At 38.5% G+C, this 67,213-nt stretch overlaps 4 protein-coding genes across 7 annotated transcripts; 2 read left to right on the top strand and 2 right to left on the bottom strand.

The window, feature by feature from the left end:
* Positions 1–8,522: 8,522 nt before the first annotated feature.
* LOC145778132 (uncharacterized) lies at positions 8,523–23,174 on the top strand. Of its 2 annotated transcripts, XM_082589546.1 has the most exons (19): positions 8,523–8,681; positions 9,774–9,973; positions 10,910–11,006; positions 11,187–11,257; positions 12,007–12,131; positions 12,688–12,847; positions 13,347–13,511; positions 14,439–14,596; positions 14,941–15,083; positions 15,481–15,596; positions 16,577–16,689; positions 17,062–17,210; positions 17,915–18,031; positions 18,332–18,507; positions 19,363–19,408; positions 19,941–20,059; positions 20,404–20,533; positions 20,858–20,973; positions 21,421–23,174. In XM_082589546.1, the coding sequence occupies exons 1-18, from the start codon at positions 8,540–8,542 to the stop codon at positions 20,965–20,967; spliced, it is 2,337 nt and encodes a 778-aa protein (XP_082445672.1). In that variant the 5' UTR covers positions 8,523–8,539; the 3' UTR covers positions 20,968–20,973; positions 21,421–23,174. The 2 variants fall into 2 exon arrangements, with proteins under 2 accessions (XP_082445672.1, XP_082445673.1); XM_082589547.1 differs by lacking the exon at positions 20,858–20,973.
* Positions 23,175–32,635: 9,461 nt separating this feature from the next.
* LOC145778707 (uncharacterized) lies at positions 32,636–42,073 on the bottom strand. 3 transcript variants are annotated; one of them, XM_082590260.1, is made up of 6 exons: positions 41,969–42,073; positions 41,308–41,564; positions 40,487–40,555; positions 40,127–40,215; positions 37,236–37,380; positions 32,636–36,749 (listed from the first exon to the last, which is right to left on the bottom strand). In XM_082590260.1, the coding sequence occupies exons 2-6, from the start codon at positions 41,377–41,379 to the stop codon at positions 36,615–36,617; spliced, it is 510 nt and encodes a 169-aa protein (XP_082446386.1). In that variant the 5' UTR covers positions 41,380–41,564; positions 41,969–42,073; the 3' UTR covers positions 32,636–36,614. The 3 variants fall into 3 exon arrangements, with proteins under 3 accessions (XP_082446386.1, XP_082446387.1, XP_082446388.1); XM_082590261.1 differs by having other exon boundaries at positions 37,236–37,359; XM_082590262.1 differs by having other exon boundaries at positions 36,612–36,749; positions 37,236–37,339.
* A 5,540-nt stretch (positions 42,074–47,613) lies between these two features.
* LOC145777946 (ubiquitin-conjugating enzyme E2 N-like) lies at positions 47,614–55,538 on the top strand. Its single transcript, XM_082589310.1, has 5 exons — positions 47,614–47,704; positions 48,127–48,228; positions 49,428–49,572; positions 54,176–54,316; positions 54,594–55,538. Exons 1-5 carry the CDS (start codon positions 47,675–47,677, stop codon positions 54,629–54,631), a joined length of 456 nt encoding a protein of 151 aa, XP_082445436.1. The 5' UTR covers positions 47,614–47,674; the 3' UTR covers positions 54,632–55,538.
* Positions 55,265–66,954, bottom strand: LOC145777945 (pyruvate dehydrogenase E1 component subunit beta, mitochondrial-like). The gene is made up of 9 exons (XM_082589308.1): positions 66,817–66,954; positions 62,359–62,433; positions 60,727–60,834; positions 60,403–60,501; positions 59,226–59,379; positions 57,565–57,696; positions 57,109–57,311; positions 56,565–56,706; positions 55,265–56,049 (listed from the first exon to the last, which is right to left on the bottom strand). The coding sequence occupies exons 1-9, from the start codon at positions 66,838–66,840 to the stop codon at positions 55,883–55,885; spliced, it is 1,104 nt and encodes a 367-aa protein (XP_082445434.1). The 5' UTR covers positions 66,841–66,954; the 3' UTR covers positions 55,265–55,882.
* Positions 66,955–67,213: the final 259 nt, after the last annotated feature.

The raw sequence follows: 67,213 nt of genomic DNA, 5'->3' as shown, positions 1-67,213 counted from the left end.
ACCCCTTTGCTAATGCAGTGGCTATAGTTGCCTATACAATTAAATGTAGCCTCTAAGGCTATGTCATTGTCAACCAAGCACATAGACTCCTTAAGCAAAGGACTGGAAACTGACGATCTCGGGGTTTTCAACTTGAGTCTGAATGATAACTTGAGTCCTGGCTTAAATGACTTCTAGAGAAGCTAGAAACACTATCTTGGATTTCATATTAGGGTTTTTGAGGATGGCGAGTTCAATAGTGTTATTTTCAACACCGTTTGAGGTCATTTTCAAGGTCAAATTACAGAATTTTGGTCATTTTTGCCCAATTTTGCATCTAAATCGTAAAGCAAAACTGTTTGAAAGAAGTCTGTGACAAAATATGCTGTTACATAAACATCATATGTATTTCTCAACACTATGGCTATTATCTAAAAGAATCAATGATTACAGTATAGGCTAATACACAAATTGACACTACATAACAAGATGACACTATAATAGACAATGTCTATCACTAGTTGGAAAGCTTTTCTTGCCCTCTGAGGCATCCCAAAGGCTTTTCTTTGTCACTTACATTGAGGACATAAGCTTTCAATTGAATGTTAGCTAAAGTAGTACAAGCAGCATTATACTACTAGCTAAAGGTGCATCTACAAAGGATAACAACTCAGCAAAATGAAACCGGCAACGCATTTCAGTCTTGCCATGCAAACTACAGCTTTGATTTTAATAAATTGTTACGTCACAAAGGCTTGGAACCGCAACGTTTTGCTAGGGCATATGAAATCACCAAAATATTTCCGAAAATAAATAAAAAGAACTTCAAAGAACTTACGCAGTGTAGAGAAAATATCTTACACAATAGATATGCAGTAGGTGCACAATATCATATTACGTCACAGACTTCTTTGAAACTAGTTTGAAACAGTTTTGCTTTACAATTTAGACGCAAAAATGGGCAAAAATTCTGTAATTTGACCTTAAAATATGATATTTTGACCTTGAAAATGACCTCAGGTATTGTTGAAAGTAACACTATTGAGCTCGCCATCCTCAAAAACCCTAATATACAATCCAAGATTGTGTTTCTAGATTCTCTAGAAGTCATTTAAGCCAGGACTCAAGTTAATCATTCGGACTCAAGTTACAAACCCTGAGCATGGAAGCTTCCAGTCCTTTACTTAAGGAGTCTATGACCAAGCAGAAACTAGTAAAACTGCTTTTTTTATGGTTTATTATTCTTAGTTTACAGCTTTGGTAGAAAATTTGTCTTGTTGAACCATAGGCATATGAAGCCGAGCAACGTTATCAAGTTTAACATATTACAGATTATTATATTTACAAAAAACACAAAACTACGCAACAATTAAATATCGAACGTTTTCGACATCACAAAATGTCCAGGAATAATATACATACTTAACTACATCTGAATAAAATACAATGGTTAACTAAATCTATAAGCAGGAAAATACAAAAACTGCACAGTAGCCTACTTCTGACTAGCTCAAACTCAACGATAGGCTCCACGAGAATCAAAGGTAACTGCATCAAAAGGTGTTAAACAGATCACATGATATGGTAGAAAGGCAAGGTGCGAAAAAACTAATTTTAAAATACAGAGAGCAAGAAAGACGAGCCGCAAGCATACAATTGTCTGTTCAAAAGTGGATTGTGACGTTTTATGTACAAGGCTTCCAAGATCTTAGTTTGATACTCAGACCTGCCTCTGGACATGATCTCAAATGGCTTGATAGAAACGTTGTTTTGACATTCTGTACATGAGAAAATGTGATTTTTAATTGCGCTTTTTTTTTTTTTCTTATTCTTAGTTTGTTGCTATTGGTTTGTCATTGTTTGTCAACAATGCAGAGTTAATAGCATCATAATGTGTCCTTTACATACATATGTTTGTATAGCTCAAAGAAACAAAGTGACTATACGAAGCTCCATGGTACTATGGAGCTTCGTACGGTGGTACTATAAACTTTTTACAGGTGATCGTCACTGCACAATCGTTTGCTCCAGTCACTCAGTCAGATTTTATTCTACTACTCACTTCACGTTTAAATGATATAAGGACTATATGCAATTGATTGAGTCCCGCTTTTAGCAGCATGATCGTTGCCGTACTTCACAGTGTAGATTCTAACAATCTGTTTAAGCCTGATGCTGCAAGTTTGTTGTGGCAATATTGAATTGCACGAGCTTTCGGAACACAGTTCCCTAGTCATGTGCTATGATGAATCGGAGCTGGTATAGAAGTCCCCCCCCCTCCCCTGGTAGCTCATGACTAAGACAGGACTCAACTAAACATACAGGGTGAAACTACTTTACCTTTGCTTTACTGTTCACACACTTCAATCCACATGTTTTGGTCAATTCCTCTTTGTCATGAGTTGCCAAGGGGGGGGACTTGTATACCAGCTCCGACGAATCTACTTGTGCTACTTGCTATGACGAACCAGCTTGGTTTAGCTAAACCAAAGAGCCACATGAAAGAACCACTCACTGAATTCAACACCATTCGTCATAGCACATGAGTATGACTGGGAAACTGTGTTCCGAAAGCTTGTGTAATTCGATATTGCCACAACGAACTCGCAGCATCAGGCTTAAACAGATCGTTAGAATCTACACTGTGAAGTAAGGACTATATTCTCTGCATGTTTGTGCCAGCCATCAAAAATACCATTGATTAAGGTATGTTTTTTTTACTTAACTACTGTATAGCCTCTCTCTCCCTATAATAAAACTTCAGCACAAGTTTCTAGTCATGTTACTCGGGGATGTCAGTGTCTTTTCACGATTCGCCCCTTTGGTCAACTTAAGTACACAACTAGATGATGACGTCATTATACGTCACACACATTGAAATAGACTATTAAAAAGGAGGAAGTATGGGGTGGAAATGCACTAAAAACGCTTGAAGGTAATTGTCTTCCATTTATTCATTTGTTGTTCAATTTCAACAAGTTTGCTATCGTTAGAAAGCACAAGCATAGGTAATCGTTAGAAAGCACATATTCGAAAACAGCCCCCCAACGAAGCTCCAACATATAGTTGGAGCTTCGTAGGGGAGCTGTTTTCGAACAACGATATGTGTTCCTACTACCAGCTCTATCTGGAGTCCAACTATATGTGTTCCTACTACTGGCTCTGTCTGGTGGTCACCTAAACTTGACCAAATTCAAACCAATATCAAAAGTTTATTTGCAATGATAAAAACATTAAACGACAGCCAATTGAAAGAACATGTTACTGTGTATTGAAGTACTAACTTTCATGTGTAGGGGAAGCTTGGGAGAGTTGGGTCATTTTTTGCATTTGAACATGTAACAGAATCTTTGTTCACAAGAGAGAATTTTTTCCTAGCTTGTAACATACACAGACCTATAGCGCTTATATAGCAGGGATGTTGTTACAAGACAATGTAAATTAATACAACGAGAATAAATTTTCTAAAGGCAATGATTTGACCCAACTCTCCCACGCAGTGGGGAGAGTTGAGCCATGCTATTGGGTGAGTTGGGACATGTAGGGGAGACTTGGGACAGTGAAATTTTCTATAGATGAAACACATACATGTTCACGAAAATCGTTATATTTTGCGCCAATCTGTATTTCAGCAAAATACGCAAACTCGAAATACGAAAGAATGAAGAGAACTGACTCGCTGAAACATGGAAAAAAATGTTAATATCAAAGCTATTGGCCTACAGATCATACACGAAGATGACTAAAAACTACCGGGCTTCTTATTGCCATACCCATATCATTCAGGAGAAAATCACACTAGGAAATCGAAATATGGCGTAGTCGTTAACACTTTGGACTGGCAAACTCAAATTCGTAAATTCGATGCGAGGGCTGCAAACAGCCAAAACAATTGTCATTGTCATCAAAAAGTTTCAAATCCGGATGCTTATAATAGAAGGATGAGAAAAAATCCCATCTTGAAAAGTCACATGAAAATGTAAATTTTTCTGCCCTTCTAGCTGTACCACCGACTTGACAAAGAGCAGGAAGCTTCATAACAATGTCGTGATTAGAAAATGACGCTTTATAGCCTACTCAAAAGTTTGGGTGTTCATCAGGACAATTATCGTTTCTAGCACTAGTTGCAACGTTCATCTGATAAAATTGAAAGTAAAATTAACAACAAACAAGATGGTTTATTGCTTCACTGACGTTTCGCGCACCATGACAATGCGCATCCTCAGAGCGAATAACATACAAAATAAAATTTCACCAGGTTATACTGCAGTGCGATTGAAGGCAAGAAAAAATATAAAACACGCAAATTTTTTAAAAAATTGGCCAATGATGTGTGAGCAGTTACTTTCCACGTTAAATTACGTAAAAACTTCCAACAATTAACATAAACATTCGAAGCAGTGACGACCAACGCACTTTTTTTTGTTATTTTGCCATCGCTTTAATAGAGGGAGAGTTGGGACACGGCTCAACTCTTCCAACCATTGGTGTCCCAAGTCTCCCTATATCCAGTCATCTTAACTTTTTGCAACTTTGTAGCTGTAAAGCTAGACGCATGGTTTTCCTTAGCAGCCACAATGAAAGAGTAGCGCACTGGCTACATGACAAAATGTATTAAAATCAAACTGGTAAACATACTTCGATAATATAAAAACTTTTACCTTCAAGTCCAACTTTTACTTTTTTAGTGTAAATATGCTTATTTGTAAAAAAAGTTGTACAACGAGCCTAAACCTGTTAAACATTTTAGGTCAGAAGCAACTTAACTACAAGTTCTTCCAATAGGTGGCGGCAATTCATTTCTATAACAAGTATATTTTGAAAAAGTCGGGGTGGCTCAACTCTCCCTGTGGCTCAACTCTCCCAAGTTTCCCCTATATCTTATTTAATATGAGCGCAATCGTTGTTCGAAAACAGCCCCCCAACGAAGCTTTCGCCTAATGCATTTCAATAACGAATCGATCGTCTTTCAGGATTCGCCTTGCGTGATCGCGATAATTAATTGTCTCCCATTTATTCATTTCTTGCTCAATTTTAACAGATTTGCTATCGTTGGAAAGCACAAGCACAAATCCATCCAACTAAGTTAATGCCAAGTCCCAAAATACTACTAGCTCCATCTGGTGGCCACCTAAACTTGACCAAATTCAAGGCACTATTAAAAGTTTATTTGCAATGATAAAAACATTAAACGACAGCCAATTAAAAGAACATGTTACTGTGTATTGAAGCACTAACTTTCATGTTTATATTTTATTTAATATGCGAGCAATCATGGTTCGAAAACAGTCCTTCTACGAAGCTTTCGCCCAATGCATTTCAATGGCGAATCGATCGTCTTTCAGGATTCGCCTTGCGTGATCGCGATAATTAATTGTCTCCCATTTATTCATTTCTTGCTCAATTTTAACAGATTTGCTATCGTTGGAAAGCACAAGCACAAATCCATCCAACTAAGTTAATGCCAAGTCCCAAAATACTACTAGCTCTACCTGGTGGCCACCTAAACTTAACCAAATTTAAACCATTATCAAAAGTTTATTTGCAATGATAAAAACATTAAACGACAGCCAATTAAAAGAACATGTTACTGTGCAATGTGCATTGAAGTAGCCTACTAACTTTCATGTCTATATATTATTTAATATGCAAACAATCGTTGTTCGAAGACAGCCACCCAACGAAGCTTTCGCCCAATGCATTTCAATGGCGAATCGATCGTCTTGCAGGGGTTCTAGGTTTTATTTATATTAAATGTTTATGACCCCTGATAACAGCAGAACCGCTGCTGGCGTAACAAAGCTTCGATGGCGTAGAGATAACACAATGAGTCTCAAGTTCTTTTATTCGTGAGTTCGAGTTCTGTGTTAATTTTCAATAATATTATGAGTCTCTGTAATATTATGAGTCTCTGTTAAGATTGTGAGTCTCTGTCTGAGTCTGAGTTAAAAATTTTTTGTGCAGAGGTATATATATATAAACCACTTTCAGAAAAAGGGAAAAGCAAACAGTTACGTAATTTAAAAATTGGCAAATTTCAACAATGTTTAAGAACTGGAGTGAACTCCTGGTGAGATTCCGTCGCAGAGGTGAACTGCGGATACAACGTTTTGTTAAAGCAGAGACGATTGAAAGCGATGACTTGCCATTAAACAGAATCACTTGAGGAAAGCTGCCGGTAAAAGGTTATTTGAGTAAAAAATGATCCATCAATATTATCTCGGTGCACAACAAGTGAGTTTTCTTAAAAAACGCAACTAGCCTAGATTTATTCTCACTGTTGGGTTCAGTGAGTTTTTAAGAAACGTAAATGTTATGTGAGAATTACATTTTGTAGAGAGCTAAAAACAATGGAAATTCATTCAGGTCCCTACAGTCTTAGCAGTTTTTTTGATGCACAAGCATTACAGCGATGAGATGTTTGATCAGTGGAATTTGATATAAAATCATCAGCTTGGAAATGTAGTGCACATACTCTATGCGATGATGTAACTGTTCAATTTTTTCTAGTAATTGCAATTATCCACTTTTGCTTCAACTTTTGGTCTGTTGGAAATTGAAATAATGTCACAGTCTTTGTAATTTTTTTTAGATTTATAGCCTACCCAACAATGCAGCCAGAAACACAACATGAATAACCCATTACAATATATCTGAGCTACACCTTGTAAAAATTAAAAATAAAGATTAGTTTTGCATCTGTTACAGTAGCCTATGTTTAAAACCTGGTCTCTAACCATTGAAAAGCAGCTGCTGCAGTGCTAACAATTTCACCACAAACTGTGGTAACATTTTGCTACAAAGCTAAGCTACTACAAAATCATAAGGCAATGAAAAGTTTTATATTTAACACCTTCTCTAAACCAGTTGATTTCAAGTCTGTTCCAAAATAGTAATCATTAAATTAGACAAACTGTTAATTTGATGAAATATGAGATTATTCAGACATCTAGGACTAGGTCTAATGCTTTTCTAGTGTTTATAAATTACTCTCAACTTGGATGTTAATACGCTTAAGAAAGCATTTTTATTTCACTTTATTCCACCTGAACTCAAATTATTATGCCTCGCCTACTTAAAAGCTACGAACAGTACAGAAAACAAGACACCGTCCATCACAAAACGTGCTTTTAACAGTCTTCTGCCACAGTCTCTATCTGTGCTTCTGCAGTTGCAAAGTGACCCTGCTCATGCCGCGAAAAACTCCGTAAATTTTTCAAGTTCTCCGTGCATAGTAAAGTCCTGAACTTGTGCATAGCAGTCACAAACTCACAATTTGCAATTTTGTGTCTTACTTTCCGCAGTTGCACTTGCTTTGCTGATGAAAATTTGATTGTTTTTGTTTAAATTTCTGTGTTCACTGTTCATTTGTACATAGAAAAAGTACAACATTTGCCGAAATGTGATGACGAGAAGTGATTTCATCAGCGCTTGAATGTTACTGCTCACCCGTTTTTTACGGATTGTTTATTAGGCGGATCGTGCAGAATTATTCTGCCAGAAGAAGCAAGAAGAACGGTAACGCCTAGAACATCACACAACTAAGGCGAAAGAGCCATGTCCATTGAGTCCTGTCTTTATCATGAGTTACCAAGGGGGGTGTGGGGGGACTTATATACCTGGGACTGGTATATAAACCCCCCCACACCCCCCTGGTAACTCATGACAAAGACAGGACTCAATTCAATTTTCTCTTTCGCCTTAGTTGTGTGATGTTCTAGGTTTTTCCAAGAAGAACGACGGTGGTACGGACGCGGTGGTTTGAGACTTGAAAGTGAGACCACCGGACCACCATTACCACTTACCAGCTTTGCTTGATGAGCGTCCATTGGTGCTACGCAATGGGTGTCCTGTGAGATTGCTGTAATCTTATTTTCTAAACATATTTACAAAAAAGTAGTTTTATTTAGAAGAGACTAGTTATTCAAATCGCTTGCTAGAATTACCTGTAAGTCAGCACAAATCCTCAGTTAGAAAGACTGTGAAGTTGCTCATTCTGCAAGTTAAGGACTGCTCCCCATTCAGCGGCATCTAATGGATGGAATAGTTCCTTCGCAACAACACTTCAACAATCGGAAACTTTACTCTATAAATCTCGGTAACCGGCTCTGCGTCAAGAGCCTCTACAGTCTACAAACATGTGAAACTGCCAGGGATAACCTATCAAGGCTTTGTCAGTCCGAGGATAAAGATTTAAAACCAATCAATCAATGACATAAGGTAATATCCTAGATAACTTAATGCCAAAAGTTTGTTTGTTTGTGCTATGGGTTGATTTAAATTGAGTTTATTGAGAAAAACTGGACATCAAAATGTGGCATACCATAAATTTAACAATCAAAATAGAAAAAACAGCATATTATAAATGCATGCAATATTAGTATGTAACCTTGTCCAATTGGCCATAGAGAGAACTACTTTTTTATTTAAATTGATAACAAATGCCTTTTGGACTGAGGATACCATACTACCGGTACTTGGCCAAGTGGCTAACAATTCATGGCCTAAAGCAGAATGTGTTTGTACTGGTACCAGGCAGTTTGTTCAGAAATTCTAGAAAATGAGTGATAATAATGAAAACACGTCTGTGTTCCTTCATGATTATGAAAATGTTTCAATCAAAGAACCTCCTTGCAAGAAAAATGCTCGCATTCCATTGGATGCTAAAGTTGTCAAGATTTTCAACTCCAGGAAAAGAAAATGTAAGTATTTTTGTTTAATATTTGAATATTATACGAAGCATTTTGCTACATGATAATTTTTGTATTTTGTTTATTATGTATTTTTGTATATTATAGCTACATTTTGTAAATGATAATATGTATTTTATATATCTAACTAGGTGTCGGAAAAGTAACTTTACTCTCTGGCCAACTGTGATTATAATAGGAAACCAAGGAACTTTCAGAAATAATTGATTAAACTACCATTCAACGTTTTAAAGGCAGAGAAAACTTTTTCTCGAACCGTAGAAAATTTCATGATTAGATCACCGCTTCAATGCGTGATGGAAATCTACAGATAAAGCTGAGAATATGTCCTTATAATGTTTGTAATGTATTGTATTGAGTTTAAATTTAACCGTTGTTATTGCGTTCATAAACGTAGTTGCACTGATGAGAATTTAATATTCGAAAACGCATTCTGCAACACTGTTTTTTGCACTCTGCAATGCCTGATGCAGATTTATCTGTAGATTTCCATCACGCATTGAAGCGGTGATCTGATCATGAAATTTTCTACGGTTCGAGAAAAAGTTTTCTCTGCCTTTAAAACGTTGAACTGTGATTATGTATAATAATAATGTTTTAATTTATCCCCCATTGCGATAACATACAGAATATTGCACATTACCTATTTTTTGACATGCCATGAAATGTCTTGCTGAGACTCCGTTGTATGCCCTGTACTTATTCCTCATAATATTATTTTGGAGCTGGTGTACAAGTCTCTGCTTTGATCATAAATATTGTGACATGAGTAGGTATTGGAATCAACCAAGACATATAGAGTGAAGTGTATGAACAGTAAAGCAAAGGTAAATTACTTTCACCCTGTATTTGTGGTTGATTCCAATGTATGATGTCATAGTATTTTTGACCAGGGCGGAAACTTGTACACCAGCTTCCTCTGTGCTCAAGACTACAAAATTCCCAAATCACAAGTTTTTGTTTCAACGGCTTTAAAGTTGCTTCAAGTAAGGCTAGAATTCCTTATCTAGCATCCCTCATGGCAAAATGCGCTATAAATATAGCCACTTACATTTATTTATTAATGCTGTTTTTACAATTTAGCAATACCATACCAGTATAAAGTAAAAAGAGAGACTGTGGAAAAAGTTCACTTGTCTATGGTGAGAACAGGCATTTCTCCATCGTCGAACCAGCAACCTTATTTAGAAAACCCAAGCATAACTAATGTCGATGATGACACTGAGAAATACTTAACCAAATCAACCAAAAAGGCAAGAGTAGATAAGCCATTTCAGGAGAAGGTAGTTCTGCGTTTTACATTAATTATTGTACTTCTTAGTACTTACAGTAGACTAGATAATCTAGCCGACTTTATGTAGTTATCACACAACCGACATTCATCTCTTTTTTGTTTGAGTTCCAAAGGCATGTCCTTTAGGTTAATGATGTTACTCGGACGTTTGGAAGGTGACTACAAACCAACTTGTCTGTAGTTTCATCAACACATTATTATCAAGATACCGTACATAAATTAAATACTAGTTAACTGAATGCAATCATGCCATGTAACGAGCTGTTGCTACTGAATATGTTCGTTCATATTTCATACTTGCAAAATGTCATAGAGTGACTGAATACTAAGGGTTTGAATCGTGTAAATACTTATCATTGTTTTTTGGGATTAGCAACGCTGCTGGTTATCATGTGCAAAGACTCAACAATCGAGCCATGTGTGACGTGTCTTTTATATTCACATTATGTGACTGTAGTTTTTAAGTTTCATCATGAAATTCTTTCACACATGTTGCCAGTTTACTGTGTGATTCATGTTTGTTTCAAAATGATCATAATTGGTAAAACTTGATTTGTAGTCAGCTGTGTTCCCACTACTGCTTTGTAATCGTGGGGTAAATTCAGATTGGCTCGTATTGAAAACTTTTAAATTTGTGTGAGTTGTGTTCTCCAATAATACATGGCAAATATGTTGAGATAATGCTAATCAGGCATTTTTGGTTATTAGTGTGATTCATAATTGAAAAAAACAAAACTTTATTGGTTGTGAGTGGCAAAACTACAGCAAATATACAGTACTACTATTATGCAATTGCGTACGTATTGTGCAAGTGATGCTAGTTTTACTCAATGCATGTAAAACACTGTGATCTCTGTGCAATTTGCTTCATTTCATCATATTATATATATTTTCTGTAAACTTGGATTAATTTTGATTGTTTTAGGAAACAGAAAGAGTCACTGACAGCATACTATCAACAGATCCAGACAAATTAGATGGTAGTTTCTTTGATTCCACTCCAGTGCAGCACGTCATGGCAGGTATGAAGTGGAATAGAAAATGAATTTTTAGATTGCCAACGAAACTGTTCAATGTTACCGTTTCATCTAATTTTTTTCGTAAAAGTAAAATTTTTTTACTAATTTTTACATCCAATACTTGTTATGATATTGCAACTGTAAGTAGATATTGAAACTCTGCCGTTAATTTGTTCACTTCAGGTGACTATGGAGATGAAATTGTGATGAACCTCTTTCCTTCTGGAGAAACCAATGTTTCAACTTCAAAAAGTGTAAGTTATGACTGCTGTTCAAAAAGTCATATTGCGACTGTTTAAATGGTAAAAGTAGGACATATGCAATAATGCATCAGTCACATGCCTGTGTATTTCACTGATCGTTCCAATTAAGCCGTGTACAAAAGTCAACAGCAAGAAGAGGAATACTCAGCATCCAGCCTACCTTTGGGTATGTTGTTGGAATATACCGTAACAACCATTAACTTCAGTCTTCAAATGAAACCTATTGTTTAAATTTATGTGTAGCGATTACTTGACTTCAGTCCATTATCAGTGTGATCCAGTGGCGAGAGTTTTTGATAATTTCTCCAGCGGATATCTGTTTAAATCTCAACAAGACCATAGTCTTGTCTGTATTATTGAAAGTTGGTTTATTTTGCTTCTGATTCAGATAATAATGTGTGTGTTTATATGGTGCCGTATCCATCACAGATACGAAGTTTACAAAGCAGACAATGCCATTGCAGCCGAGTACATTATTATCCTAAATCGATTTATTTTGTTAAGTACCAAATCGGAATAAGATTTAGTATCACATTTTAAAAGACTTTGGTATGGGTATGACCGCACAGGGTATCGAACCCATGCCTACCGATTCCAAGGCAGACGCATCAACCACTAAGCCAATAAGCCATTGACCCTGTACACATAAATTTCATTATTGGTTTAAAGTGATCCATTTTTTCAGCCTTTAGTACTCGTCGTATTTGCGTTATTTGAACATTATTATGTTGCTTGTTCAGAGTGAAATTATCAGCAACAATAGATCTGTGTTCACAAAATTAAGAGAAGATTCTGACAGCGAAATTTTCCTATCGCAAACTTACAACCCTGCCGTTGGTGGTACGTCGCAGCTGAAGCATGTTTTGTAAGTACTTAGGTGTCTTCTTATATTAATTGTTATTATTACTGTTTAACACTTCCTGTGTCTGCATATCGTTTATGTGTGACTACATTAATTCATGGTGGGTTAGTACCTTCAGTATGGTCATGGTTCGAGAACCCATTCTTGACGAATCGAATTAAAAACATCAGTATAACTTAAGTTCACTTAGTTTAGTTGTGTGCATGCTTGGGTGGAATTACTGCGCAAGGAAATGCTCGGAGTACTATGTCCTTGCAGATATCTGATCATCAATAATCGCACAAAATGAAATACCAAGCTATAAACATTTTAAAGTGCCGGTTATAATTGGAATTGCACTAAATCAGCCGCACTGTTCTGTGTAACTCCATGCCCCCTCAAGATGGAACCATAATATGTATAATACAATTATACCTACAAGCAAATACCAATCAATATTTATTTCCTAGATAATATGACTTTGCAGAAAAAAAAGTTACTTGAAATCTTTTTACCACTTTTTGCAAAGTCTTATCATCTTTTAGTTTCACCACAAAACATCTCAACATTTACTTTGTAGAAATCCCCCTAACGGTGGTCCGGGTGTCATGTATGCTGCTATCAATATTGAAGATGATGAGCCCACCTCTAGGGGCCATGTCTCTGTCATAGAAATTGAAAAGGAAGACGTCGAGGCGAAGCAAGCCAAGAAAACAATGCGAAGTGAAAAAAGAACATCAGTAAGTACAAATACTGTGTGGCTGTGGCAATCAACTGCATCAAGTTAACAAATCACTTAATGTCCCGACTCCATTTTTATTCGCTGTCGTGTGTATCAAAGACGATGCAGCTTTTAATAAACTAGATGCTAAACTCGTTTGTTTCTCCAGTGTACCCGTTATCCTGCATCGTCCTCTTCTTCAGTATTAGGTTCCAATCATCTGAACCTAATAACTGAAGATAGGAGATGGCACCTCACCGTGAACGTTGGCCCAGATAAAAAGCAGTCTCCTCATTTTCTTGCTTATGAGGCAGCAATTCAGGATACATCTTCCCACTGCTGCTACAAGTCTACTGTTTCCGTGTTAGGGTCTATGGGGTCCATATGTTCTGTAGGTCAAAAAACTGCACAGTGATGTACTGTATAATGTAATTTGCTCGTGTAACCTATTCAAATAAACACATACCGTAAGAATACATAGTGCTTTTGGAAGCATTTTATTTATGTTTGTATCCCAGCTTCCCGCCTCCGTGGAGCACATGGATGACCCTGTGAGGAATGTTTGGGTGACATCAAAATGGCACAAGGAGCAGCTGAAAGAGAATGGCCTCACTTGGGAGACAGGAATGTGGAGCAAAACTGAAGTGGAAATACTCAAACAAAACATCGACAAATATTGCCTGGTGAGCTTGTGAAGTTTTGAGATGTCTCTCTTTGCTTGAGTATGTAAGAATGTACTCCAAACTTAGTTAGCTCGAGAATTTGTATGCATGTATCATTGAAAAAAAGTAAACAGTTACATGTCTGTATTTTTTTCTCAAAACTTAGATAGTTGCAGACGAGCACTCAGCATGTAATGGTTCTTCTTTCAAGGAAGCTAAGATATGGAACAAGCAGTGTGTGGCAGTAGAGTACCTCAGCAACTACGATTAAACTCACAATGCCACATAACTTAACATCAAGAAATTTCTATAATCAAGCTCATAATCTGAGGCTTTTTTTATAATTGGTTTACGTCCGTGTGCTTCAATGGGTGCACGGTCGTTTGGTCGACAGACATTTGGTCGACAGGACGTTTGGTCGACAGGACGTTTGGTCGACAGGACGTTAGGTCGACAGAACGATTCATTTTTGGGTTAGGGTTAGAGTCAGGGTTAGATTAGGGTTATGGTTAGTTAACTAACCCTAACCCTAAAATAAATCGTTCTGTCGACCTAACGTCCTGTCGACCAAACGTCCTGTTGACCAAACGTCCTGTCGACCAAATGTCCTGTCGACCAAATGTCTGTCGACCAAACGTCCTGTCGACCAAATGACCGGGTACCGCTTCAATGTAGCCTTGGCTCTCTACACTTTGCAAACCTGCTGTAAACTTTCACTTAATTTACATGATGTAATGGTAGGCCGAAACGGTGTGCACTGTCTGCAGTTAATTAATTAACTATATATCATCCACCATCTAAAATCTAGCAAGGCATGTAGGCAGCTTCGGATCCCATTCGTTTCAAATCATTAAGTAATATCTGTAGGCAGGTTCGAGTCCTCTTCATGTGCTGTCTCTTCCTCGTCCAATTGACTTTGTTTCTAAATAGTTCTCTGTTGTCTCAAAGGAACGAGGCATCGATGATCCCAGTCGCATTATCTTCCATACTCCGAAGGAGGACAGGAAGGACTTTTACCCGACTATCGCTCTCGGACTCAACCGACCTGTTTTCGCAGTGTACCGGCGCGTCAAGAGAATGTACAACGAGCAGAACTACAAAGGAAAGTGAGACTTGATTCTGGACACTTGATTGTTAGCGAACAGTGCCACAGAGGACGGTACTTTTTAGCATCAGATCATCATGAGATAATTCATTAAACATCCAAAAATAGTTAGCACAACAGTACCATATATTGCTTTCATTTCACAGTAAAAGCCAGTACTGATCAATGATATGTCTGGTGCTTCCCACAGAATCATGCCGACGAAAGCGCTCGATCTTTTTTCAACTTATCTTTCAACTTATTTTCAACTTTTTTTTCAACTTATCAACTATATCTATCCTGAGTCATGTAGTTGATATTACGTAGTCATCTATACATCTGCATCGTTGCATGAATTACCTGCAGGTACTCAAGAGAGGAGGTGGACCAGTTGAAGAACCTCAAAAAAGTCCATGGTAGAAATTGGAAGACCATTGCTGAAGAGATGGGTCGCAGCTCGGATTCAGTCAAAGATCGATTCAGATTGCTCAAAGACAAGAAAAGAGACGGTTAGTTTATTACATTGAAGTCAGATTATGGTTATTTAATAGATTGAGTTTTGCTTTTAGCAGCATGATTGTTGCTTACGTCACAATGCAGATACTAACGACCTGTTTTAGCCACAAACACCATGAAGCAACAGCTAATATTTATTTTTTAGAGAGTTTGTGCTTGTTTTGAGTCGATGGTGGAATTGCTAGATACCAGCATGCAATAGTGTATTCTTTTTAAATGCTTCAAACTCTCTGGTAATCATAACCTCTGACAATTAGTTCTCTAATAACATGTGTTAAAGTCAAATAGCGCCCTCCACTTGCAGCAACCGACTTATATTTCATCAACATGCGGCGCTAAGTGCTTGCTTAGTAAGTATTCATAAACGTAAAGTCTTCTTCCGTTGTTCAGGGAAGTGGTCACCGGACGAGGAGAAGGTTCTTGCCAGCGCCGTGTACTCGGTGACCAGTTCAGAGTACGGGGAGTCCATCACCAAAGGAATACCATGGCCCGTGGTCGCTGATAAGGTTACCATTTAGATCAGGGGTTCCCAAAGGTTTTTTAGCGACGGGCCTTTCTCGGGTCTTGTGTGCGCATTAAATTTTTCACTGATTTTTCCTTGTAATTCGGCCTAAGCTTTAAAATTGTATATTGCAGAATGTAGAGCTCGGACGTGAGCCGCAGATAATGTTCCAGCTAATGTTCCCGCGGGCCGCACTTTGGGCACCGTTGGTTTAGATTAAGTGCACGGGAAAGCATGCAAGCTTTGTGAAATTACCTACATGGAACACATTTACTTTCAGGCGGTAAATTTAACATATTTGCTGTGAACTGTTCGTCACTTTCAAGCTCGTCATTATGCGCCTTTGCCAAAAGCACAGCCACATACTCTTGAGCGGTGTCGAACCGGCGCCTTTCGAGCGCCGTACAAAGGCTCTCACTACAGGGCTATGCAGCCGATTCTGATGGCGACATATTCAAATTTGTTTCTACTTTGAGAAACAATGCAAGATGAAGCTGGGCTCTTTGGAAAATCGATTTTTTCACCACCATAAAACCTACTCTTCTCAACAAGTTCTCAACCTACAAGTTCTCAACCCTAGATAGATTTACATTTTGGAGGTAAATTTGATCCATGTAGGTAAATTTAGCAAAGACTCAATGAGAGACTGTATAGAAAATACTCCAATCCTGACCCGAATATAGCTATTGGTGACAGATTTACTTTTAATTCTTTACCCAAACAGCAAATCAACAGGTTTTGTGTACCGACTCAACGTCTGTAAAATACAGTTGATTTGTTATCTGGGCACCGGGGGTTGAAGTAAAGTGTAGGGTTGAGAAACTCCAACCTATCCCCTTCATCCAACAGCAGTGGTATTTACCGTCATATCGTTCTCATAACTTGCCGGGAACGTTCAATCGTAAAGATAAAGTTGCTTATAAAAGAGACGTCTTTTCGACGTAGTTTCTCTTATTGTTGCGTGAACACTTCTTCCGTGTAAAGGTGAAAACAAGGACTGCGAAACAATGTCGGACCAAGTGGTTGCATTACCTCAACTGGAAGTTGATGAGAGGCAAGGAGTGGACAAAAGAAGACGATAAGCTTCTCGTTCAAAAGTATGTCCTTTGTGACGTCCAAGTGAGAATGATTGAGCGTTTAAGTGTTTGTAATTGCCAAGTCGTCGTTTTTAAGCAACAATAATGCTCAGCAATAGTACAATAACAAAAAAATAAAAAAATCAAAGACTTAAATTGATGGAACACAAAGAGAAATTGCGCGTTTATCGTTAGGTTGCCTGAGAAGGTTTTGTCTTAACCGGAGTGGCTGTGATAGCTCTGCATGAAGTTTGTGTGTTTCTGCGGCAGAATGTTTTCGCTGTCAAATATATTAGAATCTTCATGCACTGCATGTTGAGTGACACCACCGACAATAGCCACTCATTATTGTGACACGCAAGGCATCATTGTTGATACTCTTCCACCGTGCAGGATCGCCCGCTTGAACCCGCAGACAGAGAACGAGATCAATTGGACCCAACTGACGACGGGATGGGAAAGCGCCAGATCGCCCTCCTGGTTGAGACAGAAGTGGTCCGAACTGAAAAAAATGTTGTATGAGTGCGACCTAGACTTTCCAGGTTAGTTTGAACGAATGAGTTTAAAGTTTCAACTTTCATTTAATCAGGAAGACAGAAGTAAAATGGTTGAACCGCTTCGTCAATAGATAAAGAGCTCGAAATGTAGGAGTGAATTGAATGAGCAATGACAACTTCAATGATCATTTAATTTATAGCACTGAAGATAAATGCAGTTTGGTTTTCGAAACGTTTGGTGAACATAAGTTTAGTATCTACAATACATTTTGGGCTGTTTGTTTTTTTATTAGAAGCTGTTTTGATAGAAATTGCTTTTAATAATTTGAACTCTTTGTGATGTTGTTGTGTGTCTACTATGCATCTTTACACCAGTAGCACCTCCGATCCATCAGGATGGAAATAGCTCATTCACCATCGTTCATGCTGCTTCTTCAATAGAGTGGTCATGTTTGATCAGCTTCAACCTCCCATATGAACTTCCTCCATTTTGCTCTGTTTTTTGTTTTTGCTAGTACTTCCATGCTTTTCATTCCTGTAATTTGCTTGATATTGTCAAAATATTTCAGTTTTTGTCCTTTTGTTCGTTTGCCTTGCACCAACATTACACCCTACTTCTGTGCTTCCATACGGCTGAATAACTTTGTTGTGGACTAAAAGGATTACGTCTCTTGACTTAGAGAAACTGCCTTTCATCTACCATGGCACATGCTGATACGCTCATTAAACCCTCCATCTGCTCTCCACAGACACAGTGAAGTTGCTGGATAAACTCTATATGGAAGACATTTTCAAGATTTGGGACAGACCCAAGCAGATGGTGAAGTTCCTAATTGGAGAACAGAAAGAAAAGAACAAAGGAGGAGGTGATTATTGGAAACGTTTATTAACGTACATTGGATAGCGAAATAACCGCGTATGAATAGCGTGGTTAATTTTGATTGAGCTTTCATAATGGTTGCCACGTTGAACTGTGTTGTTGAAGAAATGTGGTTGACGCACTGTCCATTTGTTTCGCTTGTCATGTTCTGGTTAGTGTTCACAAAAAAAAAATTCTTCAACCTCGGTGGCCAACCCAACATCGTTGGTTCAAAACCTCTGCAGGCCATGTAAGCTTCCGAGATTAAACTTCAGTAGAATCGCTTGAAATATTTCCTTTATTTCAGCAACAGTAAGGAAGATTGCCCCCGCGTTGAAGAGGGCCCGTCATGTCCCCTCGAACGGCCCGGATGCCATAACAACCAGCGTCGTCAGCCAAACCGATGAGACGGAGACCGCTCCACTTTATATCCAGACCACCGACTCTGACCACCTGGTGTCATCCGAGATCATATCACTTTCGGTGAGTTGCCAGACGATGTCACGTGATGGGGCTAAAGCAAGCGGTCACTTTCATTTCAAATTTTGAGAAGTTCTAACTCAAAAGGGGATTATACTATTGGACTAGTAGCGATTGCGTGCATTAACACACCAAAGCAATTAGCAACGCGGTTTTTATTATATTAGGAAAGAAAAATTGCGAACGTTTTCGGCTTCTTCTTCTATCGAGTCTTCTAAAGTTCGTTGATACACCACAGATTGACACATTCTTCCGCAACGGAGTTATACACTGACAGGTCCCACCTACTGCACCGGGTGGCAAGCCGAGGACAAACAAGAAGGTGGTCCGCTGTTTGGGGCTCGGTATCACAGATACATGCAACAGGGCCCGTGTCGTAGCCCCACTCCACCATTGTAGACTTAGTACGTCCAACACCGGTTCGGAGTCGATTTAATGTTTTCCACTTTGCCCAAGGAGCGTTTGCTCCTGGGGGGAGGGACTCTGATGGTGGGACCTTCATTTCAGTGCATGATGGGTCATTTTCGAATTGTTGTTTTCATTGCTTAAGTCTTGTTTCTTCTTTTGTTGAGGTTAGTGGCTGAACGTGTGTTAGGAAGCTTTTTCTTGCTGAGAAGGCTTGGCTGAGAAGGCTTTATCGATTGGGATGAATGCATCTGAACGTTTCTTAGGGTAGTAGTGGCTTGATTTGCTGTTTGCTACAGTTTGTAGTGTTGATAATAATATTTTGCATATAACCTACTGTAAGCGAACTGGCCTGTTTTGGCTTGATTAATATTTACCTCTCAAAGCGACATTTCAGTTGCACATACCACATCGCCATTTCTTAGTTGTTGCGCGATAATGGTGTTTTTGCAGGAGACAAGATCGAAGGAAGATTTTGATTTATCCACCACTAGCGGCGGTATGAACACTAGTTTTACAATATTATCGTTACTCAATCGTGATAGAGTTTGTAGTTAACATAACTTATAACTTCTCTTCTACGTTGACATGGCATACACGGTGACGTGATTGGTTGGTTTGATGGGTGGGAAGGGGGATTGTCTGCTGAAGGGATGACGTAGGCTGGATGATGGCAAAGTGTGGGCAAAGAAATGTGCCAAAGGTGTGTTTGTCATATTATTGATGCGCAATGCCTTGCCAGAAATCTTTATTGATCTTTATTATGAGTCTTCACCTGTTACGTTTTTTGTCGTATCCAGGCTTTTGCCCGGTGGTTGAAGATTTAGATTAAGTGGACGGGAAGGCAAGGAAGCCAATCTTCGTGTCCACCTTTAGGCATACCTTTAAGTGTCCTGCCAGATACATAGCCGTGTGTTCTTGAGCGGTGTCGAACCGGCGCCCTTTCGATTGCCATGTCAAGGCTCTCACCCGTGGGCTATGCAACCGACCTATTACGCAAAATAAGTATAAACTGATTTGTTATTGATTAGAATACGTATGTGATGAGAGCAGTGCTGCATTGAACCTTCCTCAAGGAACTTATCATCTCACCCCAACCTCTTCCGACGGCCTGTATCTCATCTACAGCGCTGACAACTCATCGGGCGAGGTAATTGTTGATACAAGCTCGTTGTGTATTTCCTTGTTTGGTTATTGCTGAATAGTTTAATGAACAAAGATATCGTGTTGTGTCGTTGGTGGCGTTTAGACGATTTGAACCTTGAAGTGTTATGAAGAAAGGATGAGATATTCAGTTCTATGGATTTGACCAATAATGCCCGAACCTAACTTGGAGATAATGCACGACCGACTGTTGCATTCTACTGCGGCCACCACCCATCAAAGTTTTGTTCAAACTGAACACTTACCGCTTCATGTGATCAGTGACTTAAACAAAGCGTGGATTATCACATCACAAGCATCCCCATGACAAAGTATGGTTGTGTCTTGCAGGACGTGTCTCTCGCAGATGACGACAGTCGCATTGTCAACATCACTCTGGCCCCCGAGGTGCTATCCTCCATGCTTAAGCTTGACGGGAGTGCACAGCCCGATGACGTCAGCATCGACGGGGGAGACTCCGGTGAGGATCCCAACTTTTTTTAAACTTTTGTTGCTGTGCGCAAGATTACACTGAACCTAGTTGTCTAGATGCTGTTATTTAAATGAATTAAACAGAGCTGTTGGGTCGGAGGGATTTTGACTGATCCGGAGTCGGCCAGTTATTCACCGAGGAGTCGGAGTCGTTTATTTTTCGCCTTACTCCACAGCCCTGAAATTTAACACATAAACGTTTAAAAAAGTGATTGTGAAATGTATTTATATTTCAAAGCACAATCAATCAATTTGGTGGCTAAACTATTTTCTTTTGTCTTTAACTCGCGCCTGCTTTTCATGACGTCATCAGTGTATTTGTCGCAAACTTCCTCCGACAATCCGATCCTGAGCAGCGTGGCCAGTGACGTCACGGTCGTTTCCCATGACAACGAGGAAGACGATTGTTTGTTCGTGACGTAACGAAGGGTATGTTGAATTGCTGATTGTAGCCATGGCAACCTGTATTTGGCGTGACTATTATCACCGAGAGCTCAGTTGGTTAGCGCGCGACTTGTGGAACGAAGCTTCAACATCAAGCGTCGCTGGTTCGACTCTCGAGGTGTGCGCTTGAGCAACGCATTCTAATGACTGCTCTAGTGCTCTCCATTAAGCGGCATCTAATGGATTGGATAATTCTCCGGCAACAAGACTTCAACAATTGGAAACTCCACTCTGTCAATCTCGGTGACCGGGCCTGCGTCAGAGGTTCAAAGCCTCTACAAGTATGCGAAACTGCCAGGATCAAGCTCTGCAAGAAGCTTTCCCAGTCCGAGGATAAAAGATTCAAGCAATCAATCATTTTTAAACGCAAAGAGTAACTTCTTCCTGGAAAAGTCTATGGATAAAATTTGGTGACTTTATATTTTGTCACAGGTTCTTGGAACATTCCGCAAGTTGGCGCTCTCAAACCATCTGAACACATCCAGGATTGTTGCAAAAGCGTTAGACGCAAGCTGGCTCATCTATGATTTTTACGTCATAATCACTCGGAGTGAAAGGAAATTCTGGTCCAAGTCAATGACCAACAGACTTATCGTTGAAGGGAAAGCTCAAACGATGTCACCATTTTGAATCGACGTTAGAATTGACACTGCAAGCAACACCGATGAGGTGACTGGGAAAGCAGTTTGGAATTCTGTGGCATTGAAAGGGTGATTACTGATCAGCTTCTGTGCCAAGTTATTTCTATAATGCTGAGCGTGGTATCAATGCGAATGATTTTGTTTTTCTGGCCGGATAAAAATTTATCCGGCCAGAAAATCATCCATTTACCCAACCTCTGTTGACAGCAGTAAGTCAGGGCTTGCAAAACGTAGACCACTGGTCTTCTGGCATTAAGGTGGGTGCTAAAAGGCTGGCAACTGAACATCTGCAAGTCTGGCGGCTTTTCATTACGAAGGAGGTGGGGTAGTGGGGGCGGATCACCCCTGTGCTGCTTGCTGGGACGTATAACTGGGGTATTGGGTTGAAGTTGCTCATCTTGCCACCAATTATTATCCCGCTGTTTTTCTTCGTTGCATTTATGTTGCTTAAAAAGCAAGGCGCTGATTGTATTCCAATGAACTAATAGTCTGGTTGTTCAAAGTGTTCACTTTTGGCTGATGTTACCTCAACTTGTTACGCGAAACTTGCGTGATAGCCTATGACGTAGACTTGTTTGTGACGTCACTATTTTCAGCCTCTGTCACTTATGCGTATTGTTCGCAACAAACACCGAAGCTGTTGAATCATGATGTCACTTAGTTTCGTTGGGACCTACACTTGTTCAGCCTAGAAGACATTCCACGTATTGCTAATAATTGTTCCCAGTCGCGATTGGGCGATCACCCCCCCCCCCCCCCTCTTAAAACACACAAAAGTAACTTATTCCCGGTGAATTTGAAAGATTGGATTAATGTGAACTACACATCATTAAGTTTTGTTGAAATCCCCTCCCGCCTTAAAGATACTTCCTGAATCCGCCCCTGATTGTTTCACAACAATTTCCCAATTCTCGTTGGATCTGATCCAGTTGATCGCTTTCGAACCAGCGTCTGGAATCGATGAATTGCGTCAGGGTTACGTCACTCATGACGTGCTTTCCATAGCGATATTACGTAGTTTGTGGTGTTTTCTAAAACTGTTTTGTTCAAAAATTGGCTCGATAATGACTTGATAATTTTTTATTTAAACGATGCAAAGCACTCACAGTGTCCTAAATTTGTGTCGCTCCTCACAGAAAGACTCTCGTTTTTGGTTATTGCGTCCTAGATTGTCGCCTTTGTTGAATGTTGAATCGATCATTATGTTTATTGGCGCTTATGATTGTAATAGATTCAACGGAAAATGAAAAGTCTGCTTTCTTAAAGAGGGTAGAAGTTGCACTTTTGTCTTTGTATTATTCTGCAACAATCCAATTTTTAATATCGCTGAACGGACAATTGGCCTGAGGTTGCTCAGTTAGTGGGTTTGTCGGGCGAAGCCAGCCGGCGCCGAAGGTGACAATCAAAAGGAGCCTTAAGGGATCTGCTCCAGACATTTTTGATCGATGTTTAGTTTTGATCATGGCAGAAAACTATTCTTCGTTAGGCGGTTTAGCCAAAGTATGAAAGTATAGCCAAAGGGATAACCACATTGTTTGTGTTTTTATGCGGAAGTTTTGTGCATTCCAAAAAATTAAATTATCACAAACAAGCTGAATATAGTCGTCTTGTGTAGCTTTCAGTGTATTCGTCGTCGCATTCCCTATGGAAGGCCTAGCATCCATTGATGACACCAGGCAGTGGTTAACCGACGGGTTTCCTGATATACAGCAACGAGAGGAGATTATACAGACGGTTAAGGCTATCTATACAGACGAGGGTGAACAAAACACCTTGTCGCAAATAACGCACTAAAATTGTTCTTGTCTTTTTAAAGAAAACTGTGAACACCAAATCTTTTCTTTTTGGATTGATCATCTTCAGTCGTAGACTTGCGCATAAGCTCCAGCATTGGCTTTCTCTTCACACATTCACTTTATGAGTGACTGCTCCAGCCGTAGACATCGCTGTGGGAGCGAGTAGCGTCATCCACAATCCATAGTTTTATTTTGATTCTATTTGAATACGGCATTAATGATGCTCTGCAGTTGTACAGCGAAATGCATATGCCCTAAATAAGGCTTTGATGATGCTCCATGCATTTTTAATCATAAAATACTGAATTAATACTTGATGGAAAATCACTGACCTGCTGCTTCTTAGTCAGGAGATTCCTCATCCTCAATGGAACTCAATAAATCCACAGTTTTAGTTTCTCTTAAATATGTGGTCCTGTTCAAGCAACTAGACTACTTTAACTGCTTTGCCATCGGTTGGCTTGGCGCATTGGGTTAGGGCGGTGGTAGTCATTATATTGACGTGGATTCCCACCTCTGCTATAGCTCTTTTTTCTTCTGTAATTACCAAACAAAGTAATAATTAATTCTCTGGCTGAATGCTGGAATGGACAGATAACGTAGCATCTCATTGGTTCGTGGTTTGATTGGACAGAAGTCCATGGATTGGATATTTGCATGTTAAAGTGCCTTCCACATAGGACACTCCCAACCAAAGTTGCCAGATAATTGAAACTTTGTAAAAAAAAGTGCATTGAGTATTTGCATGTATAGTTGTATACTCAACTTATTTTTATTGCTGGCCCAAAAATAAAAAGAACAGTAAAGTAAACACACGAATTTAGCACCAACAAAAGCAGAAGATGGTTAAACCAAATGGCCTAAACTTTGCATCGCTAAAACAATTTTTAGAAATTAGTATTTTTAATTGGCACTGCCATCAAACCTATTTGTTTAGAGTTAAGAACCTTGTTTAATTTCAAAAACACAGAAAATTGTTCCGAAAGCTAGCGCAAACCGCTACTACCTACTACCATAGCGAACTAGCAGCATCAGGCAAAAAAAAACCCATTTGTATCCACATTTGTGAAATAAACAACGATCATGCTGCTAAAGTCAAGACACCCCTTTGTGCCAGCTGCTGTTGAATTATTACATCCATTCAGCGATCATACCATCAGCACAGCACACTTCATGGAAGACACTTGGAATGCAGCGTGGTGCGCCACCGACACCAAACTACATGGTTTTATACCCCACCCGGTGGCGCGCCCCCCTGGTATGGACCTGCCTCGGCCGACTTGGGTCAAGCTCAACAGAATCCGAAAAAGAGCAATAGCAGTGGTGGGAATCGAACCCGCGTTAATGAAATGACTACTTTCTAGCCCTAACTCCTAAGCCAAACAGCTTAGCTGACAAAAAATCCATCACTTAATTTGCTTTCTATCATCTTCTTTTCGCCATTTTTTACGTCACTTAAACCGTAGCTTACGATTGGTTGGCGGTTTCATTCTAGTCAAGTTCAGCGGCAGAATTTCGACTTGTCAAAGTGGCTACCGGCTCTCCACCATCTGCCCTGAAATTTGATTTGATCTAGTCTCAAACGAAAGAAGAAGAAGATGCTGCTAAAAGCAAAACTCAATCTATTGCATAAAAATGCAATGTTGATTGGTTTGCAACTTTTTAGCGTTTAAGTTTACATCAATGATCATTTAAAAAAAAATTTTTTGACATTTACAGAATATATTCAATTGTGACCAAAAAGTTATTTAAAATTTTTATTCAACAACTTAAAACAGTGTAATGTATTTAAAACATTCGCAAAATGTTTACCGGTAACCAAGACAAAAATTACAAGTTATTTCAATTTAAACAACGGGCAACTTTGCTCCAAACACACGACACGGGACCAGAGAAATTCGGGAAAGTTAAAAAGTTTGAGCTGGGCATTGGGCAAACAAAACGAGCGAAGGACCGAAACACCGAAACAAGAAGCAGATTGTTGCTGTTCATAGAAATTAGGTGATTGATAGGTGTACCATGGGTATCAATTGCAGCGATTGATTTTTTGGCTTTTATAGACAAGTAGCAATGAAAGGTTATATGTTTCAATATTAAATACAATTAATGCTACTAAAAGTGCTCAATGCCAAGCAGAGCGAATTACATCAAATATAATTACTTTTCTCTGAAACCTCTACAGCTTGTTTCACCCTAAAAGGAGGATCATCAGAAGGTTCTTATTCAAATAGAATCTTTCAATAAAATGATAATAATAAAATGTTTCAATATTTGTGTGTATCAATGATTTTTTTACAGTTTGATTTGGTCAACGACTGTTATTAGCACTTAATGCAGCTTAGGTTGTGATGTGGAAGTCCATTTTGAACCCTAACTAGCGACTCAACAAGAGTATATCATGCGTGCAACTTACAAAATGATAATTGTGATTTGAACTAAAATGTTGTGAAGTTACAATTACATTACACAACAATAAAAAGTCTCAATTTCAATTACATGAAAATGTGATTGTTTACATTCAATTGCACTTGTATGCACTGCACTTGTATTCAACAACTGCAAATATTGGATACAAACTCTGTACTGTAATCGTAACCTGTCTTATATTCTGAATAAGCAATGCTACCGTACTTAAATCGGGATGAATTCAGAGACAAAGTGTTTAGAGGACGAGTTACCACAGTTTGCACCTTTAGCTTAGTCCAAAACAAATTGACAGCCTATGATGATGAAAAAATAAACCCTTGGTCCAGAAACTTTAATGGTGCCTACAGGTTCTTAACCCTCTTGTTAGTAGTCTACTATTTTGAAAGCACTTGCAAGGTTTTACTTTTATATCTCTTTGTGGAATTTATTGAAATTAGCATATTTATCCTGGTACTGGTAAAGTAATAAAACCATTGAGTCTTTAAATATTAACCATTGCAACATCAAATTGCAGCACACCGCAGAAGTTGTCAGGTTATGTTGGTTTTCAACCTCAAAGCAATAAGCCACCCATTTTTCTTCAACAAAATTGTGTCACTTAAAACCAACAAGCCTTGTCCTAATGTCCAGAACCATATCGAGTCGAGGTTGTGACAAATTGGTGGCAGGTGCCACTGCCGCGGCACCATAGACATCTTATTATAACTAGACCGCGCATCGTCACTTCTCTCGTTTACGATTTTTGAAGAAAGCAGGTTCAGACGTCAGCCATTATTAGTGTACCTATTCCGCGCGTTTGCCAATGCTTTTGTAGGGACCCGTAATGAATTTTCATTGTTTTGAATTCAATTCAATTTATTTTTCCTTGTCAGAATGCAAAACAAATGATATTGTGAAAAAGAAATACAGGAACAAAACCAACAAAAGGAAAAGGTGGCAAAACTATTATGGTTTAAGACGTGCATGAACGGATTTAATATTGCGGTATATGAATCGATAAATATACAGTAGTTAAGCACGGCCACCAAACCTGATACTTTAAAACAAGTAGAAGTAGATGAATTAATTAGTTAAGAATCAGTCGCCTCCTCGTTCCTGAAACAACTGGAGCGCCAATTCTTAAAGCAATGAGAACACGACTGAACACAACTTAACTTTCTACAAAATGTAATTCTCCTATAATATTTGCGTTTCTTAAAAAACTCAGTTGTTGTGAACAAATAATTGACAAAACAAATAGTTTTCTATGCAACAACACAACCGCAGCTTTTACCAGGATTCTGTTCAATAGAGATTGATGGCTTTCGATTTTCTCCGTTGTAGCAAAACGTTGCATTATGACGTAAATTCGTGTGATTTCATCAACAATAACTTTTAAAGAAATAGCTTCAGTTTCAAGTTGCTGTGAAATAACAACTAATAAATATCTCCGCAATTCACCTAGTATGACGAAATCTTTATATGATTTCACCTTTGCTGTTCTACAATCGCAAACATATTGTTAGAATTTGTTAATTTATGCTGCCAAAATGTGCGCAAAGATAACGTTATGTGCAAGGTGCCGCTTTGAACTGAGTTCACACACTTTACCTGTTCAACCCAGCTTCTTATCATTTAAAGATAGAAGTGGACTTTTTAAACCTTCTTTCAGTGTTGTATATATTTGTGAAGAAACTGAATTATGCATTAAACGGTTACTAACTACCACAGCTGGGAGATTACCTCTTCATCCAGGCATTGTGGAAGCTATTGCGGTAGCTGTGCTTGGAAATATAAACCATTCCAAGATATTTACTAATCTCACGGATCTTGTGTTTGAATGCACCGTTACCGATAATCACATTTTTACGCTAGTCAAAACTGTGTCCAAATGTTATTTAAAAATTAGGTTTTACCACATTGGTAAGGAAACCTGCAAGCAAATACAAGGCAAATTGGTTCGTAAAACGCTTAACAAAACAGTACTTTTCAAACACCAATAAACTACTTCCTTTCGACATCACATCAGTATTGGTGAATATTTAATTTGTTTTGATTTTGTTGAGCTATAGGCCTACGTTATAGCCGCTATAATATAGCGTATCATTTGCTTAGGTTTGATGTAATACACTGTTTGTTGCTGTTTTTACAATAGGCTAATCATCAGCTCAGCTGTAACGCCAAATTGAATACGGTAAGAGTTCTGCTGAACTGCTGGAAATGATGCATTCAGTGTATCGTATACGTGCTCTCGCATCGCAGTGTTTTTGCTTTATATTATAGACTGTATGTATAATTCTGTGCAATTTAACACATGCTTTTATTCATTTCATAGATGAATAAAACCTCTATTACACCAAAGTTCTAAATTATAGTTAACAAGTTAGTTTTCTGCAGAAGCGCAACCAGCTCAGAAATGTTATCGTTAACAGCGCAGCTTTCACGCGAGTTTGAGACACTAACAATGGCCGCCGCCTTTTTTCAATTTCTTCAATCGAAATACGAGAAGCGCAGTCTAGTTATAATAAGATGTCTGTGCGCGGCACCTGCCACTGTTTTTGTGGCAGGTGCCACCGATTTTGTGGCAGGTGCCACCGATTTTGTGGCAGGTGCCACCGATTTTGGTGGCAGGTGCCACTGCTTTTGTGGCAGGTGCCACCGATTTTGGTGGCAGGTGCCACTGTTTTTGTGGCAGGTGCCACCGATTTCGTGGCAGGTGCCACCGATTTTGTGGCAGGTGCCACCGATTTTGGTGGCAGGTGCCACTGCTTTTGAGGCAGGTGCCACCATAGACATCTTATTATAACTAGACCGCGCATCGTCACTTCTCTCGTTTACGGTTTTTGAAGAAAGCAGGTTCAGACGTCAGCCATTATTAGTGTACCTATTCCGCGCGTTTGCCAATGCTTTTGTAGGGACCCGTAATGAATTTTCATTGTTTTTAATTCAATTCAATTTATTTTTCCTTGTCAGAATGCAAAATAAATGATATTGTGAAAAAGAAATACAGGAACAAAACCAACAAAAGGAAAAGGTGGCAAAACTATAATGGTTTAAGACGTGCATGAAAGGATCTAATATTGCGGTATATGAATCGATAAATATACAGTATAGTTAAGCACGGCCACCAAACCTGATACTTTAAAACAAGTAGAAGTAGATGAATTAATTAGTTAAGAATCAGTCGCCTCCTCGTTCCTGAAACAACTGGAGCGCCAATTCAGCAATGAGAACACGACTGAACACAACTTAACTTTTTACAAAATGTAATTCTCCTATAATATTTGCGTTTCTTAAAAAACTCAGTTGTTGTGAACAAATAATTGACAAAACAAATAGTTTTCTATGCAACAACACAACCGCAGCTTTTTACCAGGATTCTGTTCAATAGAGATTGATGGCTTTCGATTTTCTCCGTTGTAGCAAAACGTTGCATTATGACGTAAATTCGTGTGATTTCATCAACAATAACTTTTAAAGAAATAGCTTCAGTTTCAAGTTGCTGTGAGATAACAACTAATAAATATCTCCGCAATTCACCTAGTATGACGAAATCTTTATATGATTTCACCTTTGCTGTTCTACAATCGCAAACATATTGTTGGAATTTGTTAATTTTAAATTACCGTACGTAATTGCTTGCTTTTTCTTTTATTTTGAAAGTGCTTTATATACCTCCGCACAAACAAGTTTTACATATAATATAGTAGGCTAGGCCTATAGTATAGTATGACAATTGCGAAGAGAACATTTCCGCGTTCATTTCACAGGTATGGAAATATTGTGATACTTTTAGCGAGCTATGAGAAAATAGAAAATACTAGTATTGTGACGATAACACTGGTTGGTTGGTTTTGAATTTTTATCCTCGGACTGACACTGACTAATTTCTTTTCCTTCTAGGCGGATATTTTTGTAATTTTTTTGTTATATTTTGGACAAAAATTGTGGCGCTTTTCTTATAAAAAAACAAAACAAATGTGAAATCGGGCTTTCAATATATAGCCTAGCTACTACATTAGCCTATAACGTATCATGCTATTTTACGTTGCTTAGATTTCCAACCAATGAAGAACGAAGAAAATTATGGATTGCAAACGTCAAGCGTGCCAATTGGACACCTTCTAAACACACATTTATTTGTTCTGATCATTTCAAGGAAGAGTTCACGTATCGCTGTGGTGAGCGAGTGACTTTACGAGACAACGCTGTCCCCACTCGTTTTAAGGCATTTCCAAAGCATTTGAACAAGGTAATCATTTGAAAAACATACGAAAAGTTAACTGCCGCATGGGCTTAAATAAAAACACGACTAGCCTATTATTATTATGATTATGCGCACTGTTGGCCAATGATAGGCTATTTTTGAATTTAGTTCCAGTTTTCAAACAGCCTATAGCCTACCTTGTAGCTTATTTTGTATCTGCTTAATGAAGACAGACGCTTAGGCCTATGTGCATTGCGACTTGTAGGCTATGCAAGACGCATAAACATAACTCCAAATAAATAAAATTATTTGTAGAGTGACATATTGTGAATTTTAATTGGGTATATACTATAGGCTACTATGAGATCGCATAAGCTCTGTCGAGTAGAGGGGTTCAAGCAGACATAATCCTAATCTGCCACCATTGAAACATGGAACATTGGTGGGCCGAGTAGTTAAAATATCAGACTTGTCTGGCTGTAGACACCAGGAGGTCTAGGTTCGAAACCTGAGTCTGTCTGATGTGCTCTAAGAAGAGCGAAACCGGTCACGGAATCCTTGTTCACTTGAAATAATGTGATTTGAAAACTGGGATGCTTAGACATGATAATATTTTCATAAAAAATTACGATTGGTATGCTTGTAAATTTTATGCTTATAAAATTAAAACGATGTAACTTCAAAACTTTTTTTGAAAAATGAGACTTGGTTTTAATAAACGTTATGCTTATACAACTTTAAAATCAATGCAAGCTACTGTGCAATTTAATACATGCTTTTATTCATTTCATAGATGACTAAAACCTCTATTACACCAAAGTTCTAAATTATAGTTAACAAGTTAGTTTTCTGCAGAAGCGCAACCAGCTCAGAAATGTTATAGTTAACAGCGCAGCTTTCACGCGAGTTTGAGACACTAACAATGGCCGCCGCCTTTTTTCAATTTCTTCAATCGAAATACGAGAAGCGCAGTCTAGTTATAATAAGATGTCTGTGGGTGCCACCGATTTTGGTGGCAGGTGCCACTGTTTTAGTGGCAAGTGTCACCGATTTTGGTGGCAGGTGTCACCGATTTTGGTGGCAGGTGTCCTCGATTTTGTGGCAGATGTCACCGATTTTGGTGGCAGGTGTCACCGATTTTGTTACGGGTGTCACCCAAATTCGTGACATGTGTCGCCTAAGTTTGTGACAGGTGTCACCCATAGTTGTGACAGGTGTCATCCAAGTTTATAACAGTTGTTTTAATTGTACCGATAGCCTACTTCCACGAATTAGTGAGCTTTTGGCTTAGATAGGAGTAACAATTAAGTTAGTACTGCAGAATACCATAAACAGATAGGCCTAAGTATAATGCACTGGTGCTTTGTTTTTTGAATAATGTTTAATCATATTAAATTGTTGTCTATCATCTGTTTACAGTGAGCTTTGTATTAAAGCAGTCGACCATCCTATAGGCTACCTGTGCAGTGGAGCATTGGATTGGCGTCATTGATTGAACATTGTTAAAGCAAATGTTTTCTGGTTGCCTGTGTCGATGAGTAGTAGCCTACTTATTTAGGCTTACTCTTGCAGTGACAGCCTGGTAGAACTTCTCTTCTATTTCAGATGCGAACAAACAGGTTGTGGACTGCCGAACTTTTTTGGTCAATTACGACCAAAACCTCGGTCATGTCACAAAAGACGCCTCCATTCTTACAGGCCTAGGCATGTCCATCACAATTCATTTCAAATAAGAATATTTCGCTTTGTTTTGGCTGACTTAGATAAGCGCATGTATGTTTCATAGCCTATGTAAGCTATAGCTTCCACTAATTGAATACAGTAAAAGTATTCTAACAGCAGGCTATGTTATGTTTTCGTTCATTCAAGTGAATGTGGAGCTGTACCGAAATAAGCTTGATTGAATGATTGCTCATATTCAATTAGAACATGAGAATGTAACGGGAGAGGTGATAATCTTATGTTAGGGATGGTAGAAGTAGGGGATTGTTCACTCAAAAAGAAGGTGGACAACTGGAGGGTTATAGTCCTATGAAAAATTTTGGTGCAAATACAGCTTGAGGTCTACCGCCATATGTCGCATACCAAGGTGCAGCTTATGTGACCTGGCTGCGTGTGTTTTGCCAAAATGTATGCATGAAAATACGTCATATCATGTTTGTTGAATATTATTCTAGTCATAATAATGCAGCGATAGATTTCACGCTACAGTGGTCACAACAGTTAGCCTCACACTGCTGTAGTAAGGTTCTGCCAATGTTCTACCACCCAAAATATAGCATTTCATTTGATAAAAATGAATTTATGTAAAATCAAAGAAAACTTTTGGCAGTTTTGCCAATTTTTAAATTTCGCAGTGACTCTCCAGTTGTCCATATTGCAAGAAAAATTAGTAAAGCAAGTCGTCCCGATCTTTCACTGTCCCTATCTTATGTAAAGGCATCGGCCTATTTGAAACAAAGTTTAACCTAGATCGAGTTAACGCAGCTATAGTATAGGCCTACTAGCTTACAGCGAACTTCAAACACGTTTAATCCCTTTCATCATAGCCGTAGAATTAGGCTAAACATAGAATAAAACAATTTATCATAGAAGAATATTTATTTCATTTATTATTTATTTGCGTCAGACAAAGCTGTCCATATCCAAAACAAAACAACGAAATAATACACAAACTGCAAATGCACAAAGGGCACAGAGAGCCACTATGGATGCCGCCGGTTTAAAAGCTCACTAAATAGGCTATCTACTGTTATAAATTTACATACAATGAGCGTTGGAAGAATTGAAAGTATTCAGAACGATAAAAACAATCAGATGACATCGTGTCTGATATAAAGCGATTTGAGGAGTGTATGCAACGGTTAATAAACGAAAATATGTTTTTCCTCAATGAAGCATCAAACGTTGCTACATTATTCATTACTTTAATGTTCATGGGCACTGACATAACGAGGCAAATTGTGCAATATTCTGAAAGAGTCATTGTAAGCAACAAGCAATCGTTTCATACTTATTATAGAAGAATATAGAATATATTATATTATAGAAGATCTAAACTTGTTCCACAACTGGGATGAGTAAAAGGACATACAATAAGATTTAAATAAGTTACAATGTTTTTTACAGCGGGTGAGCATTTCGAAAAATGAGATTTTGCATTATTTGCAGCACAGTACTGAGAGCGTACTTGCCTTGAAATATCATTTTCATCTGAGAGAGAACACTCAATAAATACACCGAGGTATTTTACAGAGTCTGTGAACACAATTTTAGATTTACCTAGATGTAGCAAATGAGCACGTGAAAGATAAAAATTTTTTGGGGAGAATAACATACCAAATGACTTTTTAGAATTGAAAGTAATTTCATGTTCAACAGCATACTTGTGGCAAACATCTAACAAATTTTGTAAGCCACACAAACTAGGCGAGATGCAGCAAATGTCATCAGCAAACATAACATGCTATGATCTAGACAAGAGTTGCCAACATAGCAACCAACTTTTGTTTTATTGAGCTCATAAGAAAGCTAATCAATATAATATACGGCAAAAAGATAGAGGCTTAACACCCCACCTTGTCTGACTCTGTTGGACACAGTAGGGGAAGGTCGGGGCCTATGATCCCCCTTTTTGATTTAGTCTCATAACTCTTTTATTTCTGAATATTTTTACCTCATATTTCATGTTAGCATAACTTGTGATATAACCTGTTGAATCACCAAAGAAAAAATTCATATCTTGTCAGATTTTTAATGTGGAGCAAAAAATGTAAATTTGTTGAAGTGGCTCATAGGATCCAACGCGTGGGGTCCTATGAGCCACCAGTACAATCAAAAGAATAAACGTATTTACATGAATACATCGATGAATACATTTACATGAATACACAACAACACATTTGCAAGATAATGGGACGGGATAAGTTGAAAATAGAGGCTTAAGTGATCATGAAACTGGAAGATTTCCATAATTTTTAAATAAAAAGATAGTAATTTCTAATAATCACATTAGGCCTACATTTTTTTATAAGTGACAGATCATATAGGCCTAGAAGGCTAGAAAATATGAAACAAGTTAAGCATGCCACAACCGTGCCATCATTTTTATGATCACAAGCTTACAAAATCGATCCATCGAATAGCCTATAGGCTACTAACAGGCTATTCACACAAGATCAAAAGCAGAAAAGTCAATCACAACTTTTCTAATTCCCTTCACTCTTTTTGTTGACCTAGTAGTGACGGGCGAAGAAAGAACTATGACCACAGTCTCTGCTATGACTACAGAGGAAACTGGAACAGCGATTTACCACGATGAGTTTTTTTAGCAGTTTTTCGAGGCATTATGGTCAGTTTTGTGAACTAATTTTTGAAATTGCTTATGTACAGATATAGCCTACATTTGTATCTTAAACTGTTAAACAAAAATTGAAAAGTACACATAAACAATTTACTATAATCTTAACTAGCTTAAATATAAAAAATAAATAAACAACTTTCTAACAATAAACTAATTGTGATCTGAATTTCAACCAAGTAAGATCCTATGAGCCGGCCTCATAGGATCAGCACACAAGGTGGCTCATAGGTGCCGACTCTCCATATTAACAAATTCACATGTATTGACTCTAAACTATTAACTTTAATACTGCACTTCTTTCATTATTCCTTTAAGAAGGACACTACTTGTCACCAAATTAAACCATTTGAATATCTGTTGAAAAACTAGGAAGTTATAGTAAAATTTCCGAACCCCTCAAAATTTACTTTTTCAACATAAAAATAAAGAAACCCTGCTTTCGCTTCGAATTCTCACAGGAGATTGTCCTGGCAATTGTGGGAAATGCATTCAAGCATGAAGAAAAGATCTCGACTGAAACGGAGTGGCAAAACTTTTTATATAAAAAAATAGAGGGGTGGATCATAGGACCCAATATGCTCATAGGCCCCGACCTTCCCCTACATGATTGGGATTGACCTCCCCACATCACTTGCATGGTTTGTTTACTATAACAGTATTCCCATTAGGGAACGTTCAAATATTACGTAACGCCTTCGAGGGGGAAGGGGGGGGGGGGGGGTTTATGCAAAGCGTTACGTTAGCGTCACATCGGGGGGGTTCAAGCAAAACGTTACGTAACGCTTTGGAGTACAAAATAGTAGTTTTTTGTGCTGAATTCGTAGTGAAAAAGCGTTACATGGGGGAGGGGGGGATTGAAAAAAGCGTTACGTTGGCGTTACATGGGGGAGGGGGGTCAAAAATTCGGAAAAAAAGCGTTACGTAATATTTGGATGTTCCCTTAGCGAACAAAATACATAAGCACGTTATGTGTGATAAGCGTTTCAAACAATAAATGATGATTGACTTTGTCGAAGGCTTTTGAAGCATCCAAAAAGACAGAATATACAGGAGTGTCATGACTGATATGAGAAGATACTGCTTGTTTTAATGAAAAAACACTCATGTCAGTACTATGACCAGACTTAAACCCAAATTGATTGTCACTGGTATTCAAGAAAGGCAATAGATGATTCAAAATAAAACGTTCAAACAGTTTTGCATAAACCATTTTGGTGGTGCAAACAAAATTTTGTCAATGCAAATATATTTATGAAAACGTAGTAGGCCTAATTTACAATTTGACCAAATAACTGGACAATTATCCTTTCAACGGCCCTACATACATCAGACTGTTATGCCCTTAAAAAATTTTGTTAGCCTTCACCTTCAGGCTTAGCTCATGATGTACTGGATTGAAAATCATATTGCTAATTATAAATTTCGTCACTACCAAGATAATGTGTTAGTCCGAAAATAAATACTTAACTTCTTTAGCCTATGTAGTACCGTATGTAGGCTATTGGTTTATTTGTATTTTATTTCATGTTAAGCCAGAAGGTTCACATCAGGCTACTACGGTACGCTAAAAGAAACACAATATCTTATTAAACACGACATCGACTCCAAAATTATAAAGCAGCGATTCCCAACCTTTTCACACCGGGGACCTGTAAAAATTACATAAAAATTTGGGACCTTCATCAAACGATCGTAGAGAATAGAACAATCCTATTTGCAATCTTTTGAGGACCAAAGTTGTCTTTGCATACCGTAATGCAAGATTTCCGCATAGAGCATGAATTTAAGATAAAAATTAAAACAAAACGTTAAATCAAAACATTTCAAACAAAAATGTCAATCCATGAAAACACACACAAAATCAATATATTCGGCTACTAGGAAATTTATTGCCGTTTCGCTGTTGCCGTTATCTGAGGAAATAAGGAATTGGAAATAATTGCCTCTACCCAGGGATCAATTTCGAGTAATGGGTAGTACCAAATTTAAGTCATAAGTAAAGTAGACAACCGGAAACAGACATTGTCGTCGGCTGCAGCGTGGGTCAGGTGTACGTCCGCGTCGGAAGGCGTACACCGATGCATAGCGCTCAAGTCCGCTTTCCCGCAATGCAGGATAAAGATAACAAACAAACAAAGATTCTTTCGAAGGCCTAGAACCGTTGGAAGTAGAGTGAACAACAATTCAGTCTTTGACTCCATGTTTGATGAATTTCACTTTGATAGTCCATTAGGCTTCAACACATCAACAATGATGAGGGCACTAAAGTTTTGAAAAGAACCGGATTTGCAGAAAAGCTGTACAAGTAGCTTCATCTTCGCCATGGGTCTGTTTAGATGTTGGTTAATCTGTGATGGGCAATAAACATCGATGAAAATGAAGGCTGCATGCCAGGGCTGAGGCGCGTTCTGATATAAAGCGCGCCTCTTTCCAGAAACTAACTGTTCTAATGTAGGGTAGTAGGCCTATTTTCACTGCAAGTCTGCAATGAAAGTTCGGCAATCTGTAGTGCAAAACAATATCAAGCCCAATACCATCTGTATGGAATGGGCTACATTTAACCAATAAGTTTATATACTATAGTAATGTAGGCTACAGCAAAGACTACGTATGTGATAAACACGCAAAATAGTTGCCAATAGTGTACCATCGTCAGTCGCCACGGATGTTTCCTAGAGTATAACAAACCAATTTCTCTTGCATCTCAAAAGAAAATGTTGTTTCAAGAAATGGATTTTTGACATATTTTTGTTTAGTAGCATCACCTTATGGGCTGTCGAAAATATAAAAATTTAGAAGTATGATTGTGTTGTTTAAGCAAGCTGGATTCTTACCTTGATCACAAAAATGCCACAATTGTTGGCGTCGTATTGTTTCGGATGAAACAATTCCCCTGGTACCCAGCACACCTCTCTCAACGCCATGTCCGTTTTGCTCACTAGTGTGGTAAAGAATATTCTAAAGCAAACACTGTGTAGCCTAAAACACAGAAATGGCAACCAGGCTTTGCTTAAACAAGTACTAGGGGCGTGAGACCAGAGGGGGGTACCCAAAAAATAGTATATCCAATTTTATTTTGATAAATATACTAAATCTAGGCTGTATACCAAATTTTAGGTCAAAATATTGAAAAACCATTCATTAGGGGCAAAAATGTGATTTTTGACCCCAGTGAGGGAATTTTTTTTTATAAAAATTAATTTTGGATATAAAATCTGACACAGTTGAGAGAATCAGTTGATTTAAAAGTGTATTCCTACTCATTTTTCAGCAATGAATCCATTTTTGGTGGTTAAAATCATCTATCTCATGTAGAAAGTGGCCAAAACTTGATTTTTCTTCCAAAAATACTGAAAAAATACCTCTCGAAAAATAAATCATTGTAAAAATCTTCTTGCTGTGCCCCTCACATCCCAATTCCAGTATTTTAAGCCCTCTTGTGAGATGGTCAGAATAAATCCAAACATTTTGGTGCAAGAAAAAGTGAAAAAGCTCTTGAAATGGCCAAATGGTACCATTTTTAGTACTAGCAAAAAAAATGGTACCATTTTTACTGCAGGCAAAAGTTTCAAGAAAATTACCAAAATTATTTACCATTCTCATTTATTTTGACAGATTGTTAATATTCTAAGTTTTTGAGTAGTATGGCTCCTACATCTACTGATTATGTATTTTGTTTCAATGATAAGCTGCCACTGAAGTATGAAATTGTGTTTGGAGTTATAGACAAATCCAAGAATGGGCCTCCATCTGGGCCGCAAGAAACCAAACTACGGAAGGAATTTATGATATGTATGACCAAGTCCTTATCGGATATTTGGAAGAAGGCATTTGGAGATGGTGACTTACTTCTGCCCTATGCACTGGTTAGAAGAGAGCTTGTTAGCCTCTTGACAGACTTTCATAATTCAGTAACTTTCTTACAAGTTGCGCGTGATTGCTGTAGAAAAACCGTACTCCCATCGATTCTTAGCAAAGAATTCACCTTTGTTACGCTGATTCGATGTCATCGTTCGTTGAAGCAACGTAAAAATCAAAAGTTTTCCTGCTTGAATGGAAGCTAATGATATCATACAGTATTTTCATTTTCTAGATGCGCGCTAGAATGCGCGGGAAATTATATTCTTGCAACAATTGTTCGTGCTATGACGATTTGTATTGCTAGTTCCTGTGTTATTTCTCGGCGGACAAATATGACCGACCTAGATGGTACTTTCCGCGGACATCACATGCTGTGACGGCGGACATGACCGCCGTGAATTTCGAGGCCTGCATTCACCATCAATATTGTTTCTTTGAGTAGTACTGTATCATAAAACAGAGTTGAAAAGATTGAAAGATTTGAACAAACACTTGAACATCTCTGTTGTATGATACTACTCAAAGAAACAATATTGATGGTGAATGCAGGCCTCGAAATTCACGGCGGACACGGCGGTCATGTCCGCCAAGAAATAACACAGGAACTAGCAATACAAATCGTCATTGCATAGCACAAACAATTGTTGCAAGAATATAATTTCCCGCGCATTCTAGCGCCCATCTAGAAAATGAAAATACTGTATGATATCATTAGCTTCCATTCAAGCAGGAAAACTTTTGATTTTTACGTTGCTTCAACGATCGATGACATCGAATCAGTGTAACAAAGGTGAAGTCTTCGCTAAGAATCGATGGGAGTACGGTTTTTCTACAGCAATCACGCGCAACTTGTAAGAAAGTTACTGAATTATGAAAGTCTGTCAAGAGGCTAACAAGCTCTCTTCTAACCAGTGCATAGGGCAGAAGGAAGTCACCATCTTCAAATGCCTTCTTCCAAATATCCAATAAGGACTTGGTCATACATATCATAACTTCCTTCCGTAGTTTGGTTTCTTGCGGCCCAGATGGAGGCCCATTCTTGGATTTGTCAATAACTCCAAACACAATTTCATACTTCAGTGGCAGCTTATCATTGAAACAAAATACATAATCAGTAGATGTAGGAGCCATACTACTCAAAAATTTAGAATATTAACAATCTGTCAAAATAAATGAGAATGGTAAATCATTTTGGTAATTTTCTCAAAACTTTTGCCTGCAGTAAAAATGGTACCATTTTTTTCGCTAGTACTAAAAATGGTACCATTTGACCATTTCAAGAGCTTTTTCACTTTTTCTTGCACCAAAATGTTTGGATTTATTCTGACCATCTCACAAGAGGGCTTAAAATACTGGAATTGGGATGTGGGGGGCACAGCAAGAAGATTTTTACAATGATTCATTTGTCGAGGGGTATTTTTTCAGTATTTTTGGAAGAAAAATCAAGTTTTGGCCACTTTCTACATGAGATAGATGATTTTAACCACCAAAAATGGATTCATTGCTGAAAAATGAGTAGGAATACACTTTTAAATCAACTGATTCTCTCAACTGTGTCAGATTTTATAACCAAAATTAATTTTTATGAAAAAATTCACTCGCTGGGGTCAAAAATCACATTTTTGCCCCTAATGAATGGTTTTTCAATATTTTGACCTAAAATTTGGTATACAGCCTAGATTTAGTATATCTATCAAAATAAAATTGGATATACTATTTTTTGGGTACCCCCCCCCCTCTGGTCTCACGCCCTACATGTACCATAATCCGCGAAAACATTACACATGAACATATACACATTGCAATGCAAAACAATGTGAGTTATGCGAAGCTAAACTTTTTTAAAATCATAGCCTACTCTCACTTTAAACTGTCACATGCTTTAGAACTTCCTTCTTTTGTCGTCCCATATGGTTCAACCAGATAAACCATGGAAGAAGGTATGTGAACATACTGTGAACAAAATTAGTTGCATTGGACACACACGATGAAGAGAGAGGAACAGCCTTTTTAGGCCTACAAGTTAAGTTTACCTGGTCAAGTTGCAATCTGCAAATGTGATGATAACATAGCAAAGTTTTTCTATTGCAGTACAAAATAACACTTATATATAGGCTATCTGAAACATTGGGCATGCGCAATTGCGCATGGGCAAAGTTACATTATACCACCGCAAAGCAAAGTCATACGGTAAGAACAGAGTAGCCTACACAAGTATACATACCAGTAGATTCCAATGGGTACCACTTTTGTTGTAAGCTCCCATGAATACTTCTATCCTGCTAAAATTTACCTGAAACAAAGTGAATGCATCAGACAGGCAAAAATTTGACTCTTGTCAAGTTTGGCAGAGACATTGTACAAGAAACCTACACCACCACCACGCTTTCCTTGAGATCTGGAAACATGCAAAATGTCATAACCTTTAGCAGTGATGTTACTTAACACATGACCATCAATTGAACTTCCTAACCAAGTTTCAGTCAGGGCACAGCGGCACACACATCAATTTTAGAGTCAAAAATAAAGTCAGTTAAGGACAGTGATTTATTATTGATTGATCTTATATTTAAACATCCAATAATTAAGGGGGAGTGAAATTTACTAGAAGTGGGAAAACGTTGGACTGGAATTAGATTAGTTAAGTTCAAGTCACTTTGTTTTCGATGAGAAGTTATAGGCCTACCAGATGACTTTGTGCATACAACTGAAATTGGTCTTCTGAAACACTTTCCTGCTTTCTTTCCTCTCCTGGTTGGCTTAATCCTGTTGATTTTCAAATTTAATAACTCATTCCAAGCTGTTTTCTCTAAATTGTACTTTCCACTTGATAGATTTTTTACTTGTAACAAACTGCATCCTGAATAAGTATACCGCTGCTTTCTTGATTTTAATTTTCCATGCTCAAGGTCTGCTGCAGCCATAAGATAGCGCAAAAACAGAAACCAAAAGTTAAGTCCAAGAAATCCATAGGATTTTTCAGAGCAGCTTCATAAACTTTAACATTTTAAACCACACTACATTACATTATTTAATTCCTTAAACCTTATTCAAATAGAATGATGTGGACAAAGGCATGCTCTTCAGCATCTGAAAATGCTGTTGGTCTTCCAACATCTGTATATGACGTTTATCACGCTTGTCGCTTATGTTTGATAGGTCGCATTGGGATTCCACACTCCTCTGCAGCTTTTCTTAGAGACAGACCAGAGTCTACTGCCTTCTGTAAATTCTCTTCATCATAGTCCTTGTAGCTCCTCCTTGATCCAAGTGATCTTTTATGCTTTCTAGGTATTGTCAGTCTAAGATAAATAATATTTTTGTTAGTAACTGTGTAATAAAATACACTGTGCAAAGTAACCCCATAAACATTTAATTATGACTTATGAATGTAAAACATATATTTTTGCCAGAAATATATTACCAGCCTACTCCAAAAGCTATATTTATGCTAACAATAGGGTAAACTAACATTATATGCAAAATCAATAACAAACTCATATTTCTTATCTTTGTGCTTCACGGAAGTTTTTCAATGTGCAGAGTTTTGTCGAAATAGTATTATTTAATATTTTATATACAGTTACTGCTAATATTCTATGGGGAAGAGAATTACTGTCAAAAACTGAAAGAAAGAAGTGACCGATTAATATGGAATAATTCATTTGACTTTATTTTATCTATAACATAGAAAAATCCAACATACCAAAAACGGTGTATTGAGTAAACTGCCACGGATAGTTAGCTAACTGCCACGGATACCAGTACAGTACTAGTTAATTAACTGCCACGGATAGTTAGTTGACTACGGTACTGCAGATGTGAACTTGACGGAGCAATGTATCAATCCTGACATAAATATATGTTGCCTTAGTTAACTGCCGCATATATAAGTTTCCTGTTATTGATTTATTGAGTAAACTGCCACGGATAGTTAGCTAACTGCCACGGATAGTTAGCTAACTGCCACGGATAGCTAATTAACTGCTGTAGATGTGAACTTGACGGAGCAATGTATTAAGGTATCAATCCTGACATAGATGTATGTTGCCTTAGTTAACTACCGCATATATAAGTTGCCTGATTGATATATTGAGTAAACTGCCACGAATAGTTAGTTAACTGCCACGGATAGTTACTAGTTAATTGCTACAGACGTGAACTTGACGGAGCAGTGTACCAAGGTATCAATCCTGGCATTGATATATGTTGCCTTTGTTAACTTCCGCATATATAAGCTGCCTGTTATGGATATATTGAGTAAACTGCCACGGATATTGAGTTACCTGCCACGAATAGTAAGACTGCCACGGATATTGAGTTACCGGTAACTGCTGCAGATCAGGGTTGCCAGGTCCACTTATGGAGAAAATGCCAAACAACTGGTCAAAAAATGCCAAATGAACTAAAAAAATGCCAAATAGGCAAAACGCTGCAAGATCGAAGGTTTCTTCCTTAATAAGTAATGGATTCGGTAAAAGATGGATAAAACTGCCACAAAACTCAGCCTACACTTGCTGCTATTGCACAACCTAGTATCTTCATTCTTGAGAGTACGATACCGTACTCTTCAGAAAAAAAAACTTTTCAAAAAATGACAATAATACAAAAAAATCCTTTTAGATCTTGATGATATTTCCAAAATCTGGTTAAAAAACTGAGCTGAAATACCATCAAACGGCTGAGAACCACATAGAAGTTGGAACACATCACGTCATCATGCTGTTTTGCTAAAATCATACTGGACTACTGGAAATTAAAACAATGGAAATTACATCGCGGGTCCCTACAATTTTATTGTAAAAATTAAATTGCTGAGAATCGGTACAAGTTGGTGAAGTTTAACTTATCACAAGATAAAGCTAGTACTTACTCTGTGTTTGTGTTTAATTGATTCGGGTAGATATATAATTGTACTTTCCAACGATGGCAAAATTGTTAAAATCCGACCACAAATGAGAAAGCCACAGCACTTTTAGTGGAAGGACTATTTATCGATCACAGCAAACAGGGGGTGGCTTATGAAAATTAGTACAAGTTGGTGAAGTTTAAGTCATCACAAGATAAAAATAGTACTTGTTTTGGTTTTGTAGCCAATTGATTCAGGTAGATGTATGATCGTGCTTTCCAACGATGGTAAAATTATTAATATCCGAGCAGTATGAAAAAGCTACAACACATAGTGGCAAAGGTTTCATATTTTTGATGTTAAACTTTAATTAGACAAATTTTTAGTTGAATTTATGCAAATTGATAAGTTTTATGCCATCCTAGGGCCTTGTATCGAACTCTCGACGTTGGTGTAATGGTTTTATTGTAAAAACATAATAAAATTGTCAAATATACATGCGTACCTTAAGTGCTCAATACAAAGGATAACTTACCTTTACAGTAGGCCTATATCATCATATCGTAAGTTACTTATTAATATTTGTTCTCTACAGTTATTAGTATCAAATTGCCCTGTTTTTGTATGCTTCACATAAAAATTGTTGCAATTCGGTGGTGGTATCCACGTTTTTCCTCGTTATTTCAGGAAAACTTTCGCAAGTGCTGTAGCCTATTATAGCACACAATCACTAATTATTGGTGGTTGGTCAATTCTTGGTCGTTGCTCGTTGGTTTGAATCTTCATCCTCGGCTTACTCAGTCTGAGAATGCAGATTCAAACCAACAGTAGTTGTTTTTCAATCTCAGTGGCGAACTCTTTTTATTCAATGAAGTAGTGTGCCTGCCTCTGCACACTAGTGTGTATGAATGTGTAGTTAGATTTACTGTGATGGGGTGGTGGCTGACTAGATGACTGCTTATGGTCTTTCGCTACCATCCTGATTGCGCCATAATCTAACCAACAGTTGTACAATGCATTGTTTTGACAATTACATTTTACTCTGATTATTTGTTAATATATGGCGCTGTTAAAACAAAATAAATTGACTTGACTTGACTTGACTTGACATTCAGCCGCTTTTTACTTTCTATTTTTCACCCTCCCAATAATAGTTGCGTCCGTTTTGTGACGTCATATTGACCAGGGTGGCAAATTCCGGATTCTACAAGAACACCGTATTTTGTACATCACTGAATCTATTTAAGCTATTGAGCAAAACAGATTTTTCTTGCCTTTTTTCCTGCAATAACTTTGTCAAAGTGAACTTGTCTAGCTAACTTTAATTCTATGCTGAGGCTGAGCCTTACTACATTATGCCCCCCCCCCCGGACAGGAGCATAACCAACTTTTATGATTTAATTTAGGGTGCTTTTAACAGAACATTTTTGCACGTAAAGCATTAAATCACCACTTTGGGCCCCTAATTTGTGCACAATGCACTCAATTATCTTTCCGGATCCTTTTGCTGCATTACGGTACGTTCCCCCCCCCCCCAGGGACTAAAGAATAGCAACTTTTATGCTTGAATTTAGTCATTTAGGATGGTCTTAACCAAACATTTCTGCGCATAGACTGAAAAATCACAATTTCGGGCCCCCAACAATCACAGGCCTGGGCCCTCAAGGGTACGGTACGCCATACCTCCTCTCATAGGCCTTGAATCCATGTACATCTCTGGTGGCCGGCAGTCGCGCAAAGTGGTGGTGGCAGTTGGGCAAACGGGTGGCAGGTGTCGCACGAACTAGTGGCAGGTGTCGCCCAAACTGGTGGCAGGTGTCGCATAAATTGTGGCAGATGCCACGCAAACTGGTGGCAGGTGCCGCGCAAACTGTGGCAGGTGCCACACAAACTGGTGGCAGGTGCCGCGCAAATTGTGGCAGGTGCCACGCAAACTGGTGGCAGGTGCCGCGCAAATTGTGGCAGGTGCCACGCAAACTGGTGGCAGGTGCCGCGCAAAGTTGTGGCAGGTGCCACGCAAACTGGTGGCAGGTGCCGCGGCAGGTGCCACTGCCACAAATTTGTCACAACCCCTATTGACCATATCTATTAGGGTGGCTCTTAAAATTGAGTTTTTGAATTTTGCTTGGGACACCCTTTCAAATGGTGAGGTTGTCAGAAAAAATACCTCTTGCAAATTTTTTTTTAATTTTAAGTTGATTTAGGGGTGGCCCTCCCCCTAAAGTTCTGTGCCCTCCCTCGAAATACCAAATCTGCGTATCTCGAAAACCACTTGAGCTAGAGATACGGTTTTTGTGTTAAAAGATGCAGAAAACATGGTTTTTTATCTGCTTTCTGAACATTGAATGCATGTATCTTGAGTAGAAAAGCAGTTACTTAGAAAAAACGCATTTGTCCAAATCTTGATTTTACAACCTTTTTTGTGACCACGAAACTGTCTACAAAATTTCGTTTTTTTCTTTCTTAATTTTTGCACCTTAGAGGGAACACTGGTAACGATATTCATTTCAAAATGAATTCTGGTCAGTACTGCGAGAAGCGATATTATCGTCAATATTTTACATATTGCCTTGCATATCGTGACAGGATGTCTACGACTTACACCATCGGACAATTTCCCTGTCCTTGCAGGCAACCAACCAGCTGAGTTTCGTCGCGAAGAAGCCATCCTGTCTCTTTATCGCTGCACTACGAGCCCCAACCACTTGCTCCACTTAAGTCTCTACGAGTCTGTGAGCGAGCATTTGTATGTGACGCACAACTCCTGATGCGGCTACCTGAGAGGACAACAAATGGAGCTCAGAGTGGAAGAAGAACTCCTCAAGACTCTAAAGTTTTATCTCCGACACCAGCCCCCATCCAACCGGAATGCATAGTTTGCCAAGGAAGGCCTGGGTGCGGCTCAACCGCCTGCGTACTTGGCTACTGGAGTCAGACTATTCCGCTCCAACATGCACAAATTGGGGATGGCTCCATTCGCAATCTGTGAGTGTGGCAAAGAGGAACAAACCACAGACCACACCATCTGTAACTGCGCCAAATGGTGTGCGTGGTCTGCTTGAACTGGATGACGAATCAATTGATGCAATTGCTGCTCGACACCTGCTCAAGCATCTAAACCGCATCGCCACTGCCCAAGGGTGGTAAAAGAAGAGTCCCTCGACCCCTGGTGTAACGAAGAAGGTTTAAACGAAGAAGAATCGACAATATTGTTCTTGTTGGAATTTGGAAACAGTTTCCTGTGTTCAGTAACAACTCGCAAAAGAAACTAAACTTGGTACTCATCTTCAGTTAAGAGTTTGTTAAAATCCTGGATAAGACTTAGAGCAACTCCTCTCTCTGCTCTGTCATTGACTGCTGAAAGTTCCTTCGCCATGTGTAAAGCTTGCATAAATGCACCATCTTCAGTCCAATGAGTAGGATCCTTTGAAAGTATAATTAATTATTGCTTCATCTTCACCCAACAGCTGAAGCAGCCATTTTGAATTAGAGGTGCAATACTGTTGTAGACCCTTATTGCTAAGAAACGCATCTACTTTGATGCTTGGTCTCCTTGGTGGACGTTTTGCTGTTTCATCTAACATGGTTGCCACCATTAGCTTTTCTTTCCATAGACAATCGAGAGTCAAACAAGGCTAGTCCAACCATTTCTTCGGACAGATACCATAAATGCAGACCAAGATTTTTGCATAAATTGCCTTCGCCATCCAACAGGTGCGATGCATATTGCATAGCACCTGAAGCTTGAAAGCGGATTCCACGCTAAGGAGTTTCTCCAAGGAATCTAACAAAAAATGGGCATTTTAGCTATGTATGAATGCATAAAAGTTTAGGAATACTTATTTCGTTTATTGCTTTACCAGTTTTACAGGTTAGTTTATGAACTTTGTTTATTGAATAGCTTGGGCCACAATACTTGTTTAGCACTGTTTTGTGCTAGAATACCGAAAACAGTTTTTTTCTAAATAACTGCTTTTCTACTCAAGATAGACGCATTCACTGTTCTGAAAGCAGATAGGAAATCATGCTTTCTGCATGTTTTGACACAAAAACCGTATCTCTAGCTCAAGCAGTTTTTGAGATATGCAGATTTGGTATTTTGGAGGAGGGCGCGAAACTTTAGGGGGGGAGGGCCACCTCTAAATCAATTTCAAATTCAAAAATTTTTTGCAAGAGTTATTTTTTCTGACAACCTCACTATTTAAAAGGGTGTCCCAAACAAAATTCAAATTTTTTTCATTTTTTGCCAAATAAGAGCCACCCTAATATCTATAAATGGTGTTCTTAGGTCTACAAATCTCATCCTTTGGGACATGCATTTCAGATTGTCGCAAGTGTAAGGGCTAACCTTTTTGGGGTGTTACTTCCCTTTGTATGATATATCAAACTGCTGTAAGATTGATTACGGTATTTAAGCAATGTTACTACTAGAAAGTGTGTTTTCAGTAGGCTATTTGTATGCTTTTGATGTTTGTCATTTGAAAATTTCTTTGATTTTTGTGAAGGGTTTTGGAAGGATAAAAACTAAACAATAGGGTTGGTTTAAAAAGATAAAAGCTTGGGATGTCTGCTTTACCAAGACGTATTATTAAGGTTTGTGTTTTTTATAACTAGTAGGCTTACTAGGCAACAAGCTCACTACAAGAAAATTCATTGACTAATTTGACAGAAGTTTTCATAATTATAATATCTTGTAGTGAGCATTTAATATTTTGTGATTGCGTATAGTATTGCAGTGAAAGTAACTGTGCCATATTTTTAACTGGTTGTCCTGCTTTAGTAGCCTATTATACCTGTTATAAAGTCTATATTTAGTCACTTCCACCCTTTTGCTATGTTTGGCATATATATATATATTTATATTGTTTTTCGATGTGATGGTCAGATGTAAAAATAAACTGAAATGTATGTCATTACAGTGATTACCGTACATGAGATGATTCCACAATGCTTGTACTTTACACCACAAGTTTTAAATATATATTCATATATGATATAATTTAAATCTTATTCAGGAAACACAACGATTGTTGTCAGAACCTGTTCCTGGAATTCATGCAGAGCCTGATCAAAACAATTTACGATATTTTCATGTTACAATCGATGGCCCTAAAGATGTGAGTTTAATGATAGCATTGATTGAATCTTTATCCTCGGACTGGGAAAGCTTAATTCTGACAGTTTCACATATATACTTGTTGAGGCATTGAATCACTGACACAGGCCGGTCATCAAGATTGACAGAGTGGAGTTTCCGATTGTTGAAGTCTTGTTGCCGGGGAATTATTCTGTTTATTAGGTGCCGCTGAATGGAGAGCAGTCCTTAAAGTCCGTTGCTCAAGCAAATACCCCGATGGTTGTTGAATGTTGATGTGTAGCTTTTGGGCAAAACACATACCGTATGGGGTGTTTAGATTCATAACTCCATATTGCTAGAGTAGATTCATATCATGTGCTAGACTGCTAGTCAATAAAGTGCTCAATATTGAGGTCTGAATATGAATCAAGGCGACCATTTACAGCAGCTGTGCCCAAAGTGTGGGCTGCATGCATTCCACGGGAACACTATCGGCAACCCTTGTCTGGGCTCAACAATATTAAAGCTTAGGCCAAATTTCAAGAAAAAAAAATAGTAAAATTGTGATGTGAAAATTTAATGCGGCCGTCAAAAACTTGTCCTGTTTAATCCTAGATCGATGATTGTTGGATTTTTTATCCTCAGATTGAGAAAGCTTATTAGTAAGCTCATACTAGCAGTTTTGCATACTTGTAGAAGCTTTGACTTGTCGAGAGTTGATAAATAAAGTTATTCTTCACAACATTTACTAGTTGTATCACGTACCCCGTGGTGCAAATTCCTTTGTTACTTAATCATGCAGTTGCCTTTTTCCTAATGTAATTTGTTTTCCGTCTGTCTGTATGTTTTCCACACTATTGCTTTCAATCGTTGCGTGTTTCTTGATGCTTATAGTTGTTGTTTAGTTAGTCAGTTACGGTAGTTACTTTCAAGAAGTTGAAATTTATTGTATTTTATAAATATTGGCAGATTCCTGATGAGGGCTTAAGTTAAGCCGAAAACGTTTGAATGTTAAACTATTTCTAAATATGTAAAAAATATACTGTTGTGATGCTCAACCCTGTGGTATTGTTGTGTCTTGCCTGTCTTTGGTATAAAAAAGTTTTAAAAATAATCAACAAAACTTTGCTATTAGAGCAAATACCACTGTTAAGATAAAAGTAGTTCTATGAGCTGTAGAAACCACAGACTGACGACAAAAGGGTTGTCACCACAAAAATTTAATATTACCTTTTTCAGTCTCCATTTGAAGCCGGAAAATTTAAATTGGAGCTTTTTCTTCCTGAAGAATATCCTATGTCTGCTCCTAAAGTTCGTTTCATTACAAAAATTTATCATCCAAACATAGATAAGATTGGAAGAATTTGCTTAGATATATTGAAAGGTAACGTTGGTGCGTTAGCATGGTTAATCCAATGTACACTATTATAAGTTCTGTCCAAAGCGTTATTTTTAGGTAATACCGTCTGTAATCCATACTTTGTAAGCCAGGGGTCAACAACTGGCGGCCCACGGGCCGCATGCGGCCCGCCACGCTTTTATGTGCGGCCCGCAAACAGTATCAGCGTACAAGTATAACCAAAAATACTTTTCTTGAGGAATTAAAGAGCATGAAGGCAAAAAATACTTTCCGGGAAGCATATTTTCACTTTGCATACGATTCCACCGACCGACCAATCAGATTGTAGTTCTAGGTGGGGGTCGCTTAAAGTTATTCCAATGCGATGTCCAGCCACACTGTCCCAGTGGTTGATCAAAACATCTGTTTTCGAATTTAGAAAATCTCTGTGAGCATAGGATTGCTTATTTTAAGTTTGTAAATGTCCTGTAAACACTAGTGTGCGTTTCACCGTTATTGGGTTTCATGAGCAGTGTTCTTTTATGCAAGTTTTGTTCTTTTATGCCAACTCAATTTATAATAAATTGGAAAAATATTATATATAAATTTAAAGACTTTTTCTGGTATTATGAAAATATTTAGCAAAATGTTGTTAATCAACAATTCTTGTTATGGTAATAAGCACCGCAAGTGACATTTGTCTAATAATCAAGGAAAGACGGTTTTATAAACTCTCACAAAAGGGATGAAAAACCAATTCATTGCTTCTTTAGAGGGAACACTGTTCATGAGTTACGATAGAAACGTTTTTTCGGTGATTTCCACAAGCGTTTGTTTCATGGTGCCTGGTTTCTTTCTCCTTGTTATTGGTGCCTATTTTCGCTGATATGTTTGCAGGTCACTATTGTTGCCTGTATTGCGATGTGTCAAACATTTCCTTGTTTACTGAAACTGTTAATTGCAAGATATCTTTTCTGAAGCGAAGTGACAATACCACTCTTGCTTGGCGATGAATATTCTGATGAAACCGCTCGCCTCGCTATAAGTGCGCAAAACAAGTGGCCTCATTTATTAGGCATTGTTAAAGAAAGTCAAAAGTGTTGTTAAAGGAGCTTGGCCTGGCAGTAGCGTTGATCGATTAATTTTGTTGCTGTGGTATTCTAAGATAAATATAAACAACATGTAACGCTGGATACTGGGTACGAAATGCGTTCTTTTCTAGCATAATAGTCAACCTACCTAAAATTGTATTAGTGCGGCCCGCCACAGCTCTCCTAAGTGCCAAAGTGGCCCACATGCAAAAAAGGTTGGTAACCCCTGTTGTAAGCGATTGAACTTCCTTTTTGGCTTTTTCTCAATGCTGAAAATTTTATAATTAACATTCTCACATGATTTGTAGCCTATCTGTAGAAAATTGTGTTTTCACCAAGTTTTAATCAGGCACCAGACAAATTGCCGCTGGTCTAAGGCTCAAAAAAGAAAGCGATGTTGAGGTTTGAAAGAACTTGTGAGACACGGAGACACGGAATGTTGAGACACGGAATGTTGAAATCACAGTTTCGAGAGAGTTTTTCTAAAAAACTACATGTGTTCAGGCCTCGAAATTTGTACTTTTTTCCGGCGGTCAAGCATGTCCTACCGGACTGGCCCTTTCAGCGGACATTTAATATCTCAACTGGACATATTTTTTGCATGTAGATTTTGCGCAAAATCACAATACAGTATAGTGTAGTCGTGTTTGTAGAAGAAGATTTTCTACAACAGAATAACTCTGCAATGTCCGCAGCAGTGGCCGAGTGGTTAGCGCGTTGGGCTCGCAGTCGAGAGCCTGCATGTTTAACTCCAGCCACCCGCACTTGCTGTTGTTTCTCTGGGCAAGAAACTTTACGATAATTGCCTCTACGCAGTGATCGATTTCGAGTAATGGGTAGTACCAACTTTAAGTCATAAGCAGGCCCGGATTTAGGGGGGGGCAGAGGGGGCAGTTGCCCCGGGCCCCCCGACTTTTGAAGGGCCCCCCTATGTGGTTAAAATGTGATTTTGTGTTATTTTTTTCCTTTTGGCCTTTAAAGTTTCTGCAAAATGCTGTGCAGTACTGGACTGATGCTACTGTAGACGTAGAAATCGTTTTTCGCGCCGTAGGCGCAAAAATTTTTTTGCATGGGGGCCCCCCGATCTAAAAGTGCCCCGGGCCCCCCATCAGCTAAATCCGGCCCTGGTCATAAGTAGAGTAGACAACCGGAAACAGACATTGCCGTCGGCTGCAGCGTGGGTCAGGGGTACGTCGGAAGGCGTACACCGATGCATAGCGCTCAAGTCCGATTTCCCGCAATGCAGGATAAAGATATGACAAACAAACAAACAAACAATGGTTGATGGCTTAATTAACCGACCCTGAAGTATACTGGAGCAGATCGCTTGCAAATAAATCAGTGCGTTAATGACAGTCGTGTAACGACGCAATAAACACAATCGAAAACATCAATCCAAATTTCTTTATTACAAAAGCAACTACGATCACTTATTCCGTGGTTTTCGCGTTATAGAATCGTTGTGCCAAGCGATTAGGCTACTGCCGGGGTAGGCACTTTAACAAGCAGATTTCTAATAATCCACGCGCGTATCCAATCCAACCACGAACCAATGAGATGCTACGTTATCTGTACGTTATCTCCTATTGTGACCATTCCAGCATTCAGCCAGAGAAATAATAATTACTTTGAACTTTGTTTGGTAATTACAGAAGAAAAAAGAGCTATAGTAGTTAGTTGTTTGGTAATTACAGAAGAAAAAAGAGCTATAGCAGAGGTGGGAATCAAACCCACGTCATTGTAATGACTACTACCGCCCTAACCCAATGCGCCAAGCCAACCGATGGCAAAGCGATGATTTAATTTAGCTAGAATTTGCGTTTTTCCTTTATTCTTCCCAAACGCAATCTTGATGACGTCATGAAAAGCGTAGCTTCTGATTGGTTCGTGCTGGATTGGATATCTGCATGTTAAAGTGGGTAGCCACATTAACAAGTCGAAATTCTGCCACTGAAATTAACTAGGATGAAACCGCCAACCAATCATAAGCTACGGTTTAAGTGACGTAAAAAATGGCGAAAAGAAGATGATAGAAAGCAAATTAAGTGATGGATTTTTTGTCAGCTGGTTGGCTTAGGGGTTAGGGTTAGAAATAGTCATTTCATTGACGCGTGTTCGATTCTCACCACTGCTATTGCTCTTTTTCTTCTGTAATTACCAAATAAAGTTCAAAACAAGCATTAACTCTCTGGATGAGTGCTAGAAGGGTCACAATTGGACGGTAGCCTCTTATAACACGTTCTGATTGGTAATTGGTTGGCGGTTGCATTGTAGTCAATTTCAGTGGCAGAATTTCGACTTGTTAAAGTGGCTACCGTTAAAGTGCCTACCTACTGCCGGCGCGGGGTCGCAAATCTCTAGCTCAGGACCGTCCAGACAAATACGCATCAGTGACTCAATATCAATAGTGTTAGCCCTCAATAGTGTTAACTAACTAACACAATAGTGTTAGTCTAACACGCTCCCTTCCGTGCAGAAATTCTTTTTCTATCAGTATCAGCGTGAATAAGGTCGCCACATTCGCCTAAGCACGTGCGGAACCCAGCTGAGACTTGCTTCTCTGTGACGTTTCTTTTTAACAAACGATCAATGTAACGCAATAGTCCTCATTGTTAAAATTAGAATACATATCCTACCGAAAAGTTCAGACAACTTTATTTCAAGGCAACATTGCAAGGTGTTGAAATGATGTAAAAATGGCTACTTTTGCCATCAGCTCGTTAACCACGCCACCCTAATGTGATATGTAAAGCAATTGCCTGTACTATTATTGTTTCAGCTCCGTATTTGTTCACGTTAAACAAACAATTGTAACAATTCAAATGTGAAATATCTTTTAGCTGCATTAGCTCTATTTTTGTCAAGAATTTTGCGGCGGTCATTTATGACCGACCAATGAGTCGGCTTCGGCAAAGATTCGAGGTCATGTCCGCCATGACCGCCGGAATTTCGAGGCCTGGACTGTTATTGAAAAAGTGGACACATGTGTTGTGTGTTGACTACACCCCTGGTAATTATCACGTCATGCGCCTGACATCACGATGCATTGTTTTGTAGTCTGCGGTTTGAGGTATTGCATCATGGTGGGCAACACTGAGTCAGTAAAGCCATTGAAGTATTTTGCTCAAGCGCTCATCCGAGAATTGAACTAGCTTTGCTTGATCTTTCTGGTATATGTTTCATAAAGTTGGTCGAACAGTGAAAAACTGTGAGAGTATCATAAATGTAGTTTCGGGAGAGAGTTTGCTTTTTTATACCAAAGACAGGCAAGACACAACAATACCACAGGGTTGAGCATTACAACAGTATAGATTTTACATATTTACAAAATAGTTTAACATTCAAACGTTTTCGGCTTAACCTAAGCCATTCCTGATGAGGGCTTAGGTTAAGCCGAAAACGTTTGAATGTTAAACTATTTTGTAAATATGTAAAATATATACTGTTGTAATGCTCAACCCTGTGGTATTGTTGTGTCTTGCCTGTCTTTGGTATCATAAATGTGCAGTGAAAAATAACGGTGATGCAAATTCCGACTAGTTTTGTGTGACATGCAGACAAATGGAGTCCTGCCTTACAAATGCGCACAGTTCTATTATCTATTCAAGCTTTATTGAGTGCCCCTAACCCTGACGATCCCCTTGCTAATGATGTGGCGGAACAATGGAAGGGAAACGAAATTCAAGCAATCGCCACAGGTGCTGTAGTGCGTACTGTGTTGAGCTTCAAAAGTGTGGGTTGTGTGGTGCACACCAATTCAACATATTTTTGGTAACCTCGTTGTTAACTTTCCACTTTGCTTTGCGCAGATTTCATCAGTTACGTGTTTTGCTCGAATTTCTAGATTCAATCCTTTGCTCACTTGACTCGATGCAACAAGTCCTTGTGATGTAATCAATTTTTCTCTTACTTTGCATGAGCGCCATTTTATGGGAAAGTTTTTGACTTTGACAATTATTGTTTGTTTCTTTCCAGCGAAAAATTGGACGAAAAGATATGCTACCAATCCGTGAGCACCTCCAACGTAAATATTGGATGCACTTTTTCTGTTGCTCTTTGCTCTAGTGTGCAAAGCAATGACACCGCGTTGCAGACGGTTGATGACGTCATGTTTCAATCAAAAAACGTGCTTAAAATATCTTTTAATATTGTTATATTATTTGTTGAGATGGTGTGGTTTGTTCCCCTCCCCGGGCCACAATAAAGAGAGACAGCTCCTTAGGCCAGTGGTTTTCTCGCTACAATGAACTTCTTCACAAGTTTTCAAACTCTTGGGTTCATACATCTCGCTACAATGACCAGCAAAAGTATTACTGGTATGCTGTTCACGTTGAAATCACTTAATGCTCTTCGTATCATAAGCAGTTGTTTGAACATGTTATGGCCACTTCTTCACGAAAACCAACAAAACAGATCATGTACTATTGTACGTGTTTTGTATCGTTTACGAAATGCTGTATGCATTCGAATGTAAAACTGTATTTGATTCATATTTGAGCATTTCATAAAATAACGTCAGACTTTGTTTCAAATTAAAATTGCTTTTTGGACTTCGCAGTAAGGTACTTCATCTCTGTAGTCTACGCTTAAAAAACGTACGTACGTAATTTTTTGTTTAAAAATGCCGATACTTGACGCTACCTTGCCCAATTGTCCACGAACTTTTATTTTCAACGAAACATTCAAATACAATAAATACAGGCTTGTGTATTTACGTTTGTCAGTCATCGTTGCAAAGCTTATTTGAAAATCTGAGGACCCTGGATCCACCACGTCATTCCGGATCGGTAACGATTCAAACACTTCAGTGATAAAATACGGGCTTGAAGTTGGACACTAGGAATGACTTTCACTTAATCCAAATCCACGACGAAACATACAACTTCAAATGCGCTCCATATGAAAAACAGTAGATAATAATGGTGTTTAAAAAACACCACTAATTATTTACAACAGAAGAATGACAAGACCACATTGACACCAGTCGGTTTGAAACTAGAACAAGTCACAAAAGATGAGGACGCAGGTAAAGAACAAATGAATATGCCGACTTCCCACATACGTTTCATCAGACACGCTGACATCTGGTGATAACTCATTGTCGGAAATTGTATAAGTTGGCAAAAACAAACGTTTAACATTTCTATTAAAAACTGTGCGAACGTGAAGAGAAAGCAGTTGAAAAAATAAATACTTGCTGGCAAAAGAGATCTATTTCTCATGCAATTTCATAGTGGAACATAATATGGTTGTAGTTGATTAGGTCAAGCACTTTGTGCCGATGACTGTAGATGCAATGTCTTCTTCACGGATAGAATGATGTCTTTTTCATCCGGCAACGCTCCGTTCTCGAGCACTTGCGCATATGGCATTGGTATGTCGGCGCCAGTCACTCGGATCGCAGGCGCGTCTAAGTAGTCAAACGCGGGACCTGTAAAATGTTTCATATTTAGCTAGCAAGTTTGGTGAATCAGACTTTGCACTATTTAAAAACCACTATCGTAACGCTTAACATAACCTTGGAGTGAAGATGCAGAATTATCAATCGGTTCAATGCATTTCTTGGTGGGAAACACAGAAAAAAGCTTTCTGTTTGTTAAGCGCAACGGTTTTCTTACTGCTGGGAATTATGAAAAGTTCGGTTCGACCACCTCGCGGGAGCCTTTTTGGTCGATAGATATATAGTACTGACGTCACCTGCGACGGCACCTTCTATTGGCAGGAGGGAGATATCAGTTTCAAAAGTACGGTAGTCTAAGTTCAAATACTGCATGAATACAAAGTTTCTGAGATACCGATTCTCAAGACAAAATGACCCTAGCAAAGCAGAAGTGGGTCATTACTTTTTTATAAAAGCAATCATGAAACAAAAAAGTGGCTACCTACTGCATAGCAATGCGGTCAGATAGGATCACAACTACCAGGATTGTAAATTTCATGAGTTACCTTCCATGATTTGGGCGCAAATCTCGGACCCCACGCCAAACATTGGCCAGCCTCCCTCAACTGTCACCAAGTGATTGGTCTTCATCACGCTTTTTTCGATGCATTCAATGTCCAAAGGCCGAATGCTTCGAAGATTGATTACCTGGAGAAGTAGGAAGCAGTGCGTCACAGTAACTGGAAAATGATAAAATGGAGCCTGCACTTTTTATAGCAATTCTCTCCATTCAACCAACGACTTCAACACAAAGATTTCAAAATGGCTGACTAATAAACTTTTTTCGTGCCTGAAGCCCAGTTGAAGAATCAACAAATCAAGTTGCAGTTTGTACCGTCATGTCAAGATCGCTTCTGTCACTAGGAACCTTCTGTTGTCCAGTATTTTAACTTTTTGAGAGATCCGACAAGTGATTTCCCGACTTACGTCACAACCAACAGAATAACTGACCTTTCTGTACTGGGTGGCTTGACAAAATAAAGGCCAGAAGACAGAAAAACCATAACGACACAGCGCAGGAATGCTTAGGACAATCCACCCAGTACCCACCTCACAGTTGATCCCTTCAGCAGCTAACTGTTGAGCCGCTTCCAGGCAGAAGCCCACGGACTTGGAATGCGACACCAAGGTCACGTGATCACCGCTCCTCTCGATCTTGGCTTTTCCAATTTCAATGAGAAAATCTTCTGATAAGACCTCATCGGACACAGGGAAGGCTGAGCCGTACATTAGCTCGTTTTCCAGGACGACAACTGCAACCACAGAAGACAATTAATCAACCCCTCCACTATAGGGATCAAGACAATTTGGCGCGAGACAATTAAACGGGGTCGACCTGCGAATTCTATGTTTCACCCATTAAGCATACGCTGCTTTGTGAAGATATTTATGTATACCAGTGTGGAATCTCATCACATAAATGGTAGTTACAAAGGCGAAGATATAAAAGCGATAAAAGCAACTACTCAACTAGGGCAATCGTGCGAAGTAAAACATTCCACCCACCAGGGTTGGGGTCTCTGATAGCAGATTTGAGTAACCCTCTGCAGTCTTCGGAATTGTACGGGGAAACCACCTTTAGGCCAGGACAGTGCCCGTACCAAGCTGCAAAGCACTGTGAGTGCTGGGCCGCCACTCCTACAACATATACCAAGTTGAGAAACTTGTTATACTGCAATGGTAATTGCCTGTGCTGGGCCGCCACCCACACTAGGCTAAGTGAGAGCTCACGAGCACAACTAACGTTTTGTTCGTAAATCATATCAGTGTAATCTCCACGCTAGCCAACCATAGGCCTACAATACAGTCAACATAAAGCTTCACGTTGCACATGCTTTAGAATGGTAAAGAAGGTGCTGATGTTTGTGCGCATACACAAACACGCAATAGAATGGTGTGCCACGATAGTGCCGAACCATCAGAACTGACATTTATTATGATGGTTACCAAACCAGGATGGTTCAAGCAAGTCGTTGATCACAGATCAGCTTTGGGTGGGTCCTGCATAGTGAAGTACATGAATATCCGGGACAGCACTACCTGATCAACTTACATTTTTTAACAAATCAAATAAAGAGACACAAAAACAGGGAGCAAGTCTTTTAGGCGCAGACGGTTAGGCGCCGGTCAGATAGGCGCGCACACTGTGGCGTCAGGATATTTAGGTGCGGAGCACTGTGGCGCCCGTTCATTTAGGTGCTATTCCTAGTAAAGTCGGCAGATTGTATCAGCTTGGCAGGTAGGGCAATGCTTTTCACACAAAATGTTGTATTGAACAGAAAAATATGTCATGGCTTTCGTGAGTGAAGCTGCTTAAACCGGCAATGCTTTTCACACAAAACTTGTTACATTGAACAGAAAAATATATTGTATTTTAATGCGCGTGTTCGGCATTTATTTGTTGTTAGTCCAGGTTTGCGTCGGCGAAAGCTTTATCAATAAATTATTCAAGTTTCCGAACATGACTGAGTTCACTTTTAGTGAGTCAAATAATAACTACACTAAACATCAGTAAAAATATACTGTAGCCTATATTCAAGCGGGTGGTAGGCTTGAGTGAAGAGTAACTTAGTTTTCCGTCAAAACCCCGACTAGGTTTAATAACGAGCAAAGTCGCACCATTATGCTTGCAACTTGTAGCCAGGGTTCATATAACCTATAGAAATGGATTCATTTACTAGATCGTTGTCTCATACGTACTCGCCACACGACCAATCCATCCCGAGTAGAAGTAATTGCGAAAGATAACGGATTAAGTAAGGTTCCATCTGGCTGAAACCTGTGTTCAGGATGCATAGCAAATGTCCTGTGGAGATGTGCTAATATCAAGAGTAGTAGAGCGTTGTCTTGCACCTCATCTCTACACGCGCATTAACAAAACAACATATTTTTCTGTTCAATATAACATTTTGTGTGAAAAGCATTGCCCTACCAGCCAAGCTGATACAATCTGCAGACTTTACTAGGAACAGCACCTAAATGAACAGGCGCCACAGTGCTCCGCACCTAAACATCCAGACGCCACAGTGTGCGCGCCTATCTGACCGGCACCTAACTGTCTGCGCCTAAAAAACATGGACCCAAAAACAGCAGGAACAACATTTTCCAAACAGCTTATATGGAAGTGAAAAAAGTCTTGATAAATGTAAACACTCAACACTGCCCACCTGCGGCTGCCCCATTGGGTCCTCTGAACACGATGGGCACTTTAACCATCCCTGATGACATGTAGTGACTCTTAGCGGCTGAGTTTATGACTTGATCAATCGCTTGCATGGAGAAGTTAAACGTCATGAATTCGCAGATGGGCTTCAAACCTGCCTGGAGTTGAACCGAACTTTATAAAGTATCACAAAGGAAAGAACACGACGTTTCTTTGCGGGAATATGTGTCTGAACATAGTCAAACCAGTTCTTCACCTTTCCAAACTTTGCCGCAAGCGGCTACCCACTAAGAGGTTAGTTAGAATGTTGTCACTGTTGTGCAAATGCCAGCATTTAATGAATGCAAAATAGCAGTACCAAGCGGTAATTTAGACATAAATCAGTCATTTTTTACATTGATTTATCATCTGCAGAGAACCACAATTCAACGTGTGTAGACGTTAAATCAATGTAAAAAACGACTGATTTGCTATCTGGGAAAAAGTAGATTTTGTGGATACTCTTCCAACAACGCAAACGTTTAGAAACACAATGTGATTTAGAAAACCCTTATCCAGGTGTGTTACAGAAGAGGCATGTAATTAGGCCCTGGGCCCTTACCGCACAAACAACGTCTGAATCGTGAGTATATTACCTCAAAATAGTCTTACTGTACACAAAGGGGGGTACAAAATAAAATTTTATACAAAACTTTGTATTAACCAGAAAAACATAATTCCATATTTTAACATCCTCCATAAATCCAAACACACATTGGATTGCAGGACAATACATACAAAATCGCAAATGTGAAACCTAAGTTTTGTAAATTATTTGTTTTGTCTGGCCAATAACAGATAACACCATACACACATTATTGCCTGCACCATGCAAGCTTCCTCTCACTAAAATACTCACTACTTACAAGCTGGGTTTTTTTTCGGTCATTTATCGGTCATTGACCGATTTTTTAGCAAAATGTCCGAAAAAAATATAGTCAATTTGGTCAAAATGTCAAAAAAATATATAGTCAATTGACTAGATATATGACCAAAAATGACTAAAATTGACCAAAATGAATAAAAAATGACCGAATTTTTTCAAGTCATTTCGGACAAATGACCGAAAAGTCTCAGCGAAAAAATAAACCCAGCGTTACAAGTTGATGACCTACTGACAAAATAACAAAGTCACTACCAACCATTGCTGCTCCAACTGCCAGTCCAGCAAATCCCATCTCGGTGATGGGGGTGTCAATGACTCTATCATCACCGTACTTCTTCCATAGATCACGACTCACCTTTAGAACAAGGAAAATACAGATTGACCAAGATAGATAAATTCGATTCTGTTAAATGAAACACAAAATGCTTCCCCAACTAATCTAATACCTGTTGATCTATGATGAGATATTCTGATAAACATTATGAACTATTTTTGTAATAAAACAATCACAATGTTAAGCAGAGCTGTAGAAATATAATTGCAAATTTATCTTAAACCATTCCAACTACAAACAAATGACCTTGTAAGCTCCATCATACTGGGCAACCTCCTCACCAAGAAGAAACACACTTTCATCTCTGTGCATCTCTTCGTCCATGGCAGAGTTCAACGCATCACGAACATACATCTAACATAATCAATAAGGTAAAAGTCACTTTTGAAGGACTGTGACATTTTCAGCAGAAATATCAATATCAGAAATATCAGTTGCAGCAGAAATATTATTTGCAGCAGCAGAAATATCCAGTGAAACTACTTTCTTGCTTTCTTTACCCCACATGGGCACATAGGCAGCTTTTTACAAACTATGCAATGCAATGTAAAGCAATAGCCTGGCAATCGTTGGCAAGATTGCCTAATGCCTATGTTGTTTAAACAGTCTTTCAGATAATGTTAAGTAAGCAAATACTATTATTAATACAGGCCAAGAAAGTATGTTTAGTTTATGCAGTTAACTTTATGAAGTTATTAATATCTTTGTTCAAACTTTATATCCTGCTGAAAAATCATATTTTTTTTATATATCATTATGCCTCATCTTGTAGGTAATTTCACAAAAAAATAAGCAAAAGGAATAGCATAATTTTTTCCACAATATGCATCTTTGATAATAATAAAGTCATGTTGGTAATTCTAAACTAATCAAACCACAACTCTCTTGAACAACATCATAAAATGACAGACAAGATTTTATGGCCATATGAGAAAGGAAAAATTAGAACATGCTGCTTTTTGTAGAAATACCAAAGGAAAACAGGTACATGGAAAACAGCGCCTCAATAAGCTCAAGCATCACCTTCATGTTGCAACTAGAACAATTTTGAATACAGTCAAATACCGGTATAAATGGAAATAACTGTGCAATTTGTGCCGAAGCCTGGAACAAACATGGTACACAAAGAAGAGTTTTATTTTGAACTTTGTTATTTTTGGTCAACTACTGAAATTTTTGATGGAAATTTAGGCACCCTGACCAGGATTCAAACAGGGGTAAAATAATTACAAGCCAGTTATTTAAAACTACGATATAACGTTTTACTCATGAAAAATGACAAACAAGTAAAATGTCATCATACAAATATGGCAGAGAGAAGAGAGAGAGAAACCTTTTATTTCATCTGTTGCGACAATAGTACGGTACAGTTATAAACAATACGAATAAAATAGTACCATAGCTATCTAAATACCACAACAGACAGGAAGCAGCGAAAGACTATATCAGTCATCGAAGCAGCTGCTTCCCAGTTCTTAATGTGACAACTGTCAAGCATCGGCAAATTACGTTGAAAGCAGCTGTAAGCTTTTTCTAAAGTGTTCTGTCCAGCTCAAAGATGGGACCCACAATTTTGGGTGACTAACATTATTCGGCAAAGCAATGAACGTTTGATTCATTCCTACTCCCTAAAACTTTGGTAAAGCAACCAATGTTGCTTTGGTCAAAAAACGTCCACTTTCAAAGAGTGTTATTGACTAGCATGTCATTGCTGCCTTACAATAAGGTCATATTTGCAAAGCAAAGTCAAACACCTTCAAAGAAGCTTTCAACTATGCTGCACAAAATTAGAAGATCAGGTAACAATAGATCCTATGTTTCTATAAACTTAGTCCTACAATATATATACCATAAAAATAAAAACTATAGAATGGCTACCTCTGTTGGTGCAAGAGCACGAGATGAAATGGAAATGTGACGACATCCTGATTGCCGTATTAATGATGTGCCAACCTGAAATTTGAAGATAAAAAGTTGTAATTTGGAAAATTTTGAAGTCCTGGATAGAGAGCACGACAAACTTAAAAATCTGAAAACACTGATTTCAATTTTTTTTAGATCATTGAAAATTTGCTTTCTTTTGTAGAAACAAAGTGAAACTGTAATGAAAAATTTTTTTTCAAGATTTCAGTTTATATGAGAATAGAAAGACTTTATATTTAAAAATTTCTTGAAATTTGGATTTGAATTGTTTGCCAAGCAATACTGCAACAAATTGAAGCTCTTTGATTGCACACCAGGTCAAAATTCAAATCCTTTGGTTTCACGGCTTTTCCTTTGAGGATTTAATAGGCTATTGACCTACTTTAACCCTTATCAGCACATGTGTTGACATTTTGTCAACATCGACTTTTTTGTGTGAGATTGCTCTCGCTCCTTATGCACTAGCTCAGCAACATTCAGTGACGAAGGAAAACTTTTGAGTAGCTTACTGCTGTAGAGATTTCAAAACGTTAAATTGTTTCCACAATGAGTTATTTGCGTTTTAACTTAATCGGCACATCTGTTGACAAAATGTCAACAATCAGAAACAATAGGAGTTTGAAATTTAAAGCCACTATGCAGTAGCTAGGTATTATCACAAAGTGATAACCGGCTATTTACAGGAATGTTGCACGTGTATTTAGTGAATCGCTATCTGACTAGGACAGTGGTTCCCAAACTGTGGGCCATGTCCCAGTACTAGGCCACCAAGACATTTTCAATATGCCACAGAGCCATTTGAACAAATTCTATTGTTTTATTATAGAAATTATGCGTTTTATTCAGCAAAACATAATACTTCCAAAACAATAATTAATTATTTAGCAAGAAATGTCATTGTCTCCTAACAATTGGTCTTAGCTGTTGTGTGGGAGATAGCAGTTCAAAGTGGGTGAGTAACTGAGTAGTCAAGGATGTGAGTAGCGGGAATTGAGAAGTAGCCATTTATTGAACTAGCTTACTTTTCAGAAACATTATGTGAAATTTACTAAATAATAGCTGCAAATATGGCTATAAGGAAGTATAATGAAAGTTACATAAGGCCTGTTTTTGAGTTAAATCTTTATAGAAATTGTTTGTGCCCAAATGTACAGCACGTGGTGAGCCACAAATCGTTAGGGTTAGGGTAGACATTTGGGCCTAAAACCAAAAAAGTTTGGGAACCCGTGGACTAGGAGGAGTTAGAATGCCAGTTGATATAACTCAGAAGAAAAATACTGCCTAAGCAGTTGTGTTGGAAACGTTTGCCCTAGCTCTTACAAGATTTTACACGTGTATTAGCTCTTACATGAAATGCTAACTATTTGAATTTCAAAGGTTGTTTCGGTTGGTTACAGTAAGGTGCAACTTTACTGATGGACAGACAGAGAAGATTTTCATTTCAAGAGGCCCTAAGACAACTAAAAATAACTTCTGATGATGTTGATAGCGACTCTAATGCTGAGGCTACAAGTAGTAGTGAATGTGAGTCCATACCAGATGTTGATGAACTGCCTTTGGAAGAGGAGGAACTGCCCGATATAGATGTCTTTGAGGAAGAAAGTGAAGATGACCAGACTGGCAGTGATGCAGATCAAGAATCTAATTATGGTTCCTCAGAAGATGAAGATCAAGTACCAATAACAGCTGGCAATGCAACCTATTATGCAAATCCTTTTCCAGGCAGGCTCAGAAGAAGAAATATATTGACGCAACAGCCTCGGATTGATGCTGCTCCTGAACTTGAAGTGGATGCCTTCAAATTATTTTATCGGCCTGAAATTATACTTCAAATAGTACGTGAGACAAACAGAAAAGCAAGGGACGTGAGACACGAATATAAGCTGTTGCCTAATTCTGTACACAAAAACTTCACAATTGAAGAAGTTGAGGCAGGTCTTGCAATTATCATACGTGCTGGCTTGGACAGAGATAATTTCACCGATTTACGTCGATTGTGGGATCCTCTTGACAGTAGGCCATTTTATAGGGTGGCTATGGCACTAAATCGATTTAAATTTCTGCTACGATGCATGCGTTTTGATAACTATCGCAATCGACCAGAAAGACAAAGGAACGACAGGTTAGCTGCTATTCGAGAAGTATGGGAAGCATTCAACAGTAGTCTGCGCAACGTCTACATCCCTAAGGAAGCATTGACTGTGGATGAACAACTGGTCGGATATCGAGGCAAAATTCCTGGAAGAACATACATGCCATCGAAACCAAGGAAGTATGGTGTGAAGTTCTTTTGGCTGTGTGAAGCCACATCAGGTTTTGCTCTAAATGGCATTATTTATTCCGGAAGAGAACCCGACTCGGCTCCTCACAGAAATCTTGCAAATGATATAGTGATGAACCTGTGTTCTGTTTACTTTGGTAGTGGTCGGGATATATACGTTGACAGATATTTTACATCTCATAGTCTGGTTTGCAATCTTTTGCTTCAAAATCTTACATTGGTAGGAACAGTAATGGCTAATCGCCGTGAAGTTCCATCGCAGCTCAAATCAGTAAGGGGAAGAGAGGTGGAAAGTACTGAAGCGTTGTATGACCATTTGAACAAGATTCTGCTATTGTCATATGTACCAAAACGAAACAGGAATGTCCTCATGATGTCTTCTTCACACTCTTCTGTTTCCATCACTGACTCTCACAGGAAACCTACAGTTATCATGGATTATAACAAGCATAAAGGTGGAGTTGACACTCTTGATGAAAACTGTGAAGAATTCAATTGCTTGAGGAAAACAAATCGTTGGCCAATGGTTATAAATTACAATTTGATAAATGTTGCCAGTAACAACGCATTTCTCATAATGAGAGGCAATGGGAAGAGTAGCAAAAAAACAAATTTTCTCAAACAACTTAGCTTTCAGCTTGCTCAACCGTATGTCAACAAAATAAAATTAGCGGGAGAAACTAAACTACTTGCCGAAAAGTTGGGGTTTATCGATGCTGCTAGTTCAAGCACTTTCAATCGCACAGTACAAAGTATCAAACGGGGAAGATGCTACAGATGTGCAAAGCATACTCGATCTGCATGTGTCACTTGTAGCCGCCGGGTTTGCCCACGACACAGAAAACTTCACAAAAACCAATATTGCTTGGAATGCTGAACAATTTGTTGTAGTGCTCCACGTTTCTTCGTTTTTGTGTTTGAAATATACGTGGCAAAACTTCGCTTGTTAAGATTTCTTTGCTTTTTATCTGAGAGCTAGTAAGCGAAAACTATGTCCTGGGTAGGAAGCAGACCTCCCAATTAGGATTAATGGTTGTTTTGTTAAGGTTTTATTAGGGTTTTATCAACATCAAATCATCTAAAATAACAACTTCACTTTGAAACTAGCGCATTTGTATCAAAAACACAAGGAAATGCCATGTTGACAATTTGTCAACATCTGTGCCGATTAAGTTACCTAAAATCCCTGTGCTAATAAGGGTTAAGCTAGTCAAAACAAAAAATATTTGAAGTCAAACAAAATTTCTGTGTAACTAAATTAAAACAATCGAAATTAAACAAAACTTCTTATAAAAAATACTTTGAAACTAAACAAAGTCTGAGCAAAATTTCTTGATGTTTGTGTTGATTTATTCTGACTTCAGTTTCTAAATAATTTACTTTGCTTTGTTGTTTTGTCGGCTGAATAGCCGAGTGATGAGAACGTCTGCGCGACGTTTGAAAGGACGTGTGTTTGACACCGCTCCAGAGCACACGGCTGTGTCTCGGCAAAGACACTTAATGGCAAGCCAAAATAAGGGGAGCAGCTGACTCGAAGACTATGTCACTTTGCTGTTTCCTGTCATCTGTTGTATCGCATCTGTGATTGCAGTGTCTGTATGTTATTGCAATGGGCGCAAATAAAAACACGATTATTATTATTGCTGAGGAAATGAATATTATGCACTTCTCCCTAGTCACCACCCTGTTGATACTTAAGCTGTATTTGAAGCGATTATCCTTGCTTTTTAAAATTATTAATATGCAGTAGTACTTCTTAAAAATATAGTTTGCTTGGTTAAATGTCAGGATTTGTAAAGGAAGAAACTGCAAGATTAAGTGATGCTGGCTCAGCTCTCAGGATATGCGCTTGAGCAACTCATTTTACAGACTTCTCTCCATTTTGCAGCATCTAGTTATTCTAGTGGATGGAATAATTCACCAACAACACTTTAACAAGCAATAAACTTCACTGCTGTCAAGCTCGAAAGCTGCTGAAAGCAGTCCTTAGAATGAGTTGCTCAAGTGCACACCCCGAGAGTTGAACAAGCACCATGTGATCTTGATTCGGGTGCAAAACCACTAAGCTAGGCTAATGATATGATTAGGTTTTAGAACTCAATTAATCAACAAACCATGATGCAGTGTCATACCTTCAATAAATTAAACAAAACCATATTGAAAGATTTGCAATCCCTAGGAAAATACCTAATCTAGCTACCTGTAAAAAAGCAATTTGTTTCAAAATAAACTTGACTGTAACCTTGAGTTTTTTTATGGAGTTGTGTTTTACTTTTGTTGGAGTAAATGAAGGTCATTGAACCATGACGACATATGGTAGGAAAATGATTGAAAATCCGCTATTTTTGCTTGGGTAGCTGAGTTGGCCGAAGACAAAACAAAATTGTGCAACTCTGATATGTGATTTTGCTGGTTAGTTTATTGGCAAGAAAAACAGTTAATTGCTTTCCATGATGTATATTGCAGACCAAACTGTTGTAAACTAAACGAATTTGATTCAATACTTTATTCGAAAAACATCATTGCAAA

This window comes from Aplidium turbinatum, chromosome 10, assembly GCF_918807975.1.
Source record: "Aplidium turbinatum chromosome 10, kaAplTurb1.1, whole genome shotgun sequence".
Lineage (NCBI taxonomy): Eukaryota > Metazoa > Chordata > Ascidiacea > Aplousobranchia > Polyclinidae > Aplidium > Aplidium turbinatum.
The sequence above is the reverse complement of the archived record's forward strand: the minus strand, read 5'-3'. Positions and strand labels throughout refer to the sequence as shown.

Bases quoted from the DNA above. Each gene is read 5' to 3' on its own strand.
- LOC145778132 (XM_082589546.1), top strand. From the start codon at position 8,540: ATGAGTGATAATAATGAAAACACGTCTGTGTTCCTTCATGATTATGAA. The intron at 17,211-17,914 runs GTTAGTTTGAAC...TGCTCTCCACAG, and splicing joins GTGCGACCTAGACTTTCCAG to ACACAGTGAAGTTGCTGGAT. The intron at 19,409-19,940 runs GTATGAACACTA...GTTATTGATTAG, and splicing joins TTTATCCACCACTAGCGGCG to AATACGTATGTGATGAGAGC.
- LOC145777945 (XM_082589308.1), bottom strand. From the start codon at position 66,840: ATGGTTTTGTTTAATTTATTGAAG. The intron at 60,502-60,726 runs GTCATTTGTTTG...CTTGTTCTAAAG, and splicing joins AGTATGATGGAGCTTACAAG to GTGAGTCGTGATCTATGGAA. The intron at 57,312-57,564 runs GTGGGTGGAATG...CTGTGGTTGCAG, and splicing joins TATCAGAGACCCCAACCCTG to TTGTCGTCCTGGAAAACGAG.
- LOC145778707 (XM_082590260.1), bottom strand. From the start codon at position 41,379: ATGTTGGAAGACCAACAGCATTTTCAGATGCTGAAGAGCATGCCTTTG. The intron at 40,556-41,307 runs GTTTAAGGAATT...ACTTTGTTTCAG, and splicing joins CATCATTCTATTTGAATAAG to GTAAATTTTAGCAGGATAGA. The intron at 37,381-40,126 runs GTGAGAGTAGGC...TCTGTGTTTTAG, and splicing joins AAAGCATGTGACAGTTTAAA to GCTACACAGTGTTTGCTTTA.
- LOC145777946 (XM_082589310.1), top strand. From the start codon at position 47,675: ATGTCTGCTTTACCAAGACGTATTATTAAG. The intron at 47,705-48,126 runs GTTTGTGTTTTT...AATCTTATTCAG, and splicing joins TACCAAGACGTATTATTAAG to GAAACACAACGATTGTTGTC. The intron at 48,229-49,427 runs GTGAGTTTAATG...TACCTTTTTCAG, and splicing joins CAATCGATGGCCCTAAAGAT to TCTCCATTTGAAGCCGGAAA.